The 72,089-nt window shown below is 44.4% G+C and overlaps 1 protein-coding gene and 1 pseudogene across 2 annotated transcripts; both read right to left on the bottom strand.

The window, feature by feature from the left end:
• Positions 1-5,976: 5,976 nt before the first annotated feature.
• Positions 5,977-25,457, bottom strand: LOC144093909 (cytochrome P450 3A24-like). Its single transcript, XM_077627661.1, has 14 exons — positions 25,093-25,457; positions 24,561-24,657; positions 24,307-24,359; positions 21,000-21,096; positions 19,467-19,583; positions 17,853-17,941; positions 15,519-15,664; positions 12,959-13,068; positions 12,537-12,681; positions 9,690-9,850; positions 8,421-8,512; positions 7,751-7,894; positions 7,460-7,622; positions 5,977-6,254 (listed from the first exon to the last, which is right to left on the bottom strand). Exons 1-14 carry the CDS (start codon positions 25,152-25,154, stop codon positions 6,177-6,179), a joined length of 1,554 nt encoding a protein of 517 aa, XP_077483787.1. The 5' UTR covers positions 25,155-25,457; the 3' UTR covers positions 5,977-6,176.
• Positions 25,458-33,308: 7,851 nt separating this feature from the next.
• On the bottom strand, positions 33,309-51,891 carry LOC144093910 (cytochrome P450 3A24-like; annotated as a pseudogene). The gene is made up of 14 exons (XR_013306346.1): positions 51,523-51,891; positions 49,900-49,996; positions 49,614-49,666; positions 49,156-49,252; positions 47,439-47,523; positions 45,417-45,505; positions 43,228-43,373; positions 41,827-41,936; positions 41,610-41,754; positions 38,789-38,949; positions 38,441-38,532; positions 35,732-35,875; positions 35,434-35,596; positions 33,309-33,458 (listed from the first exon to the last, which is right to left on the bottom strand). The product of XR_013306346.1 is annotated as a cytochrome P450 3A24-like (transcript).
• Between the last annotated feature and the right edge of the window lie 20,198 nt (positions 51,892-72,089).

The raw sequence follows: 72,089 nt of genomic DNA on the forward strand, positions 1-72,089 counted from the left end.
ATGACTTAGTTCTCCGGTCGCGTCCACAACCTCAGACACATCCATAATGTGTTCTGATGCCACGTCATCTTCCCGTGACCACTGGCCTTGACGCAGCCTGTCAGCGTAACTCAAGACACAGTTCTCCGCAGTATGGCCAAAGCGTCGGCACTGAGTGCATCGAGGCGTGCGACACTGGCGCCGGACATGTCCAACCCGGCTACATCGGAGGCACAGTGGAGGTCTCCCTGGGATAAGGACTAATGCCTGCACTCCATAAACATTAAGTGTGTGTGGAATGGTGCTAGCTGACACTCCATCCTTGAGTGTGAGGGAGAGTTCACGGTTCGCCGTTTCCATATGCTCCATCCCTGGGCACCGCCACTTTTCACGCTCCACATACTGGACCGTGCCATAAGGCTCTAATGCTTCCACAATCCTCCGGTGTTCCATATAGCGGGGAAGCCAAAGGAGCTTAACCTTGACGTTCTTAGTATCCGGGTCAAACACCATGCACCGCAGTCCTTTGACAGGAAACTCCGCTTTGTTAACAAGCTTCTGTTTGTAAGAACTACTCTCGCAGGTAACCATCCACACGTGGCTCATTTGGTATTGACCAATGCACAAAATTTCCCGGAGATCCAATATCTGTGCGAGTGCGTCACGGAAGTCAGGTGCTCGGTACGGGCGACCCTTAAGGTCAGCATGCAGGAAAACGGTATTAAGGACAACATTACCGGTTGGCAATCGGGGAAGGACAACTTTGTACGAGTCCGTAGTGTCCTGAGACGTCGGTAGACCTCGGCCAACGGCCGATGCGCTGTTTCCAGCATGGAGCATGTTGAAGCACAGCCGCTCAGAACGGCTTCTCAGAACGGAGTCCGCCACGACAACTCAAGGTTTAGTAATGAATAACGGCGCATCTAGTGAATGCACTCTTCCGATTGAGAAGGCGCCGCGCTGTCGTTGCTTATATCCTGGCCTAATAGAGCGAGGCCATCAGCAATTTTTTCCGTTCCTCCTTCGGAAGTGCGCCACACTGTTCGCACTTTGTGAAGTGGAGCCTCTTCGCAAGCGACGCCGCCGTTTGTGAGCAGGCTGCATTGCTAGCGCGTCGCATGTTGAAGCAAGTCGCGGAGATCTTTACCTGTTTCGAGCACTTATTCGTTGACAGCCCGGACAATGTACATGTCGTTAGTCAGATCGGCGTGGCGTCATTCAGTAGCTACCCTTGGTGCTCTTCAGGCGTGGCTGAACATGTTGACAGAACTGCAAAAAGTTTCTGACGACGAACGCCCACGTTTTGAGCAAGAAACTTTCCTTTGATTCGTAAACTCGGAAATTTCTCCTGATCACTTGCGATCTGAATTAACAAGCTCTTACTCTTCATACTTAGAATATGACTCATGAGGTCCTGAGCGTCGTCAGATCGGCCTGGAGTCAGTCGGTAGCTACGCTTGGTGCTCTTCAGGCGTGGCTGAACATGTTTCTGAATGTCGGAGCACTTGGCCGCTGACATGGAGCTGGAGGAAAGCCAGTTGCGTGCTTCGGATTGCGTCGACGAAAATGGCAGTACAATGGGGCTCGATGCTCTTGTATTCCCACACGTGATCGTTGATAACGTGCTGTACAAGTTTTTTTTTCAATTTATTCAATTAATGAGGAAAACACTGCGTGATTGTCGATAAACACGCAGTGAAACATAGACAGGATGGTTACAGCTGTGTAAAGCGAGATTAAGCGACAACTGCTAAGGAGGTATTTATATTTCACAATATTATGAGACAGAGAAGATTCGAGTGACTTCATATCTATGTTGTTTGAGAATGCTCTTATTAGTTTTACATTCACACTCGTTTATAGAGTAGCTCACCTCCCTAGTTCGCGGCTCTCGGCGCGCAGCTCCACGAATGAGCCTGTCAAATGTAGGCGCCATGCCCTTCCGGCATACCTTTCCGCCTCCTTCTAGGGTAACTACCCTCCAGGTGGTTCCCTTGGCAACTACACTCTTCGTGCGCTTTACGCTCTCACTCCTTCTACTGCAAGCTTTCCTATGCGCCTGCCATGACCTCCTCTTTCAACGGTAACCATCCTCCGGTTGACGATTCCGCCACACTCGCCACATTCTGCTCCTCGCACGCTAACCGCCTTGCGGACGGTTCCCATGGTAGCCACCCTTCGGTTACGCCTTCCTACACTCTCGACTTGCTTTCCCCCTACCGCGGTAACCATGGTTCTCCTTCCAGGGTAACTACACCCGCGGCAACCACCCACCGGCGGCCCCTTCCTACGATTTCGCCATACCCTCATCCTTCCATGGGTATCACCTTCCGGATGGCTCCGGTGGTGACCATCCACGGGTTACTCATCTCTCCGCTAACGTAATACCTAAGCCGTCTACGGTATCACCCTCCGAGTGGTTCCCATAGCAATGCACCCACTAGTTACGCCGGCGTCTACTACGACTACTACTGCTACGCCTGTAGCGGCAACACCGGTTGCACGCAGCACGGGCTGTATGCCACCGCCGGCCGGCGAATACGACCCGAGGAGCATCCGAGTTCGACTCCTGCCTAAGGCTGGTGCCTCGCGCTAGTCTGTTCTACCTGGCTCAAGGCAGCCTATCTTTCCCTGACGCTAGTGCCAATAAAGCAGCCATTGCTTCCATGATCCCGGACTCGTACTGGTTGGCGCGACACTATTAATTCTAATACTTCCACTACGACTCGAAAAACAGGAACGGGTGTTTAATGGCTGTCGCTGTGAAATCATGCAACAAACAGCTGCTCCTGCTTACTTTTCCGAGAAGTGTTTATGTTTAAGGTGCCACTACCACTGCTTGGAAAAGTGGGTATTTGACCCCACGTTGAGAAAAAAGAAAAATACCCCATGTCATGGCGCTCTTTGGCCACAGATGCCCTTGCGCCATAAAAATCCATAATCATCATCACTACCACTTGCGCCTGCCTGTCACGTCAAACACACACTGGTAACATCGCACGAAACCCTCAATCAGTTTAAGCGTGTTCGTGGTAGGGTACTTGGGGCCGATTATCTTGCACCGCTTTGGTTCGATTCAGACGATTTCAACTCGCTTCACCATTTGGCGTCTTCTGCCGCCGGCCGATAAATGGATTTCCCTGCTTACCGTGCACGACTGCCGCTCCGCAGTCAAGGGCAATTGCAACCCTCCCCGCGCAAATGGTTCTCTCCTGCGAGGTCACGTAGTACACGGGGGAGGGCAACCATGCAGAGCTGAGAGAAAACTGGGAGGGAGTTGGACGAAAACGAAAAAGTGGATCCAACAGGCCTAGGAGGTTTCTCACACAACGTCCATGCGCGTTGTACGTTGTTTGTTCAAAGGGGGTGCGGGCTCTGTCCATATGGTCGCACCGTTAACGGCCCTACAGCGGCGTTGGTGCGGAGTCACGCAAGTTGTGTTTATAAGCAGTATCGGCGCGACTGTACCGAGTGGAGTCCGGCGTACGCATTGTGATCCGTGCTTACGTACGCTTCGCATGGGCTCGTCCACAGGTTGTCACGCTCAAAGAGAAACAGTGGTTTAAAGAAAAAAGCGTGGTGCATCTGTGGACGCCGTATTGTGCAGTCGTCAGGACAGATTTCTAGAGCTCCGCAGTGCCACTCCCGGCGAGCGCTGTGTAAATTTTTTCGCGAAGCAACTTTAAAGTGGTGCGTTCACTTTTGTCATGACTTTTATTCTTCTGTGCACGTCGCGCGCTTACTTTCGGCGCAGATGATGGTAATTTGTCACCGTAGAAGACGGCTGGATCTTAAGAACCTTGTCATCACCTACTGTGTCATGAATTCACGTCAACGAATAACCTGCACAGCGTGAGAAATGGGATAAGTGTGGTAACTGTGCTTGATTTTTCTGTTCAGAAACGAGCTCAGAGAACATGTGGATATGTTACTATTTTTTCGAAATATCTGGCATAAATGCTCGAAGCAAACATTTGGTAGACGCATAATGGCAATAATAAGTATATCGCACGCCCATCAGGTGTATTATCTCGCTGTTGTTCCTTCGCTCTGCAGCGCCTTCACCGGCGATCGCTGGTGATCGCAAATGGGCACCGGTAAGCTGGCAATGGTGACGGTAGTCCCTTCACTGTGCTGGCGCATGCTCTGGTGCCTCCACCAGGTGTCATCTGTAAATGTCGCCCGTGCAGGCCACAGTCCACCGTTCCAGTGCTCTAGACAGCTGTGCTGACGGCTGTGCATGGAAACGACAGCTGTGGGTCATCGCGTGGGGAAAGTGTCGTGAAATGCCTTATTGTTAACATGGTTCAATATCATCATCAGCTGTTCCTGCAACAACTAGACCGCCCGGTCTTGTCCTGTGTGCTTCGTCCAGCAAGTTTAAGTACTTTGAATATGCATTTAAGTACGTGACGTGGTGAAAACATTTAGTTGCTTTTGTTTTGTTGCACTGGGATGGAAAAATTGGACCAACGCTGACGCTCTCTTTCATTGGCGATCATGCCGTAATGCTAACGATTTTAATACTACTAAGGCAGCTACTAATGCCGATACTACGGCAACCGCTACTTCTTTTACTAATACTGCTACTGCAACTTCTGCCACTGTGTATACAACTTCTACTACTTGTACAATACTAGCACCAGTACCGCCGTGATGTGGTGTTGTATATTCTCCAGAATTGGCCGGTGACTTTTTATTATCGCGCGCTCGTTAAGAAAAGGGAATTGGAGACTTCCGCTGATGCACAACTCATGTAACTGTACTTCGCTCTAGTAAAATTTGTCTGCTCGGTGTTTTCACTGCTGGTTTAGTTGTTAGCCGAGAAGTGGAGGCCGTTTTAGTGCAAGAAGCTGTCGTCCGTGCAAACGGTAATGTGATCACAACGCTGGGGCGATTACGTGCAGGAAAGTGAGATTTTTGATGTCGGCTTTGGGCTCAAATATAATGTGCAATTCTTACAGGCAGTTAGACTATTTTTCGCTTAACATAGACTTCCAAACCGAGATAGTTTGTTGCGAACAGTTTCTACACTGAGGGCTCAAATGAAAGAAAACACATGAGAGCGGTGACGACGAAGCTTGTGTTTTTAACTATTGTGTTCTGCCGCTGGTACATAAAAGGCCTGGTCCATGGAGGAGGTGCGGGGATGGGGGGGGGGGGGGGGGGGGTCTATGTCATAATATAAGAATTACTATGTCAGTCATTCTTATTATTAGTCATTCAGTGTCAGTATCAGTGTCAGCCATTCTTGTTATCATAAGGATACGTTCTCAATTTCAAGAGCCAGTTTGAAAACAAGTACTCGAGTTCGGGCTAGTTGATTTATATGTGTTTGATATATGTGCGCCCCATAGATGATATGTGTGCGCCGCATAGTATTAACTTTTAACGTGGATTAGGAAGAGACAAAGGACGGGCAACACACTGCCAAATGAAGGATTATTCTGCACTTTAAGGAAAAGAAAAAAAAAACTACGAAAAATACCTTAGCAGAGATATTCATGTTAGTAAAAGCATATTTATTCAAAATCTGTTTTTCCTTGCCTACCCCATGAACCTGAGAAGTATTTAGATGGTAGGTTAGGAAGGCAGTACGTCGCTAAAAGGCATGTAGCAATAATGAAATAAAAAATAGCTATCATGTACACTTTGTCCATTTCCGCTACTCTGCATAGAGCCTTTAGTGCTCGAATGCTTGTTATCATAAGGATACTTTCTCAATCTCAAGAGCCAGTTTGGAAACTCATTCTTTAGCTACATCACTTCCGCTACCGGGTCTAGCTCAGCTGTGGCCTCTGAACCCACTTTGGTTATTTTGCTCTCAAGAAGAGTATTTGTGCCTTCGAAATTAAAATAGTAAGAGCTAGTATTGAGCTTCCCCTGGCTAAAAGCTGCGTATTTTGCAGTCCGTACTTTAGCCGTCGTGTTCCCGTTTCATTTCTTGCTGACAGTACACGCAATCTGAGTTTGTGCCTCGCAAGAAAGCTCTTTACGAACACGCTAACACACTTTATTCCCACAGCAATGTACACAGTTACCTTAGAGGGTGTTACATATCACGTAGCGGAAGTATGATAGTGCAGAACCAATAAAATGGTTATTGTTTCTTAATACACGCCAGGCTGTCAAGGAGTCGCTGTTTCGATGACTTCCGACATTGATGCGATGAATCCAAGAAGAAATGATCCGTCCCGCTACTCTCGTTTTCTGACTCCCACTTTCATTCCCTTGGCAGCGAGCATACCGTACCCGCTGCGGAATTCCAGTGGAATCTGAAAGCATGGACAGCACATAACTTTTTTTAATAATCAGGAGGGAAGCCCAACTGCATAGCAACACCCCCATTCCGCACCGCAGCCTATAGACGGCCACAGTAACTAGGACATGTCAATACCTCAGAGCCCGGTGTATTGTTTCACGGAGAACTCTAGTTTGGGGTAGTTCGTTCATGGTTCACAAAGAAAACGGCGCGAAATACGGGAACAAAAGGGAAACAAACACGACAGGACCAGCGCCTCAGGCCTCGTTTGATGCTAGTTTTATTCAGTCGAAATGCGAAAACTTAAGTAATGTTACACCCTATTATCCACGGCGGTACCCAATGTTGTAGAACATCCTGAGCGTGTTTCTTGATCGTGCCGCTGCCTGGGCACTAGATGTATCTTAAGCAAAACTAGTGATGCGCAAAAAAATGGAAAGAGAAGAGGAAGACACAAATAACAGGACTGGCGCCGACTAATAACTGAAATTTTATTGAAAACGGCAGACTGAGCTTTAAATACAAACATGGCATCACATGGCCAAGTAGATAATGAATCGGCACAAGATTGTCTAACCAGCATCAAACCCACTGAAACGCTTATCACAGAAGGCGTGAAAAAACGTACAGCCCGAAAATCACGGAAGGCATGCGTAGTTACTCAAAAAGGTGGATGACTCGCGAAAAACAACAGAACAAGAGTCATATGGCAAAAGCTGAGTCAGGAAAGAGGTCATATCATAACAACAATACCCGTTTTCAAATACAATTTCAGTCGTTAGTCAGCGCCAGTCCTGTCTGTGTCTTGCTCTTCTGTCCCTGTTTTTTGAAGATGAACCACCGACCAGCCCACACCAAGATTTTGGCGAGATGTGTCTTATAGCGCACATGAACAAGGAAATCTCGTTGCGAATGCTAGGTCTCTACGCATGACCATTTCTGGTCATATGCGATAAGGATGCTATGTGCCCGAAGCATAGGCCCTAAGCATGTCTAAACCTTACGACGCATCTACACATAGCCAAGGTGGCATATGTGTGTGGCATATATGTGTGGCAGTATGTGTGGTTTAATGGCACGGAACCGAAAACTGGCAGACAGTAAGCCTCACCTATCCCATATTTGGGGCTGCACCCGACACTACCGTACTCGTTTCAGTTTCGAAGGAACTCCGCGAAACAAAGCAAATCTCAGTACGACAGGTGTGGGTACACTTACCTTTGTCTGTTCAGTGCGGACCAGCTGTACGTTTTTAATGGTATGGAGCACAGAAAGTTTCACTGTCTGCAGCGCGAAACGCATGGCGATGCAGTTGCGCGGACCAGCTCCGAATGGAAGGTATGTGTACGGATGAATGGAGGCCATGTTCTGTTCGTTGAACCTGGAACAAGGGTATTTACACCATTAGTGAGACCAAGAGCGTCTTGCAAAGTTTAAGCATCACTGGAGAAAACCGGACAGGATGGAAACTACAAGTGCGGTACAAAGATCGCGGCGATTATCCCTAACCTCTCAGGATTAAACGTTAGGGGGTCCGGGAAGTACTGCGGGTCGTGATGCAAGGCGTACACAGGAACTGCGACCATGTCGTCTTTTTTTACTTTGATGCCGGTGTCTCCGAAAATATAGTCTTGGCAAGGGGATCGCTCGACTCTGAAAACAGAATACAAGAAAAAAAAACAATGCATCACTCAACGATTGGACTATTGTTCGCAGAAGTAACTAGCATCTTGGCTGTATCGACATAACAGTGCTAACTCAGATTGCGTTGCTGAACATTTATATATTATGTTATAGAGCTTCGCACGACGTAATATTATTCGTACTTTGACATGTCTTAGAAATTTCTGAGAGATGTCATAACTGCATTTGGGGACTCGGAAAATTTGTGATTATTGGCCTAATAGAAAATTGTTCAAAAAGCGATGTCAGCCCATGATTTTTATGACTCAAAACTAGTCAGGCCTTATTAGATATAGTGATGAATTACATGAGGAGCAAGCAATATTCCTAACGTGCCTCTCTTTCTAACAGCGCTTGTCCTCCTTGCACGGCTTATGCGGCTTTGCTACTTTTGCCACAATGCACAATAATTAATTCCTTACTAGAGATCGCGTGTGGTATTCACCTTCACACAGAAAGCGATACCATCACCATCAGCAACAGCACCATACATTACCGGGGAACCGGTGGGTACATGCGGAGGGACTCCGAAACAACGCAGTGGAGGTACTTAAGCCTGCTGACAACATCAAAGCCCGGACGGTCACTCTGAAACAAAATTTAAGCTGTTTTTAAGAAACATGCAAAGGCATTCGCACCGGAACACTACCTGATTTGACATACATATATCTACGGCACTGTTACCCTAGCAGAATCAATGCATCATATTTAAGTAGCCGTGACTGATATGTGGTCAAACATAGCTGCCTAGTCCCGATGTACAGGCAGTTCCAAGTCACTGAAAGGTCACTGAAGGTCACTTCCAAGCCATGGAAAGTCTACCTCCTCAATGTATTCTCTCCCTCCCTCCGGCAGTGGAAGGAAGGAGAGGAAGCTTTAATATCAGGGAAGGGTAGAAAGGTCGGTAATAGGAGCATATCTCGGGCTTGATGCTCCATATTTATATTAAATTAAGCAAATCAACAGATAGCTAATAAGGAAGATGATTGCCTCATAACGCTATGAGCCCAACACAACATGGCAAGATCGGAACTCTGAGCACACGAAGCCGTGGAGTTCACCGATTTCGGAGCAGAAAAAGTGACTTGAGTTCAAACTTGGCGTTAAAGGTGTTGGTCAAAAAGTTTTCCTCGCCTCCTGTCTCTGCGCCTTCTTCATGTCTGCCCCGCAAAAGCAAGTCCCACTCGAGATAAGAAGTAGATTAACAGAATAGTTGTCCAGAAAAATTTTCTCAAAAGAAAATTGAGGCTCTGAGATTCAGTTCTCGCCAACCAGCGAAGTGATATTATGCACTGGTTGCTCAAGCTTGGAAGATAAAATACTCGAGAGAGCACCGAGGGCAGCGCTCATCTTTGTACAGAACAACTTATGAACTGTTAAGTGACAGACTGGAACGCGGGGGAGACACGAAACAGTAACTGCTATTTTACGTGAAATAAAAAGGAAGAACTGAATTACACTCTGTGCAGTACTAGCAAGCAAAACAGTTAACCAGTGGTCTATTAGCGTGGAAAAGAGAGTACGTTGTGAAGGAAGACGCCAGTTAGAGTGGCTGATAAATTGTGAAGGGGGCGGGGGGCAGGGGGGGGGGGGGAAACTAAAGCTTTTCTCCAATACTGGTATCGGCTAACGATTTTGGTCACTAGAAACTGAAGCTGCTGTAACCTCCTGTTACAGCAACTGCCAGGCATTACACGTTTGCAGCGATTGATACGAATAGACAAATAATAGTCAGTACAATTAGCGAAGAAATCGCGGTACCTACATGCGCCGCGAAACACTCGTCCACTTCCTTTCTGAGCTTCTCCTGCACGTCGGGATGAATGGCCAGCAGGTACAAGGTGAAGGCTATAGCACTCGCAGCCTTCTCTTGACCGGCGAGGAAGAACAGTATGCATTGCGCCATGGCCTCCTCTTCAGTAAGCTCTACAAATGAGGTTGTAGGGAAAACAACAATAATAAGATACGCTGGGTGTAATCACCTACGTATTCATCTCTGCATTGCAACCGCGGTGGCTCAGTGGTTGTGGTGCTCGGGAGTTGACCCGAAAGACGCGGTTCGATGCTGACCGCGGCGGTGGCATTTCGATGGAGGCGAAATGCAAAACGTTTACTGTGTGCGATGTCAGGGAACCTTAAAGGACCTCAGGTGTTCCAGATTAACCGGAGCCCACCGATACGGCACCCCTCATAATCTGTGTGGCTCTGAGGTCAAGTTAAAGCCCATAAACCAATCCAAACCATCATCACTGCTTTGACAGCTATTGTCACCCCCGCGTACGCTTCATGCCGTACCCTTACAGGTTCTTTAAACACCTATCCCTCCCCAATGGAGAAACCATATACCTAAACCACTAACACATGTCCCATGCAGCTAGAAATGAAATGCCACAAATTATTACTTGTTTTATTTGTCCTTCACTAATATTTTTGTTTACCGAAGGCGTCTATATCACGTTGTTATCTTCTCGAGATTAGCGAGCATATTGCTTTGGAGTCACCTTGAAAGTGCGGATCAAGTTTTACGATTGTCAAGATTGTCGTGGTCGTCTTAGGCGCTGTTACCTTTTGAGTTGGCTGCACATTAAAGTTAAATTTAGTGTGCTTATGTACATACCACACTTCTGTGGCGTTCTTTAAATCAACAACATAGCCAGAAGCACGTAAGCGTGGATACACACATGCAGAGTATACAATAAAATAACGAGGTAAATAGCAATCTAGTTGCACATTGTCTATGGCTGTGAATGAACAAATGCCATTTCAGACCGCTTATTTGACAAACGATGCTGATCTGATGAGTGCTGTATCTATGGGTTGTAGCACAACACAGGTTATCATTGCATGCCGAGCCCATCACCCCACGAGCAATCTCCCTCAAAATGTTTCTGAAATTAACGCATAGCTTTCCTTCAAAATTTTCTTGTTTTTTTAACGATGAACGACTAAATTTTAATTGAGCAATGTTTAAAAATACTTCAGTTGACTATAGGCAGCGTTTATGTGATGAAACTTGCACTTCTTTGTTTATTACTCCAACGTCGCAAGTAAAAAGACTGACTAGAAACTAGTGTTTCCATCACACGTTTTTCTTGATGGATGTGGGCTCCATTAGTGTTTCATTTTGAAGTGTTGCATTTCGCTACTCTTCCATGCTCATCACATACCGAGGATGGCAGACGTCGCATTATGTGCCACAGATGCACTATAATGCGAAAAATAATCGCACAAACGCCAACTGGCGCGAAGGCACGAGGATTTACACGCAGACAGAACTGGCGGCCACCACCGAGTTTATTTTTCGGAAAAAGCCACTTTTAAACCACACAGTAATGCACAAAACCATCAGAAAAAGAGAGTGAACGAGGATAAGATACACTCGCAAAGTAACATCAGCAGAGGTTTAAACGTGAATCATCTCTTCAAAAAAGATTCTTCATTTGAAAGTGGCAGGGATGGCTTGCTCACTTAAGAAGTGCCTCTTTGCTTTGTAAATGCTTCAGTCATTTTCATTTTCAATGCATTTTTTGGTCTACCCATGAATTTTGCTTTTTGGAACATAAGATAACACGTGAAACATTTACGATGAGTAGCCACCCGGCTGCCATAATCACTTTTCACCATTGTGCCGCCATTGGCTATGACAACCGCATGCTTACTTTACTGATTGTAAACGTTCTAGGTGTTCTCCGATGTTCGAAAAAACAAAAATTCATCGGTAAATCAAAGGATAAATTGTAAAGGAGAATAACAGAAGCATAGTTTATCAATCAAAGAGGCCCTTCTTTAGCGAGCAAGCCATCCCTGCCACTTTCAGATCAATAAATTTTTTTGAACGAACCTTCCACGTTTTAATCTCTGCTCACGTTACTTTGCGAGTGCATTTTATCCTCATTCACACTCGTTTTTTAATGCCTTTATTTATCCCTATGTGCTTTATAAGTGGCTTTGTACTAAAAATAAACTCAGTTGGCAGTTGGCGGGGTCGTGTCTCCGTTTATTAATCTCTGTGTTCTCGGGCCAGTTCGCATTTGTGCCAGCACAAACTAAAGTATTGCTATAATGTGAAGGAAACCACCAGTCACGAAAAGCGAGGAAAGCTTATCAGAATGTTTTTATTTTGCTCTTAATTTGTAGTGTTTATCAATGTGAAATTAGCAGTGCAACAGTTTTTAACCTCAAAGATAACTGATTAGAGAGCACAAGAACAAACGAACACTTACCATCTGTCGGATCACAAACCACGACCGCCGTATGTCGCGTGCGGTGCTCTACCAGCTGCTGAATCTTCAGTTCAGCCAAGGTGCATATACTATTTATGGTCTAATAGGACGCGCTTCGTTTATCGCTATGCTAAAGGGCGGCATAACCGGCATCACGCAGTTATCACACATCAGTACAGTTCCCGTTTAAAACTGCGATTAAAGCTACACATGAGGACATTTAGTTAATTGGCTTAGTTAATGTAAGGACGCACGTGACACAAGGGTTGGGGGAGGGGGGCTTGTATTTGGCCTTATAGCTGGCGGGCTGTCAATTCTTGAATTATTTTAATTGACTCCCCCCCCCCCCCCCCAAAAAAAAGTAGTTAAAGATATAATTGTCTTCATACTATGCTTTGTTGCTGCTGGGGTCCCTCCCTCAATCTCCGAGTCGAGGTTGAAAAGTCGATTGTCTCTGTCGGTGCTGCTTTCCGGTGGTGTTCCGCCTTTTTCTTCGTGTCCCTTCATGAGGAGTCCGAACAAGTTTTCTCTTTGCTGAGGAATTGACGAAAGAAAAGACATGACAATCAGCATGACGTGGACTTTCAGGAAACGGATGAAGCTTTCTTAACTCCTTGAATGAAAAGTAACGCAGAAGAGGCGAGCACGGGAGGAAGACTACACAAACACGAACGCTATTAACAACAGTTGTTAATAGCGTTCGTATTTCTGGTGCCTTCCTCCCGTGGTCGTCCCTTTTGCGCTACTTTTTCTTCAAGTATGTGTCACCAACTAGCCCAGCATTAAGTTTTACTGAACCACACTTTCTTACCTCGTCTGCTTTGTTCTTTACTATGCTCTGCAAGACGTTCCTAAAGAACTGGAGTGCGCCAGGCGGCAAAAGTGAAAGGCCTATCAACTTCGCGAACTTCGGGAAAATAACTGCAAATAGTAAAAAAAAAGAAGAAAACATTGAGTCACATTGAAGATATACATAAGAAACATTGAAGACATTAGCATTCGCTGAAGGAATTCGTTTACCATTTGTGTGGAATTGGCGTGTTAAAGGCATAAGTTACTAGCCGCGCCGAAGCTAGCTGCAAAATGTCACATCGCAAAGTTCCACTTCACGTGTACCTCACCTACTGACAGTATGACTTGCAAAGACTGCGATTGCTGCCTGAGACGCTAAGTTGACTCATCTCTGAGTTAATTTGGGTGCCGCCGGCTGTGACAGACGCTGGTTCGCCGCACATACAGGCGTCGTCAATCCGAAATCGTTCAGCCCGCTTATCCTATGCGCAGATGCGCAAACCGCTCCTGCAGAAAGCAGCTGCGGGTTGCTTTACCCGACCTCGGTTTCTTATCGTGGCTTGAATAATCAACGTAGTAGTGTACTTCTTACCACTTTGCTGTTCAGAATAATAATAATAATTGGTTTTCTGGGAAAGGAAATGGCGCAGTATCTGTCTTATATATCGTTGGACACCTGAACCGAGCCGTAAGAGAAGGGATAAAAGAGGGAATGAAAGGATGCTACTCAGAATTAAATTACACATTGTTGTGTCCTCCGCAACAGCAGAATATATGAACATTTTGCCTGCCTGCCATCAAACAAGTTGCCTTCCTGCAAGCTGCAGAAAACTTTTATATAGCTGCCTGCAGGTTCAGGACTCTCACTCTATATAGACAACTTATTTCTTGAGTAATTGTTTCTCTGCCTTTCGCGCCAGCCCACACAAAACTTGTAAAATGTGGATAGTAAAACTTTCTTTTCAAAATGCGCGCCAGAAATCCTGTAAGTACCGGTTGCAAGATAGCTTCAACAACCCGGTCGAGAGCTTGTCAAAAGCTGTTTACCCTCTGCACGCACTAATAGCCGTAGCAGGCTCAATGAATAAGAAACAAAGGCAACACGATGCGCAGACTACATCCAGCAACGAGCGCAGAAAAGTGGTCGTCAAGCCCTACATACATGATATCAGACACCGCCTCAAAAAGGTCGCGCAACGTGTAGGAGTGTAGGTTGTTTTCTGAGGGCCCAACAAACTTTCTGTCCTTTACTCAAAGGCCAAAAATCCTCGCAGCCCGCAGGTGTGAGCTAACACATGTCGAACAGTTCGTCCCTTGTGGCACATCTACTCTGTGCCTGCGTCATGTGGGAAGAGATAATATGGCCAAAATAGGCAGGTGCATCAACATTAAACTCAAAGAGCAGAGTAACTACGTCAGCAATTTAGCCATTTCCGGGCACCTCGTGAAACATTGCAAAAAATTTAAATGTAATGGGAACTGTGATGATGATTGTACTCCCAACTTAATCACTGCATCGTAGAGGTAGACTCTAGGAAAAGATCAGTTGTCCAGGGAAATTACTGAAATACTTCAGATGCACTACGCAAATGAACACTGCGTAAGCACACCTTCCATGCGTCGGAAATAGAGGTGCAATTTCTGAAGGGCACGAAAAGTGCTTAGTTTTTTCCACGTGCTTTTCCTGCTGCCGTTTTATAGCTAGCTTTCAACCGCACTTTTTACCTATGTTTTCCCGCCCTCCTGTTTTTCTTTAACCCATTTACCCGCTTTTTTTGCTATGGATTTTTTTTCATTTCAGCTGCTTCTTCTGTCTCGGCCCTTTACACCACCCTGCTGTGTATCGCTGTTTTTTTTTTTGTGATCGTGCAGCATTGCCCAAGCTTCACCCCTTTGTTTTAACCTTATAGATGTCTGGGCTTCGAAATAAAACTACAGTTGTTATTCAGCGCATGTGAATGTGCTTAGTTTAGTCCGTCGTCTTGTTCCCAGAGCTGTTAGTCAAGGCATGCAGTACCAACTAGACCGACACTTTGCTCTTGTGCTAGTTCAGAGGAGCGTCGCGCCAGCTGTAGCCAAGGGAGGGTGACCTAGGCCAAACCTAGCACAGCAACAACACATGCCGCCCATGCCCAACGACCCAGCAAAGCAAAACCATGAGCCAAGCAGGCTAAACACATCCTTTCGCACGTCTACTCGGTCTAACTACGGCAAAACCCAACTGTTTTTTTTTCTTGTTCTTACTATCTTCCGCCGTTGCTTCATAGCTGTGTCTCACACCGCGTATGTACAGTCCAGAGTATCAGGCTATAGCAGGCTGCCTCATGCCGAACTTTCCGCGTTTTCTACCCTCCGAATGAATTCTCCCTTCCTCTTTTCGATTCAGTGCAGTCAAATCGTAACCCCGTAATAACTTGCAAAAGTGACCACAGTCAACTATCCTTTAGGCGGATACAAACGAGCTTCTAAGTTTAGGAAACTAACTAAACAGAAGAAATGACAATATTGCTCAAAGTGAATTTTTTTTTACGCAAAGTGCGGCGGCAGCATAAGACTGAGATGCATCGCGGCTCACTCACTGATCAGCAGCAGACGAGGTGTGACGCCTTTGCCGAGGATCTGCTTCGACCGAGTGACGAACTCGTTCTCTTTGTCTGAGTGAGAGTCCAGCTTCGTGGCGAAGACGCATCTCGCGGTCACGTCCAGCGTGTAGTCCCAGAAGAACCTTTGCCGTGTAAGCAGCAAGGAATGAGGCGAACGTCTGACACAGCGCTATGTTAGTTATTGGTTCGGTTTGAAGATGTCCATGAATCGTTTTTTGAATTCGGTTTTAACAAGAAAAGATGAATATTCTTTACATGCACGCCAAATGTACCTGCCTCTAAAGTAGGATCTACACACGGTCGCAGCAGAAAATTAAGCGCGAAAACTAGGAGCGTTGAACAATCAAATAATTGGATCAAATACTACAACTGTGCATTTTGAGGCATCGATCCGTGACCACAGATGCTTATGCGGAGGCCTGGAGGCTCAATCTTCTCGACCAGCTTGGTCTGGTCGAGTAGCGCTGTTGTTTTCGCCCATTTTCAGCACTCACAAAGGGCGTTTACTTAGTTAAGTATCTTTTTCTAGTGCATAGAAGTACACTGAAAACGTTTGGAAGTGTAGCAAACCATTACTAGCGCAAAACCATGCATAAGCGTCGTAGAGTAACCTCTATCCATATACGAGGCTTTACCAAAATGGCTGCCGCCATGGTTAGCGAGAATGTGGAAAGGCTGCGCATAGGAATACCGACGTAGCTTTCTCTCCGATACGCCTAGCCACACGGTAGCCGGGGTTGTAACTGCATGTGCCGGTCAGCTAATGTTTTATTATTGCGGCCAGTAGTTTTCCTCTAACTCATCATAATTGCAGAGGACAACCTGTACCAGCGTTATTGGAAACATTTTTTATTTGAAAAAATCAGCTACAAGAGCCTCATTTCTCTGACTGCGAAAACGGACCGAGACTAAAATCAAAAGTATACACAAGACGCTCTGAAGCCTGAACCAGTGGAGCGGCGAATCTTCAGCTCATGTGTCCTGGTGCATTTGCCTTCAATGTCTTTTTTCTCTCTTCATCTATCGCTTTCATCTTTATCCGGTCCTCAACAGAGTTGTTTGGATGTACACTGAGTAGTGGGACAATTTCTACTGTCTCAATTTCTACTGGGAAGAATAAATTTCTACTGGCATCGCAGAGCGCACATGCACCTTTCGCCTGTCGAAAGTATGGCGGCTACTTCAAAGGCGAGATGAAAACGCCGTCGTCGGCGTCGTCAAGAGCACGACATCTCAATTCTCTATCTATTGCTCTGGAGAGGCGAAAAGTGTTTTGTAGAGCTTTTTTGCCCTGCACTCGAGGGGGAAGTCCGACCAACACTCGTCCCGAGAGATGGCGCTAGCCAGCTGCCTCTCCCAGTCTACCTGGATGAGCTGAAACAAAGCTTCACGTCACGCGGACGAGCTAATTAAAGCCTTCGATATTGGAGGAAGCTTCGACTACAATTACCGATCAGCTCGAGTGCGATCTTCTTAGAGTACGACGGTCGAGAGCTTCGACGAGCAGCGCAAGTGGCAACACCATCGCGAGCTACAAAAAAAAAAAGGCGGCTGTCTTCAAATGCATTTCTGTAGTGGGTAGTAGGGCCTTTCCAAGGAGTAACCCTCAAACAACACTGGCATAAAACGCAGTAAGGGGCGCTTAACAGCTGTCGTTGTGGAACAGAAAGATACCCATCGAAAGTAAGCGTTCAGCGGCAAGCGTGTAATTGTCTATGAGCACTCAACATGAACAGGCTGTCAGTAACTGCACAATCGACTACACAGTAAGGACGCAAATGCACTGCTCGTAAATGGAAACAGTACAAATAATTATCTCCTTACATGTTCCTTTCACTGCCTCTTGATCGCACCTTCCACGCTCTTCGCCCATCATCCGAATAACGCCTGACAGATATAGCCGCATTCGTCCACATCCAGCGATATTTTGCAATAAGGATACGATGTTTTCCTTAGGCTTAACCATATGCTTGTCATATGTTCCAGACCATGACCAAGACTGGCAATCTTCAGCAGCCACTGAACGTAGATGTTACACTAGCAGGTGTGAATACGGAACACTAATAATAATAATTGGTTTTTGGGGAAAGGAAATGGCGCAGTATCTGTCTCATATTTCTTTGGAACACGAGAAGTGAAATCACGAAAGACGTGTCAGATACAGCCGAAGAATAATATTTCGCGTGCATGTGCCATTCATCAACGCGGACGTTTCATCCCGCTATCGTGTACATGTGCAAGACTTAGTATTAACAATCGATGTTTTTTTTTTCATGCCGTCTAAGCGAATAAACAAAAGCATTATCTTACTGCTTCAAGTCAATGTCTTCTTCTCTGGACGCGACGCCTTTTATGTGTTCCGTTGTCAGTAAGGCACAATCTTCGATCAAGGAAATCATCTGCGTGACGTGAAACAAAATAGTCAAAGCTTAGAATAATGAAACTGAATAAGGAATCATTCATTTATTACTACCCACTCCAAGAGGACTACGACCCATTTTTTTAGAGTACAAAGTTTCTTTGAAAGCTGTATAGCTTTTTATCGTAGCCATGTGGCTGCACTTGAGTCGATCGCAATGCGTTATTACTCCTTTATTTAAACTAAATTTTCTCCCACAGGATACCCCTCAACATACTGCACTACGATTGAGACTATCGCAACTATCATTGGGATTTGTGAGCTCGCTGCGAGATCATAATGAATTTGTTCGATGGAAGCTATGTGTGAGTGCAATAACAACCATCAGCCGCAGCACTCTAAAATCTAGACTTGTGACGAATTATGTCAGGTGTCTTGAAGACGTTTACTCGAGTTCTCGTTTTGAACTACCCATACCGTGAAGATAGATGGCTAAAGTTGCCTTGGAAGAGACAATTGCTTGCGCAGTACGCCAAGCGTGTAGCGTACCTCGCATAATAAACTTTGTTTTTTTTCTGTTATTCTCCCTATCCGATGGTAGAGACCTACCCAAGATCTACCCAGAGGCATGCTGACCAGCCCATCATTAAAAAATCTCAGCAAGAAATGCGCGGCGTTTGGTCTTAGGATTCACTGATCATGGAAGCTATATGCACTCTGCTCAGGGCGAGCGGCTTACAGCAAGCTACAAATGTCGGGAGAAAACAGGGAGTCTCAGAAACAACAACTAAATATAAGCATTCATTTTTCAACACGTCAAGTAAAAATGCGCATACTGAGGAGGTCAATTGATCAAACATTATTTGAACAAAGACGTAGCGATAAAGCAGTACTTAAAAGGCAAGAACAGGACGGGCACTACTTCTATTTTTACCTTTTAAACGTGGTTTTTTAACGCTGTTCTTTGTTCAGATATTATGTGAAATAACTTTTCTGTGGATCACATGGAGAGGATAGCCAGTGCCTTCAACATAGGCAAATATGGTTAGCGATTAACCATTTATGCATTTTTACATCTAAGCGGTGGGTTATAGAGCACGAAAAAGGGGTGAGCTTCGGATAAATTCCATTCCTCTGCGTATTTTTAACATGGAGTGATGCACCAAGAAGTAACTGAAAACTTCCTGTATCCGACCCAAAAATTCTTACTTCAGGCCCTTCGCCCCTGCAGCAGCTTCAAAACTCAGGAATTTGCAAATCTTAGTCAATTTCGTTCCTTGAAGTTCCCTGAAACTCCGTAGAAATTTATCTGTTGGCAGACTTTACGCCTCAAATTTTCCGGGAGAAAATTCTTTGAATGAAACATCGTAGTTGAAATTCCCAGATGTCTCAGTTAAAGGGCTTTCCGGCCTATCCCCTCGGACGACGCATGGCTTCCGCGGCCGGAATTGCACCCGCAACATCTAGCAGGAGCAGCCGAATGCCGCAGCCAAAAAGCCACTGCTGCGGGTCTGTATGCACTGAAGATGCACTAAAGATGAAAGGTACAAATGGATTCCGGACACCTTTCGTAGATTCGCAGTGGAGAACGCCGGAATCGAAGCAGGGCGAACCTTCTGCCAAATCTCCACATCAGCCATACTCATCACATTGTCCAGGAGGGGCTCATTGAAGTTGGCTGTCTGTCAAGAGGAAAAAACGACCGAGATAAGATCTCGGGCAAGCACTTGGTCACTACTCACTAATAATGAATGAAATATATCTTCATCCACAAGACCTAAGTAAATTCTGCTGCAAGGCTTAAGCCTTTATAAGACATCGGATAAAGTCGTATTGAAGAAAAGATACTGTCCTGACATTCAAACAGCTTTTGTGCAACTTCATGGGAGTGGTCGAGCCTAGATGCTTAAAACGGGCTTTTTTGGTTGGTGCCCGTGGCTGATGTGCTCCTGGTACACTTGCGTGGACTCTCTGTGGGCCCCAGTGTGTGTCGAGCATTAGTTCAGCACTTTGTCACGGCGACAGTACCCCAGAGAAAGCAGTACATGCTGCGTACAACAGCGGTATTTTTAGCACACCAACGTGCACACCGCGCTATGGGAAGAGACCAGCTTCAGAATAAGCAAGTCGGGGATTGCTGGGTAGAAGGCAATCGCGGGCATAATGTGTGTACCTTGTTGGTGTGCTGGTTGATGAGAAGCTGGCACAGAGAAGAATTCTTCAAAAGACGAAAAAGCGCTTAGTGGCCGTCGAAGTTCACGGCGTGCAGATTGTTTCTTTTTTTAGCGTCAATTCTTCCATCACAACTGAGAATTGCTGAGAGGGCTTTACCGAGCAAATAATTTATTCTTCGTGACATATTTACTCTTCGTGACATATATTAGGCGGTCCAGAATGACGCAAATGTATGTGTGTGTGTGTGGGGGGGGGGGGGGGGGGGTTCGTGTGGTCGCGTTGAACACGTTCGCACTTGTAGATACGGCGGCGAAGTCGACGTCCGCTCCTAAATTGTCTGCTCCGGCAGCAGTGCGGTGGGTTCAGTTATACTGCGCTAGAAACGACTACTGTAGCACCTTCAGTCTGCATGGCTATGGGCGGAGATATGACTGGTTTTTGCAAACCGCTCAGACATGGTGTGTCATGGGGTGGTGTCAGAGGATGGAAGACTCCGGAATGGCGTCTCTTGCGTTTCATTATTGGAAAAGAGTCCGACAAATAACGAGAAATGTAGGGCTGAAAGAACTTTCTACACAGCAATCAGACAGTACACCAGCGTAAAAGCAAAATTAGGCACTCTGACTACTGCGGTACCGGGCAAAATCGTGCCGCAAGAATTATGAAGCATAGAGTCAAGGTTGCTGAGTGAAACCTATTTTGCATATTCGGAGGGGCGGTTACATTGATTCAGATGCAACTTCGGCTGATATAGTGTGACGTAAATAGCTTTCCAGCAATCCTTAGTCACGTTGGACATTTCGTAAAGATTGAGGTGTCACATATTATAAGCAAATCCACACTCTGCCTCTGAGAAAGTGCCGATTTTCAAAAGATACAGGGCCAGAATAATAGCAATAGTTATCTTTCCAGGTTGTACCCACCCTTCGGTTCGGCAGAGACTTGAAATCCTTCACTAAGACATCCTTCACCAGTTTTGGGTCTGCGACAAACAGCACAGCCTTGCCCAACTCGAAAACACTGTGGGAACAAAGGAAAACATTATAGGCAGGGGCAAAAAATCTTAACATTTGGTAGTATTTTCGCGGAACATCTCGACGTGGTCGCACATTGGTACCCGCTTAAAATATCTTTACGCGTATAATTTGAGGCGCTTATCTTGGTCATGATCTTTGAATTCCATTATTTTTGATCACAATATATATATATATATATATATATATATATATATATATATATATATATATATATATATATATATATATATATATATATATATATATATATATATATATATATATATATATATATATATATATATTATTCTCTGCTCCTATAAGTTTGCAGCAGGAAAGTCGCAAACATTGTGACAAAAGGAAGTCCAATAGGGCAGTTTTAACGACAATAACGGGCCAAGAAGACATAAGAGCCTGAGGCTTATATTTTTTCTCAGTATTGATCGGCCGTTCTGGCCGATAATTTTTGTTTAGCTGTTGAAATCACGAATAGTTTCAAAATTTCGAAGAGGCGAAATTTGACAGAGACTTAATAAAAAAACAAACTCCGATTTTTAAGAGTTTGTCTGCAACATTTTCAGTGATGGTGATATTATATATTATATTTTATTGAACTATAAAATTAAGGGCCTAACACACATAATTTTTTTTGTTTCGTTACGATTACACGATATTGTGCGTTGAAAACACGACAGTTATGAATTCGACTTTGAAATGAGCGCGTGAGGTTGCATTTTAGTTAGCACAATAGCAGATTCTCAGAAAATACCTTGAATACATGTTTTTGCTTGTGAGCCCACTTGTAATTATATTCGACGTTAATATAAGTTACTTTATTGCCGTAATCATGTATTCATTGTTAGGAAGCCAACATTTACCAAAATGAAAGAGGTTAGAGGAATGTTTCTATTTTTTTAAATTTGTGGTTCTGCTCAATGATGTAATCTTTTTATTGCTTAAAGATAACTGACTAGAAAGAAGAACCAAATGCAAACACAAGCCGCCGTTTGAATTCAAACCTACGACCTCCAGTTTTCGCGTCCGGTGCTCTACCAACTCGGCTACGGTGACGGCTGCCCAGTTTTCTGTTTAATTTTCCACTGGTGAACACTATAAACTTAAAAAAAATAGACGCATTCCCCTACGCTCGTTGGTTTCTGTGGCTATTGGCTTCCTTCAATATGTGTCATAACGAGGCCCCATTTCCGTTCCCTTATCAGCTCAGCATACCTGTACACAGGGTTGCCACGTAATAATTTACACAATTTTTAAAAATAGGTTTTCTGAGTTATAGGAGCGTTTTTTCTGCACACACTACTAACAAAAAAAACACCCAAATGGGAGTAATTGGCTTGTCCTCTAGCGCACACCCAAAATGATGTTTTATTTACTCCGTATTAATGGAGTAATTTATTTACTCCCTTATACAGATCTACGGGAGAGTAATTTGTTTACTGCCCACAGAAATGGAGCCAAAAATGGCGTCGTGTTTATTTATCCTTATTGAGGCTCATTCTTACAGCAGTTCCAGCTGCGGAAACGGGCAGTAGCTACGGGGGCCGCCGGCAACCCTACTTAGGAAGCTGCGCTGCCCTAATGTGAACCCGCGTCACGCGTTCTTTTCACCGTCTGCAAGCCCAGCGGCGGCATAGGCGGATGCGACAGGAGTCGTCTGTTTGTCGTCTGCTTTTGTTGTACAAGCTCGCTTGGTTGTCTAGTGATAGTAGATAAAGGGATTTAGCATTAGAAACAATAGTTCAGTAATAGAAAGGAGTAGCGTTAAGGCTTTACATTTCACTATGACTGAGGGATGTAGCCTCATCAGCTCAATCAAAAGCTCAGCGTTGAAAATACGTTCTACCACAGTTACATGTTATACAACGCACAATAATCTGCGCACACACCTCGAGAACCACAAAAAAAATAAGCTTTGAGAATTAGGCCTATGCGGGGGCTCTAACGGGTAACAACGCTAACAAATGAAGGTCAGGTAGGGTTAGAGCATTCGAGATTTCACAAGAGCAGTTCAGTAATGTAGCTAACTGTAGCGGAAAACGGCAACAGGCTTATATATTGTACCGCGACAGGGGCCCGTGAAGGCACAGAAGTGAGCAGAGATCCAGCGACTATGGTAACCAGGGGGTCGTCACTCACCGTCATTATCAGACGACTGACCAGAAGCAGACGAGACGCTAGGTAGCGGGGCGGATGGCGCAAAACGGTGTTATTCTTACTCCAATAGGGACTTGGGGCGCATTGACGCCCAGAAGCTCTACTAAAAAAGTTATATTGAGAAAAAGCCTCCTTTATAGCCCATTATTTAGTGAAGGGAGTAAAACAGGTCCTTTAGCTCATTTTTACTTCATATTGATGGAGTAAATGTTTTCGCATATCGAGTATAAAGGGTGGCGCAAACCATTTAAACTCCCAGTTGGGTTTATTCTTGTTCACAGTGTACCAATGTCGCCAATGTAGTACATCAGAATACAGCTAAGGCGTGCTAACTAGCAGGCTGGTTAACAAATATTGCATAGTTAACTTTCTAACTATTACTGTTAGTCTCTTTATTTACTGAGAGGCGTGTAGCCCACCGTAGGTAATATCGATCTCAGATTATAGAATTTCCAAAACGCGGTAACCCTCGGCGCTGTGGCCCAACAAATTTTGGCTATTTCGACGAGTTACGTCCACTGGAGAGGTTGCTTTGACTGCAAGCTTCTCGAAAGCGCAGCATTTTGACGCGATGCAGCCCAAATTTGCTGGTCCACAGCGCCGAGGGTAACCGCATTATCGAAATTCTAATAACTGATATGTATATTACGGTGGGCTACAGCCTCTCAGTAATTAAGGACCCAAACAGTAATAATTAAAAAATTAGCTATTCAATATAAATTAAGCAGCCTGCTAGATAGCACTTCTTAGCTATATTGTAATGGACTGCACCGTTGACAATTATATGCTGAAAAAAGTGCTCTTCTAACTCGAAAAGCCTATATTTCAAAATTACATAGTCTTAGGTGAAACACCCTGTATATCGCTTCAGCAGGCACTGAAGAGATCAAAAAGTGATGCATCGGTGCTATCAAACCTCAAGGATATCAGCCAGAAGCTTAAGAGTTTCCTTTGTGATTGCCTCTGTCAATGAAACTGTCCTACGTCACGAAGAAACCATATGAGAAAGCAAAAGGCTGTGATGCATAAGTGAAGAACTCACCCGAAAATCTTCCCATATTTCTTATACCTTGCTGTATCCATCTCGTGCATTGGCTATAAAAAAAATTATACACATAATCGCATGAGCGATTAAACAATGTACCTCCCGGTTCCTTCATAAACCCGAAGTCGAATCTGTTTAAAAGTATGACTGCTAGTTTGCGATTAAATCGCTGTGTACGATATCTGCCCTATAAAGACATTTATTACTTGGTGTATCTGGCATGCATGAGAACACCAGGGTGTTCTACTCACCGTGAAGAAAAGTTTGAAAGTGGAGCCAAAGAAAACGCTGAATGGCTCCGACGCAACATTCTGGCTCTTCCAGTAGTTGCGCTTGCGTGATGCGTACCTTGAGCACAAAAGTAAGAAAACACAGAGGCTTAGCGATGTATGGTCTTGCTTATGGCTGGTCGTACTCCTCCTCATTGATTTGTTCTCGGTAAACCAGCGGCTAGGATGACGAATTCTCTTGTGAGCGCTTGTTTTCGGACACTGTTTGGGTACATGTCAGCGCCATAGTCTTCCAAGACTATGACTGCATTTCTCCTGTCAAATTTAAGTCCTCATGCTTGCCTCCAGTGCAAAAGGGGTGCTTCAGGCTAAGTGGCTTGCTGGTTATCTCTTGAGAATGTAGCTAACGCCTGCTTAATACATTTCTTGGGATATTGAGAGTCGCCACATTTCTCAGTCAGTTGAGTAATACATTGCAGACCATGCGTTATGTTTCCCAGAAATGCAACGTTTTGAAATTAAACTATGATAAAAAGAAACGTGGAGTACTCACAGGTAGAAAAGCACGCATGCCGTCGCAGCTGTGATGCTCCATTCCGCCAAACCAAGGTGCATGGCCGCTACGGGTCCGACAACGGCCGACGCTTCGTGCAGGATTGATGGGCGTAGACCTTGCTACAGTCTGGTTGTTCAACAAACCCCCTACGCCAAGTTTAAGATTGCAGCAGCGCAATCGTTTTGAGACGAACGACTTGCAACGTTTTGGAACCGTTGACCGGAGAGCTCTCGATGTAGTGCATGCACGTGCACAGAAGTAATCAATGAAATCGCCGACGTCACATCAGCTGCAGACTGCCCACACGATTGTGTTTACGGGCGAACCCTCCCTGGCGGGCAGACGGAAAGCGAGGGCGCGAAAGGAGAGAGGGCGCGTCGGAAGCCTCGTCCTCAGCTCCCAGCTGGGTCGACACGAATGTGTTATATCTGTTCACATAGAGCCGATGTACGCCGTTCGCTACTTTGAGGTTCTTTGCCGAAAAACTTCACTGCCCCGGGTGCGAACCCGACCGCTGTGGCAGTGTTTCGATGGAGGCGAAACGCAAAGGCGTCCGTCTGCTGTGCAATATCAGGGCGCGTTCAAGATCCCCAGGTGGTCGAAATTATTCCGGAGCCCCTCCACTACGGCACCTCTTTCTTTCTTTCTTCTTTCGCCCCCTCCTTTATCCCTTCACCTACGGCGCGGTTGAGGTGTCCGCCGATATGTGAGACAGATACTGCGCCATTTCCTTTCCCCAAGAACCTATTTTCCACGAATGAAAGTGAACTTCATTTCCTCTGCATGTCGAAAGTGTCAGAAGGTGTCTCTGCAGAGAGAGACGCTGCAGGCAACGCAAAGGTAGGTGAATACAGTTTTAGGCGAGTTCGTACAGAACCGAAACGGACCGCCATCCGAAAAATACGCAGAGAAGGGAAGGAGAACATGCAGAGAACAAATGCCTTTGTGCTGTGGACTTCCTTTGTGTCTTCTCCGCGCTTTTAGAGGCGGGTGTTTTGTTTATTAAAGCATTTGGAATCATAATTAATTCATTAGCATTAGAAGGATCTCTGCAGGTGAAAATGGCGACCGCCGTCTGCTACTTGCAATCTGCTACCTGTATAATCGTATTATATATAAAGTATATAAAGAATCGTAGAATGCCTACTCGGATGTAACTAACTTTAGTGCGTTAACCTCGGATATACCAAACTTAAGTATGCTACCTACGATACAACGACCTTTCGTGTGTTTACCTTAGATACAACGTACCTCTGTGTACCATCACACACCCTCCCCCATCGGTACACACACACACAATCCCCTGACGCCGCAGAGGAAGCCGACATTGCACTCTCCATTGTCAACACAAATGCCCGGTATGTCATATCCGATTCAAAAAACTGCAAACCGAAATTTCGCACAAGGCTGAGTCCTCGTCCCTGCTTTTTGCCTACTGAGCCCGCCCGGTGCACACCCACCCCGTCATGCAGAGCTGATTTGTATGTCCGCGCACTTTGGGAATCCTAGAAACGAGGTCGCCAACCTCTTAGCCCCAGGTCCTCTAAGCCGGACTCTGGTGGCATCCCATCCGGGATTCACGAAGGGGCGCGCGCACACTTTCAGCGAGCTCACGCAGGCCTCCTAGGCCTCGCGTCAGCTCTACCCCCCACCCCTACAAGTCCCTCAGCAATCGATCGGCTACCCTTTGGCGTAAATTAAAAACACACCCCCTCCCCTCTCCTCTCACTTTTTTAACGCCCTATTTTCCTCCCTTCATCCCGTGTACTCTGGCCCGAACCTCCCGCTTCTGATCTCCATCTATTTTTCCATTGCACAGCGGATCCTACCCAGCAGGCCTAGAGCACCTCAAGACCTGGGAGGACTGGGAGACCTAGCTGCGCTCCGGGGACCATGTAGCGCAGATCATCGCTACCGACAGGGCTGCCAGCGTTATCGAATGCAGGAATACCAGCGCTTGAGCGCATTGGAGCCGTTCGGGGCCCGGGAGCCTGCGCGCTCAAAACTGCTGAGTTTCTTAATAGAGTCTTTATCATGATAAATGTACCAACTCGCATATAAAAAATTTTAATGTGTCAGCCTCAGATATAACATACGCACACACTTATAACTAATCTGACGGTCACGCGGGTAGCGTTTGCTGTATCCGAGCTTCGTAGTAGGTGGGTTCAAGCTTTCGCAGCTAAAAAAATATAGTCCAACAAAATTGGCGCTTATTTTCTTTAAAGCCATTGGTGTACGTCTGTTGCTTCAAAGCTGGCCCTATCAAGCCGCTTGATAAGCTCACCAGGACGGTCACATGCTCATGGCCGAGACCCTTGCTGCGGACGAGTCCCTTTAGGGACGCGAATGTGCCAATAGTGACTGGCGCGTTCTCGGCCACTGGTGGCCGGTCGGCATGGTTGTTTTCAATCCTCGACAAAGTTTTAAAGATGCAGCGGCGATGCGACTGCAGAGCATGTGCGTATCACAGTGCTTTCCTCGTACATCCTGCGCCACCCTATTGTGGTGGCGCATAAGAAACACTATATAAAAATAAACCAGTGAGACGCTTTTAGATCTGAGTTTAGTGAGTTTGAAAAACAAAAATTACTGCGAGGTCAAGAAACGGCACAATTTTTCGAGCAAGATTTGCGAGCATTTGAAAAATTCGAGTGATAGAGACTGGTTTCTATCAGCCTTTGTCGCTTGTTATCTGGATATGTAGTGTATAAAATCTTGCGGCTAACTGTCGGTAAGAAATTTCTATTTGGTTGATGCTTGTAGCCAGCGAATACAGATTAAACGCTTGAACTTAGACCAGCATAGTTTGAAGCCATAAGATAGCTTTACGCGTTTAAACCACACCGAATGGTTTCCATAATAAGGCTTTCTGGCTGGCAGCTATACGTTTCTTACGGTATCGTATTTTAAGTGCGTGTCAAGTGGCGATAATTAGTTCAGAACACGCCAACCAACGCCCACTAGGATCGAATGATGAATTATACACTTCTCGCAAAGTGCTCTTCCAATATAACACAAGCAGGATGTCAGGAAGATAAAAATGAACAAATTTTAGCAATCTATTAAACGGATTTAAAATAAACAGCGGGGAAAAAAGGCAACAAACAAACGTCCCATCTTACAGTTCCTAAGAATCTTTATATTTAAATAATCGCTCCCTCATGTATACGAGGTCGAACTGCCCTCTATAAAAGGGGCGTGAAAGCCCAAGCCAGTGCAAGCGTGTTTGTGGCACAGTGCTTGGGCTCCATTAACGCCACCCGTTTTGGTTCGTGTACCACTGTCCTAAGCCCGTTACACCTAGCGGTACGGGCAGGGACACTTTCTTTTTCGCTCTTTTTATTGTCCCACAACAACTTTCGTCTTAAGTCCTTGTGCGCCACCTGCCGGCAGATTGTCTTTACCTGCTTTCAGCGACTGCCGCTCCCCTGCCGTCAAGGGCAAATACTACCCTCTCCGCTCAAACGAATCGGCCTAGCTGCGAGGTCGATGAGTACGCGAGGGAACGCAACCGAGTAGAGTTAGGAGGAAACTGTGCGACAGAGAGAGAGAGCCAGAACGAAAATAAAACCTGGGAAAAAAATAAAAAAAAACCGTTATCGATGGCCCGCGGCTACCTTGCACAGCGCGCACACGCGTTCTACGTTGCGCAAAGAGGCGCGGTCTTGGTCCATGTGGCCGCATCTTTAACGACGCCGCAGATGCGCTAACGCGAAGCCACGCAAGTGGCGCGTATAAGAGGTATCAGCGCGGCTCTGTGGCCATTGGCGGCTGGCTTACGCAGTGTGGTTTGACCCTATTGACCGTTCTCGTGGCTGGTCTGCACGTTTCCACACTCTACGAGAAACAATGGCTTAAAGAAAAACAGTGCAGCATCTGCGGAAACCGACATATACACGGTAGCAAGAGCTCTGGTGCATCGCGTGACGATACTACTACTACTACTACTACTACTGCTACTACTACTACTACTACTACTACTACTACTACTACCACTACTACTACTTCCATGTTATGCTGTCATACACATTGCAGGGTCCAAAAATGGCGGGTGATTTTTTAGACTGAAAGCCTTATATCTTTTTAGCCAGTTCTTCAGTTTCGTGCTGTCTTTTGTAATTGAACCCCGTCGTCGGCTTCCTCACCGCCACCTGCCATCTGCCTTGGTTGGCAGGTGGTAAACTGCAGACAGGGAAATCCCCCTTTCTCTATATTTAGAGGAGAGGATGGAGAGGGCGGATGGAGAGAGAAGGTAGGAGGCGGCGGGTGTCAAAGTGGACCGAGGTAAATCCTCGTCTCCACTTTCGGGGGAGATGAGGGAGAGGTAAGGTGGGAGAGAGGCTCGGAGGCGACGGGAGGTGTAGTGGCTGGGCTGCGGGAGGTAGTTGATTCGAACCACACCACTGTACAAGGATGGGTACATGTGTTCCCCCGGCCCTGCACCCGGCTTCTTTCTCTGCTGCCACTCCACAGCTAACTCCTAAACATCCGTGTTACACGCTCGTAACCATCCTATGATTTTTTTTTTGCGATATCGTGGACAGTGAGACAAAAAATCATGACGCACGCTCGTATTAGCACTTGTCTTACAGGTAGTACAGATTTAGCGTAGCGGAGACTTATTAGCTTAGCCGTATACCGGCTTACTGGAAGCCGGCTGCGCACGCGCTGTGACGTGGGTGCGTCCAGGTGAAGCCACTGCCAGGCGGCGTCCGGAATAATACGTCTCCGCTGCGCTAAATCTCTCTTATAACAGTGCTGCACACCTCCATGAAACATTCGGCTCACCGCTAACTCGATGCGCCACAAAATACGCATCGTCATCATCATTACCATCATCAGTAACTTCATTTCCACACTGTGGGGATAACACCCCTGCTTTAGACGGCAGTCAGGACCTCGTAGGCGCTGGCAGCGCCTTCGGACACTGGGATGATCTTTGCTTGATTCTCCGGGTCGGAGCTAAGTAGATAGGTCTCACACTGGTCCTTATACTTTTTTTGGTAATGCCCAGGGGGAGTCCGAGGGCATTCCCATTTAATATGGTAAAGCGTGGCCCTAGCTTTACATCGTTTACATTTTTATGAGAATTGTTCCGGGTATATGACACTTCATATAGCCGGACTGGCGAATGTGTCTGCTTGTAGGCGACGCCAGATGACGGCCTGACTTTTACTGAAATGTCCTCCAACACTATAGACTGCGGCGAGCAAGGTACCCGCCGGCCACCAAATCACTCAGTACTAAATATGTAAGCCTGCGTGGTCTGGCGGTCACCCACAACGCAGCCAAAGCCGAACTGCCGGACATCCGTAATGCAGGCGATGCAGCCCGCAACTCTGCACGGATTTACTTCAGGACATTGAGCAGGAGGGCGTCTTCGCCTGATAGTAACAGCGCCACAGTGACACGGCATTCCAGAATGTGAAATAAGAATCAGGTAATCAGGAAGGTGTTGAGGGAACGCGCAAGTGTCCCTGACAGGAAGAATTCGTCGACATCAGTCCGGACCAACTTAGGCAAACCCCAAGATTGCAGTTGCAGTTAAAAACAAAAAGTAAAGACAGAAAAATCTCTCATACAGCTATCGGTGGTATACCGTGAGTCCAAATGTCACTTGGCATTCCATGATGGCCCCACCGCGGTGGCTGCGTTTTTACGGAGGCAAAACGCTATGGCGCCCGTTTGCTTTGCTATGTGAGTGCACGTTAAAGATCCCCAGGTGGTCGAAATTATACCGGAGCCCTCCACTACGGCACATCTTTCTTCCTTTCTTCTTTCACTCCCTCCTTTATACCTCCAGCCGCCGCGGTGGCTGAGTGGTTATGGCGCTCGGCTGCCGGCCCGAAAGACGTGGGTTCGATCCCGGCCATGGAGGTCGAATTTCGATGGAGGCGAAATTCTAGAGGCTCGTGTACTGTGCGATGTCAGTGCACGTTAAAGAACCCCAGGTGGTCGAAATTTCCGGAGACCTTGACTACGGCGTCTCTCATAGCCTGAGTTGCTTTGGGACGTTAAACCCCTATAAACTAAACCAAACCATCCTTTATACGTCCCCTCATGGCTCGGTTCAGGTGTCCGCCGATATATGAGACAGATACTACGCCATTTCCTTTCCCCCAAAACCAATTATTATTAGCCTTGATAGTGGCATCACGAGGGCAACAGCGGCGACTACTAACTTCGTATGTGTTTTTTTGCGATACAAGCCGGATCGCCCACTGGGAGGAAGCACGCCTGTAAATTTCAAAAATGGAAAACACTTTCCGGTCAGATTTGCTCATGATACGCTCCCAATCAATGAGTCTGCTCCAGAACACATTTAGTTGGAAGTAAGTTATTTTAAAAATCAGATATTTTCCTGATTATAGGTACGTGCACGTAGCGTCCTTAAAGGGTCGGTTGGGGCTAATCGAAATTGGCCTTTATTCATAGGACGCTGCGTTCGAATCACATACTGTACTTTCACCGAAGACGAAACTTTTATAAGGCAAAAGACAATACAAAATGGTGGACGATTTAGCATGATTAGACCAAATCCGAATTGGGAGCGCTAGCCCTTCGGTTTTCACTCCGCTTTCGGTTCGCGGCTCGCTTCAAACAAAGCCTTCAAACAAAGATAAGATAAAGAAAAGGGGCTTCAGACCTTCGTCTTAAGGGTATGGCGCGATACGCGAAAGCGCTTATGGGTTAATACCCATATATGCAGAATTGGTCGTTCTCTAGTTCACATTTATAGATCGCTGGTGGTCCTCATACCACTCCTGGAGTAGTGGTGCAGCGGCCAACTTGAGATGTGCCACTGACCCGGCAGTTGGCTGCTCAACAGAGCCACTGGTGGGGCTTTTGATACCCAGGTTTCTCTTCCCGAGCAAACCTCAGGGTGACGGAGAGAGGCTTCGGAGAGAAAAATGTCGGCGAAATCTGAGGCTGGTGGTTTTAGTGCACGTTAACGCACTAAAACAGTGATGGAGATGTCGTCATCACCGGTCAGTTTCGCACGTTGAAATGTGTGCTTCATCTCTGACTTGTGAGCGCGGATCCCAGAGTGTGTTCACTCCATCGGGGTTCACTTCAAACCGGTGGCAGGCCATCCTTTTCGGTAAGGGTCAAGAGTTCGAATTGACTGGTTGGAGGATTTTTCAGCTCAATTTTATGACAAATAAACGCGTCTTCAGCTGCCGAATAAACATCATAAAAGCTAGAAAGATCCAGAGAATTAGTTTTCACTGAGAACAGTTATTATCATAATTTTTCCTCACTATATATTGTATTAGTGGCCTTTAAGTGGTCGCACTTCGAACGATCGATCCAGGAGAGGCGTAGGAAAAAGGAGGAGCAGAGGGAGAAACCAAGCGCGCTCCGCCTGCAGCTCAAGTTAACCGCTGCCGGAAAGCCCATTTACAAACCCTGGCCAGTACAGCGCATGACCGCAGCGCCACAGGGACACCTAGCTCTACACCACGCCGCCGTTCCTTTGGGTTCGAAGGGTTCGTTGATCGCGGAAACCATTGCGCGGAAGCCTTAAGGCTCTCGTTCTGCAGATAATCCGGCTTCGTCATCAGCGTCGATGTTGTGAGCGAAAAATTCCCGGAGAAGCAGCCTATGTGGGCCCCCCTAGGTCACGGTACCTTGTGTGCTGGCGCTCAACTTATCCCAACAACTCAGCCGTGGTGCGCATACTTGTGGCAGGCACTTCAATCACATGGAAGATACATCTTCACGTGTTCATTTATGGCATGGCGAAACTAAAAGCTGCCGCTTTCACTTTTTTCCCGCCACAAGGTGAAAGTCCTAGAGTGATTTGAGACTAACCTACATGCATGTAATCATCACTCATGTGGCAGCTTCAATCGGTGGATCGACACTGCCATACTGCCTCATTTTTGAATCCGGAGAGATCATAACGGAGTTATTGATTGATTAATTTATTGATTGATTTGTGGATTGGTTGATCGATTGTTGATTAATTAATTGATTGATTTGTGGATTGGTTGATCGATTGTTTAATTAATTGATTGATTGATTGTGTCTTTCATTGATTGATTGATTGATTGATTGATTCGAGAGGCAATGAAAGAAGGCATACATAATGCCCGCTAGGTATAACAACCGGTATGCAGAGAGAAAGGAACTCGCTCCAAAGGCGAAGGCTGTCGGCGTGCACTAGCGTAGCGAAAATCATTGTGCAGAAACGTAGAAACAACTTATAAATTTGCTCGTTTAAATTTTATTCGCTTGGAGCTAGGAAGCAGAGAAGAGCCTATCTGGCCACTACCGTTTTACTCCCGTTTCCTTACACCCAGAATCACATCTTTGGCAATGATGTGACCAAACCCGTTGGGGAACTCCAGGGGAACCTGAAATCAAGCAGAGAACACTGGTATAATAAACATAGATACCAATGATGTGGCTATTTAAAGCTGCGCCCCGGAACCAATGCTATGGCATGTTAAGAAGCTCACTGCAACCAACCGATTTAATTGCATCTAACTTCAGTAGACTGCGTCCGCGAGGTGTTTCTACAGTCTTTTAAGCCGTTGGCCAAGAGGTACAGGTGGTTCCAACATCAGACCCATTTATTCGTGAGAAACTTGATGCACTGACACGCCTGGAAAGCATACACACGGATAATCTATATATCTCTAATGTCCGCGTTCAGCTTGAGTGTAACAATGGAACGCTTATAATCCGCTGTAGGCTGCGTTTTTCATGCCAGATAAACTACACAGCCAGGATAGTCGGTAGAGAAACATTTATACAGTGAGTGTTGGAACCGAAGGAAGCAGAGATAAGAGCGGTATTTATCTGCTGTATTGTCGACTTTTATGGCTGACAAATAAAATACCTTATCACATAAAGGACACATCAATGACAGGTGTTAGTCACGTTAATTGGCCCTCTTGTTACCATAAAATGACTCCTCTCTTTCAAGGAGCAATGTGAAATAAGTAGATTCACCTGTACAATCCAATGAACATAACGAGGAGTTAGCTTCGAGATGAGATAAGCGGCATACTAATAAGGGTTACGGCGAGAAAAGAGCAAAACAACTATGAAGCCTAGCTTTCCTTTCTCCACTGCTGCGCTTAGAGCGTGTGATACTTGGCTCCTTTAAAATGTGTATAAATAATATGTGTTCTTCTGCATAATAGCACTTCCAAGACGAAATAATACGATCCTTCTTGACTGGACTCTTTATCTTCGCTTTGGTCATGCGGCAGCGGATTAGCTGGACGGTGAGAATAGAACGCACTAGCTACATTCCTTATTCTGTCTTGCTTTAAATCTCTTGATTAAAATGTTCGCACGTTTCATTTGCACCGCTATGTGTGCAGCTTCACTAGACGACGTTGTGCTAGACTTCATGAAGTTATGAAATGACAGAACAAAAAAAAGGTTACTCTTAATTCAATCACGCACGGCTTTCACGGACTCGCTTTTTCGAGCGCTGCCAACATTGATATGACCAATTAAAGATAAAATGGTCTGCTTTACAACCCTCGCTTTCTGACTCCCACTTGTATTCCCTTGGCAGTAATTATTCCACAGGCGTTAAGGTGTTTCAAAAGAATCAGAAAGTATGATCAGCCCATAACTACTTCGGTAATTAAAAGAGAAGCCAAGTGGGGTAGGAACACCTTCGCCCCGAACCACAGTCCCTTAAAGGCCACTTCAAAGAGGGCATGTCGTGACCCGCTGCCGTGTGCGTGCGCTTTTTACCGGCTTTGTTTTTATTTTTTTTTCGCAACTGGAACGAAGAAGCTTCAGCACTTTCCCTGTCATGCCCCACTATCCACGGTGGTCCAAAATATTTGTGGTGCATCAGAAGTGAAATTTCTGATTTTGCTGCTGCAGAAGTTGAACACAAGATACCGAACCTGAACTCGTTGCGATTGACAAGTACAGCGAACGTATGGCAATTTCAAGACATACGTTTTGCGTGTTCTCGTGCTAGTCCGAACAATGATTCAAAATAAACGCCGCGGTGGACCGTAAAGCAGATGGTATGTTGAAGCTAAGTACTTAGAAAACATAGCGCAAAAAGGACACGGACGACACAGAAGTGGACAGGACAGGCGCTAACTTGCAAGATAAAGTTGCAAGTTAGCGCCTGTCCTGTCCACTTCTGTGTCGTCCGTGTCCTTTTTGCGCTATGTTTTCTAAGAACTGTTACCAACTAGCCCACATCAAAGCTAAGTACGCCATCATAGTACGGGACAGAAAATTGGCGGACATCTATAGGTCGCACTTTTCCGAAATTTGCGACTCTGCGATAGTTACTTTTTTCACCGGTAATTGCAACGAAAAAAGGTAAATATCTGCAAGACTCACTTTTGTCTTTTCAGTGCGGACCAGTTGGACGTTACGAATGGTGTGCAGCACAGAAACCTTCACTGTGTGCAGCGCGAAACGCATGGCGATGCAGCTGCGCGGACCAGCTCCGAAGGGAAGGTACGTGTAGGGGTCAATGGAGGCCATGTTCTGCTCACTGAACCTGCAACAAACGTTGACATACCTAATACGAAACGAAGCAATTGAAGCAGCTGCGCACAATAGCCTATTTAAAAAAATGTTTTAAAGGCCAGAAACTACAAAATCTGCAGGAGACAGCGCGGCGCTTCTTTCTAACCTTTCAGGGTTGAAGGTCAGCGGGTCTGGAAAGTACTGGGGGTCGTGGTGCAAAGCATAGACAGGAACTGCAACGATATCGTTCTTCTTTACTTTGATGCCTGTGTCTCCGAGAATGAAGTCTTGGCAGGGCGATCGCTCAAGTCTGGAAAGAAAGTACAAAGTTTCATCCACAACTTTGTGATTTGGTTTCGTTAGCCGATATTACTAGCGTTTTCGCTTCATTCGAGATAATTGTGGTACCTGAGATCGTGTTGTTGCAAGTTTCTATTGCTGTGCCTTGCTTCGGCTAAACGTAATATTAAAGGCAGTTTGAAATGTTTTTGGGTGAATGACTAGAACAGGAAGGTTTTTAGTGCCGGAAACCCTTAAAAAAACTTGTTTACACAGTCTATAGACTATCCGCCAATTTTTGTCTACAAATTCTATAGACTCTTTATAGACGAACCCTAGAGAACAGTTTATGGGCAATACAAATCCTATACACAGTCTGCTATAGTCTAGCTATAGACTATGAGTAGTCAAAATAAATATCTATAGAAAGGCAATAGAGTATATAAGAAGTCTATAGACTGCCTATAGATCATTTTAAAGGGAAGTAGCCTGCAAGAGCACTGTGCGCAAAAAAAAAGTCATTCTCTTAGTCTGTCTAGATTCTGCATGTTAAAATGAAATTGTCTTCTCAAACAGCCTTTTATAAATTTTATGAGTACAAGTTTAAAAGATATATGAACGACGGTCGCATGACAAACGTCGACGCACAAAGTGTGAAAATCAGTACAGTGTTTTGGTCCAAACTATCGCAAGCGATTCCACAAGCAATGCCTTCACTACATTGGTGCTGACGACCACATGTTAACTTCGCCTGCGATTGACACGAATGTTAAAAACCGACATAAGAGAATAAATTTTTATGGCGCAAGGGCACCTGGGGCCAATGAGCGCCATGGCACAAGGCGTTTTGGTCTTCTCAAGATAGGATGAAACACCCATTTCCCAAGTATATCACCCTAAAGAAGCAGAGCATCAGGCCATAGGGAAAGCTTGTACTCATCGTATCACCAATGCGTACCCGGTAGTACTGCGTATCGAACCCCGTACCTCCCGTATGCGAGGTGGATGCTCAAACCACTAGGCTATCGCTGCGGTTGAGAATAAATATTTCTGATCATGTGCGAACGCATGACAATGACAGTAGCCATGTGCATTATTAATGCAACTGCCTACTTCATCGACATGAAAATTTTTCTAATAGCACAAGTTATTATGTATGTAATTTAATATTCTTCGTTTTATTTTTTTATTTTGCAAGTTCTCTGTCATCCGCAGACATGTCTTCAATGAAATGCATACAACACTGCCCTCTAGATTTGTCGGAAATCATAGTCCACATGCCGTCAGCAATTTAAAAAGTTTGGCTCCTTTTCGAGTCTAATTCTCTGATATTATATCAGTCATTTTAACCACCAACAAGTTTATAAGTCAGGATTTCTAATTAGGCGCTGTTACTGTAGAAGCTTGGGCAAGTTGGTGTGACATGGTTTCTTCAACAGCGCAGGGGTCAAAGGACGTGACAAGTGCACAGACACGGCGCTGAACTTACAACTGGTTTATTGAGGTGATTTTCACTACTTAAATACAGTGGCAACCAATCTCAAATGAAAATACAGATACACAAAACAGATTGACGAAAATGACAATTCCTGAGCACAGGTCTACAGTGGCACAGCTGCGCACGTTTTTCTATTCTCATCAAGGAAACGTAGTTATTTATCAGACACAGCTATTGAGGCAACGCTTACGCATTCATCTTTGAATTTATGGATTTCATGAGCTTCAATGATTTCACGAGTGTTTTTTCTTCTATTATCTGACAGCACTCGACACTATAGACTAATTAAGAGCCTGCGAGAAATTAGAGCCTAATTAGAGCCTGCGAGAAAACATTGGAAGAAAGGGGCTTATTGTCGAAGTATTAGGAATGAAAGCAAGTGAAATACGGAAGGTTTTGGCACATAACTGGAGTGCTATCGAGATTAGTTCGTTTATGGGGGTTTACCGTCCCAAAGCGGCTCAGGCTATGCGGGACGAGGTCATGGAAGGCTCCGGATAATTTTGACCACCTGCGGTTCGTTATCACGCACTGACATCGCACAGTACACGGGACTCTAGCATTCCACCTCCATCGAAATGCGACCGCCGCGGCAGGGATCGAGCCCGCGTCTTTCAGGTCAGCAGCCGAACACTCTAGCTCTTCAGCCACTGCGGTAGATCGGTGTTGCACAACAGGATACGAACAGTCAATAGCAGCGGGCAGCTCTGACGCAAGGGCGTACATACAGTGATTCACAGCTGATGTAAAGATTTACAGAATTGCCAAAATTGAAGTCCTTGCATTCTATTTTTTCATAGCTTGAAATAATAGCACCATCGTACTAAGCGCCATTGAATTTCCGAAAGAAGTGCGACTGGTGAAACTACAATGTAAGGTTACAAATTAGTAATCAAATGGGCCACGCATTGTTAAGAGTGGAGACGAATACGAGCTAAATGAACGTTCCTTGTGCCGCTGCCCTTTCCTAACAATGCTTATCCCATTTGTCTGGTAACTGCGACTCTTCTATTTCTCTTGCTCGCTGCATTGCCTAGAACTTTCTGCATCTCGGTAAAGCCCGCACGAAATTTCCATGCACACGGAAAACTACGTTACCGAGAAATGGGCGGATACATGCGCAGGGCCTCCGAGACAACGCCGTGCAGGTACTTAAGCCTGTTGACCTCATCAAAGCCTGGCCGGTCCCCCTGAAATAACAAATGAATCCTTCTAAAAAAAGCATACAAAGGCGTAAGCAGTGGAAACGGCAAACGCACTTAATGGCCACTACAGACGGCTTGAGATGAGTGGTAAAGGCCTCCTTCTTGCACTGGTCGTAATTGATGATATGATAGCTGGCTCCTGATGGTCATTCTATAACTGCCGTGTATTACTCAACTGGGCCTATTGATACAAACAGGCAAACAGCAGTCAGTACCGCCAACCAGTGCTCATGGTACGTACGTGAGCCGCGAAGCATTCGTCCACTTCCTTTCTGAGCTTCTCCTGCACGTCGGGATGAATGGCCAGCAGGTATAGCGTGTGGGCAATCACACTCGCACCTTTCTCTTGGCCGGCGAGGAAGAACAGTATGCATTGCGCCATGGCCTCCTCTTCAGTCAGCTCTGCGAGGGAAGGAGTGATTTGGAAACTCTGAAATAATCTGCTCTGGAATATCTCTCGCAACCCCCATGGTGTCCTGCATAAGCGCTTTAGAAGCATTGACCTCTTCCACAGACCTCCTGAAGAAAGACAAGATTATAAGTAGTCTCTTAGATACACCCGATGACATTCCTGTTAGCTTTGTTCTATGATTTCCCCAGAGCTATCAATACTCTTATGCTGGCATTCGGCAGCATCCCGTGCTAAAGAATACATCTAGCCAAAGACACTTTGCTTGTTATGTGGGGAACCTATAGCGACCTTCAAACGTAGCTTGTTTGTTGCAGGCAACCTCGGATCAACTTCTCTGGTAAATCTGGCAGTCTGAAATAGTAGGTGTCTTTAGAACATTGTGAGTATGTAGTGCTGAAAGAGACGGATAAAGAAAGGCGAAAAGCGCGCTTCAGTTTTTACCTTATAACAAATTATTTGCCTCTCTGCAGAGTTCTCTACACTGCTTATTTTCTTTTTTGTTTTCTTGGAGCTTAAAAAGGCCTCCGTTGCTTCCGGGAACAACTTGCAAAGCCAGTGGGGTTAACAATTTTGAACGGCTTAAATCACAGGACTATGGAGTGCATATTTTCAATATTTTCCGGCGCTTTATCTTGTTCTCGAAATTAGAACTTAAAGAAGTATTTGCCAACATAATCTTCAGCGTGACAGCATGGAAGGGTTACGAGCAGTGATATGTCGCAGAAAGCCGTTCGTCAGTAGCCCTTCTACTTAGGCTTCCAGAGGCATTATAAAAAGCACAAAAAATAATTGTTTGCACCCAGTCTGGCTTTCAAGTGCTGTACTGCATTTTTTACTGGTTCACTCTGTAGTCAAAATGAAGACCTAAACCTGTCATATACAGAGTGCCGGGATAGCGATGACGCGAAAGAGGAGATTGTAATGTTTTTATTTAGGTTTGCAGAGGAATTATGCCACAGCTAAAAAAAATAATAGTTTATAACCTTTTCGAGAGCGTGAAATAAAGTGCACTTACGGGAAGTGCGCTTCAGCCCACTGAGTGCAATTTACGCTACGCGGTGCTAAACGGGAAAGCTTCCGCTCGTAGATACGAAAATTACGGCTGGCCAAAAAGGAAAATTTCAAAATGGCGACCTGTGAGCGTAACGTCCGAATTATGATCGTTTCGAGCAGTAGTGCACATAAATATGAACATAGCTTAGTATTCGGCCCCGACCACGTTAAATGTTTCTATGATAATAGTGTAGCAATTCAAGACAAGTTTCTAGGACATCTAGAATACAGACAACAAACAATATTGCGGGCTAGAGCGCGTTTTAGGAATGTGTTGTTTTCTGTTTGTTATGATAAAGTCAGTGAACAAATAAAGATATATATATATATATATATATAAAAGTAAAATCAACTTGTATGCGCATTTTGTTATATATTACATTTTCTGCCCAACACATCACAGCCGTCGGGGCTATGTGTACTCAGGCATCAAGGTGAGTTCTCTGAACACACTCCAACCTCAGTGCGCACTTCGGCGAGTGCACTTATGTTACGTGGTTTGGCTGTGCTAGAGCGCACATTTGGCAACTGACACTCTCCGTAAGTGCATTTTTGTTTGTGCGCTGGACACGGGTATTAAAATCGGTGTTGCCTCGAAGTGATGCACTTGTATACCTTCTTTACCGAAAGGAACCAGGCAGCTGGGTTTGCTCCTAAGTCATATTGTGTAGCTCTTACGGCCCTCCGGAAGGCAGAAAGGCCTGGGAAAGTGAGCACAAGTATTATCCTTACCTGACGCAGATTTAGAGCTTAAGGGATACCATAGTACTCCACTACACGGCTGAGACGCTAACCTCAATGCCAAGTTTTTTTTTTTGGAAAAGGCGGTACGCCACTAATCAGCAACAAGAAAATGAGAAGCGTGTGTGCACAGATGTATACAGAACGCTGTAAAACCGAATAGGTAGTTAACAAGATAGTGCCATAAGCAAGCAATGAGAGAAACAAGTAAAATCCAGTTCTGACGGTTTCCTCGGTTCAATCATGCTTTAGGAAACGTGCAGCTGAATGCGGCATTTATCAGCACAGGAGCAGCACGAGGTGTCAGTGCATGCAGAGCTTATTGCCGCGAGTACCTGCCTTCAGAATACCACTGAAATGAAAAATGAGCGTTTTCTCACTTATGTTTATTTATACATAATTACCTGGTGACAATTCTACTTCGTAAGTCGAAAAAAATTGAACCGAATAAAAGCGGTTTCTAATGTTTTAATGGCTGTTGAATTCATCGCGCGGAAAAAACATTGTATCAGTGCGAGCTTGCGAGCTCGTTGCATGGAGATGACGGCGGATATGAAAGTATACGCTACATATTGATAATAAATAGCTTTGGTCTATCGACACCTCCGAACTCCAACCACTATCAACTTGATAGCATAGCTGCAGTAGGACTTACAACGTTCTCTTTTAAAGTACACAAATAATCACGGCTCTTATAGCGAGGTAAGACGTTGTAATGCCAAAGTACATTTAATCACCGGAATCAATAGTCCCCCATGGGCCACTAACTCGGCCGTACAAGTGGCATGCTGGCTTGTTCTGCTTTGTCTCAATTAATAAACAATAAAAATATTAAACCCAATGAATCACATCCTACTTGTTTTTGTTCCCGAAAAGGTATCTCCTGTAGTGCTCGAGTTGAGGTTGAAGAGTGGATTGTCCTTTTCAGGGCTGCTTTCCGGCGAAATTCCGCCTGTTTCTTCTTGGGAACCCATTATGAGTCGAAAGAAGTTTTCATCTTGCTGAAGGTGAGGAACAAAAATAAAAACGATATATGATATCAATCCTTTAGAAAATAGCTGAAGCTTTCTTACCTCGTTTTCTTTGTTCTTTATTATGCTCCGCAAAACGTTCTTGAAGAACTGAAGCACGCCGGGCGTGAATGGGGACAGGCCTATTTTCTTCGCGAAGGTTGGAAAAATAACTGGAAATCATCAAACAAAAATTCATCACAGGTAGCACGCGTGATTTACTATTGACCTAGCAGGGTACAGACTGTAGCACATACTAAGACAATACCGATGCCACTTAGTGCAATACTAAAAATAGGTTCCCCTGCGCTTAAGCGCATCAGACTTCCTACACAAATTCATGACGCAAAATTATCCGTATCATCAGTTCACTGCGCGCAGCACACATTTAATCGGTTTGTACGACCGGAGAACACTACGATGGTCACCTCACACGTTAACATGATTTCTCGCTTAATATGGATGCTGCCGGCCGCGACAGGAGGTGGCTCGTCGCATATAAAGGCATACATTATCCGAAATCGTCGTTTAGCGTGCTTGGCGTATAATGAGATGCACAAGCTCAGCGTCAGAATTCTACATGACCTCGGTTCCAACTAGCGGCTTAAATAACGACACGAAGTAGTGGATATACCAATTATCCCTATGCTGCTGAGAATTAAGTGTAAATGATGCTCCTTTCCCTGACCAAACTTGTAGCCGTGCATTGTATTAAACTTTTTGTCAGCGCACCTGCTAGACATTGGCTTGCTAAGAAATTTTAGAAGCTTTTTAATGTTACCGCTTAATATGTCTTCGCAGTCAAAACGCATTTTCTATAGCGCTCTTGAAGGGCAAGGGACAAGAAACCGGAAGACGCGACGCACTCAACATGACATTAGAAGAAAATGAATTTCTTGACAAATCACAAACTAGCCCAGTGGCATGCGTTAACGTCTACACAGTCATTCTATAGCCAAAATTTATTTTTGTGTGTGCAGTTTTGTTCTTTTATTCTTTTCAGCATCGTCGACCAGCGGTGTTTTTTTTTTCACAAAAACCCTCTCTGCTGCCCTAACTACGATGTGCTGTAAATTCCGGCAAAGATGTGAGGTTTCTATTGAAGTGATTTCTAATCATTTCTAGCCAAAGCGCCAGCCCATGACAACGGCATTAGTCAATCAGGATTCCTTTTTATTTACATTCGATCTATGCCTTCCCCTAGAGCACGCTGCTTCTCAACGGAGTTGTGTTTTCTTCTTCGCGAATAAAGTCAGTCTTCCTCTCTCCAGCTAAGTACAGTCAAGTGGTAACCACGTTGTCCTGCAAAACTGACCGCAGGATGCCAGCTCTGCTATGTACAGCTATGAACGAGCTTGTAGGTCAACGAAATAAACTAAACGGTAGAAACAAACATGATGCTCCAAGTGTTTCAAGCGAAATGTGGCGACACCCGAAGGTAGAGATACTGGAGGCGCCACTTACGTATTAACAGCAGGCGAGGCGTGACACCTTTGGAAAGCAGCTGTCTCGACCGCATGACGAACTCGTTCTCTTTTTATGAGTGAGAGTCCAGCTTCGTGGCGAAGGCACTTCTTGCGGTCACGTCCAGCATGTAGTCCCAGAAAAACCTTCGATGTGTAAGACGTAAGCGATAGGAAACGTTTGTCACCGTAATAATTTGTGTTAAATGACACTGCCGGTAAATATTGGTTTCCCTACAACGGACAGGCGCTCTTTAATGACAAACGGACAGGATTCTTTAATGACGTTTTTGAGATCGGTGCGCTCAATGTGCTTGTATACATTTGCGCTTCTCTTCCACCCGCATCACTGCCCATCATAAACATATTTCCTCCCATTTTATCTTTCTCTTGTGCCTGGTAGCAGGAAAATTCGGCGCCTTTCAGTGCAGCCTATCTGCCTTTCTGAAAAACCTAGCTCCCTTTACAACTGAGAGTGGTGTGTATTCCATATCGGACCCAGCTGTCTGTACTGCGGAAGTCTGTTTTAGAATCCCGGTTCGAAACTAACAGTGTTTTTCTTTACTTATTATTACCGACTCTCTTTATTCTAAGCATTTTGAACAAGGTGCGTCATGCTGCTGCTGTTCTTCGCCCTATTTTGTCCCGCACGCTACCTGCGCCGCCAGCGCTGTCAGCGCTTTAGAGCAGAAGAGGCCGTGCCAGTCTCCGCTTTTAATTTTCCTCGCTATCTAAATTTATCACTGGCATCCACTGCTAGAGAGGAAAAGACATTGCCAAGCACGTAACGGTAATTGCCAAGTTCGTTGAATAGGTGATGGCAGTTATGGCTTGTTCAAAACACAACATTTCGTAGGGTTTCGCGTTGTAGAGAGAGGCTAAGGAAGTGCCTGTTACTGAGCACTCAACCTGGTCCTAGATGCACGCGTAGGTGCTAACATTGTTGTCGCACACTTTGAACTTGCCTCTAAACAAGCAATACTCCTCTCCGCACAAACATCCCTTTCGGTCCTCCTGTTGTGCTATCCTACCCTCGACAGGTCCAAGATGTGGAGAGTGTTAGGCATTCGTCACTATGGAATGTCCGTTAGAGACAATGCTCTGCTCGCTGCCACTAATGCACACCGTCAAACCACCTCCTGTTGTTGCAGAAAATTGAATTTTAATTATTGATCTAATTATTACATATATATCGTTGCAGCTATTCACCTCACTGAAGAGCGCTAATCGGGGATGTTTTCATTTCTGAGACTTGCATCTTGGTGATTGTGATTACGAAGGATGAAACGACCTTTTTTTTCAAATTGCTTTTACTCAACTGCCTTTCGCAAAATAGTTAAATAAACAGCCAATCGAATATGTGGGCATGATGCTGCCCCACACAGTGGCTGGACATGATAAAACGGTAGTTTTTTTTCCCAGTTGCTGGACTGTCTTCTTTTGGAAACCCTACGTTGTCGTTAATGGTACCCTGCAATTATTGTTCGGTAATGTGTACACTTCCTCATTTTTTATAGTTTTATAACTTCTGGACGGCTCTACAATATATATTTTCTACGCCACCCTTCTAAATTTTCACCACCGCCCAGATTATATGTCTCTCTTTTTGTACTGTTCGTTATAACGGGAGAAAACATCATTCTCACGAATGAGGAACGCATTTAGACTGGTCTCCCTGAATTTCGAGTTGAATTAAAATAAAGAAAAGAAACCCTGAAAATTACCCATCAAGTAAAAGCGTCGAGGCCCCGGAATGCAACTGTCGTATGACAGCTCTCAACGATGACGCATTAGACTTGTAAGAGCTAAATGCGCCATGTGGCGGCTGAAATGGTGTACAGTATTATCTGGTTAGACGGTCCTCTGAACGCCTCATAATTAAAATCTTTAACTGTCTTGCCCTTCATCAGGAGAACAGCTGACGGACGTAGCTTCTGTCGTTCAATACACAACTAACCTTGCATTAGCAGTATGCCAGCAAGGCTGTTTCCTTTCAGCGTAAGCTATAGCTCCTTATCGTTCCAAACCATGATAAAAAAAATTAGCGTATGCGTGCCTCTATATAAGCCTCCATTTGCCGTTCATGCATAAGGAAGTTTCGCCTTGCTATTTTTTAGATTTAAGAGCCTTAGTAAAGATGGAACATCACGTTCATGGCGTTTTTATGAATAAAGAAAAGATATTTCTTACTGCTTCACATCGATGTCTTCTTGCCTTGATGCAGCACCTTTCAAGTGTTCCGTTGTGACCAAGGCACAATCTTCGATCAAAGAATTCATCTACGTATAATAGAGCACAAATCCAAATTATTCCCCAATATAAAGAGACTAGCTACTGCCGTCACCATTTATGAAATCGCTTCATTGTCAGTACGGATTTGTTCGATAGCAACAAAAAGCGTTTTAAATGACCATTATTGATCATATCAAAGAAATGTGGAGATTATTGTCACGAATTATGTCAGGTAGTTTTAAAACGGCTACGTGTATTCCGTTTATGAAATACCCACATCATGAATGGAGCAGCCCTACAAATGGACTTACAATTGTTTGCATAGCATATCAGAGTGTAGTGCAGCTCACATAGGAAGTTCCGCTTTTATTTCTATTAGTCATTCTTTCCTCTGGCTACAGTCCCATTGCAGAATGCCACCACGCATTATAGTTCGAGACAGAGCCGTGCCGTGTAATACTGGGCAACAATTACCAATTGTTCGTTCTTCCCAACTTTATTCCCATGAAGAATACTTTTGTGCTTACCAGACTAACAATGTCTGCAACTCCTAGTAAATGAATTTTTATTTTTGCAGTCACCGTTTGAAAGCGAATGAATTGTCACATCATCAGTCGTGCGGTACGGATAACATGAACAAGAAGCTCGATTCCACATGACAAAACCTCCACGAGAGGTTACTCGCAAAATCATTGCTTCACGTTGGCTAACGTGTAGAGCACAGGGTGAACTACGAGTATTCGTCGCCGGTGTTCCGAATTTCATAGTCACCAATACCTGATATCGTGTTACACAGCATACAAAAGCGCGCTAAAACAGACCGCAACAAGCTACCTGTCTAACTAGGATGTTACGACGTCACACGTCAGAAGAAGGCATGACCAGCGCTCATAAAATGTCGCAAGTAAACCATCCGCAGAGAAATAAGCAAAGTGACGACTGCATTTCGATGTAACGTGAAACCGAGCAATACTTTTCACCGTTTTGTTTATTTTTTTTTCAATTTTTGCTCAGTGTAGGTTCAACACTCCATGTGGAACAGATAAGAGGAAGCTCCATGGCGCATTTCGCTCCCGCCCTGTCCTACTCAGTGTTACCATACGGAGGCTTTTGGCTTGAGCAATCAGTTTGCTTCATCTTGTCAAGGAACGTATTCCTGGCAATATTGTCTTTGAACGCCCAATGTACCAAGCAGAATATTTATATCTGGTCGTATAATTCACTGCAGATTATTTGATGCGCAGCACGTATTTTTTTTGTCTCCTTTCTTGAGGGTTCATCCTGTCAAGAAAGGGGACTGCCAGCTATTTCCTGTGTTCACTTTAGCCCTTGCTTTCCTTCATAGTACCAACCCGGTACGAATCGATTCACTAGAACTAAATAAAACATAGCTTCTTGGGCGCGAAGATAGCAACGTTCACGAGACGAGCACCAAAAATAAAAATAAGAAACGAGTGGAATGCTGCCGTATAATTCACTGAGAATCGATAGCATTACATGGTCCATTCGGGTCGAGCCACTTCCAGGACCTTAGTAACGCCAGAACAAAAATGCAGGCTCTAAAGACTCCTGTCTTTAGAGCATTTGTCTTTAGTGACTTGTTTTTAGAGGCTCTTGTAATATGTCACAAGAGGTAAGACAGAGTATTGTAAGAGGTGAATAAACTTCTCTGCAGACGTAATAGAATGGTCAGTCGCTGCTTCCGACTGTGGAAAGCAGGATAAGCAGTTAATAGCTCACGCATTCTTACATCTATTCTTTGGGCTAGAATTCGCGCCATGGAGAAGAGATACGGATTAATTCCTGCTCCTTGGGCGTCTACATTGCACTTCACGCCTTTCACTTCTACCGAAACGCGGACACTGCGGACATGATTAAGCCTGCGGTGCCCACTTAGCGAGGTACGCGTGGCAGATACGACCAGAGTACTACTTTTGCCCGTTGTTATAACGACAAATGTTTCTGGAAAACTCTAATCACCTTCCTCAGGGCGAACCTTCTGCCATATCTCCACAGGAGCCATGCTCATCATGTTGTCCAGGAGAGGCTCATTGAAGCTGAATGTCTGTCGGAAGGGGTAAAAAAAACAACGAGAGTGAGAGGGCCGTTTGAAAGTAGGTAGTCACTGCTCGCTGCGAATCAACGAACGACCTTCAACCGAAAATCTTAAAAAACTGCTGCTGCAAGACTTAAGCCTCTTTAAAGCAGAAGATGAAGATACATTAAAAACGTATGCTGTCGTTGCTTTTGCTCAGCTTCTCCTTACTTCGCTTCAACAGGCTAGCTGAGGTTTTAAAAACGTTACTTCGGGGTAGGACTGGATGCGCTCTCCTTTCGCTTTTTGTCGTACTCCGCCCCGATAACAGCCACTTCGGAGAAAGCTGAGCGTTCTACGCCTGCATAGATGGAATTGCTGACACACCAGTCTAGGCACAGCGCTGGATGCGAAGGGTACCAGCTGCAGAAAAAGAGACGTGGTCGAATATAAAAAAAGAGTGAACCTTGGCCATAAGTCGGAAGGTAGCAGGGCTTACTTTTCAGCTATATAATGAGCACCACTCAAACTCTGCACATTTGTAGGGTCAGGTGAGCCCTCTTCCTCACTTTTCAAGACCTTTCGCCCCTTAGTAGTGCGGTTTGCATTCCAATCTACGGCTTAATAGCAAACTATGTTTCCAGGGAACTTTTCATCAAGGCTGAAACTTAGTGGCTCAGGGGGTGAAAGCTGGGAGGCGAAGGACGCCCCAGAAGGGAGGAAGTTCCTGAGGCACTGCCGCTGTGGTTTACAGGGGGCGCAACAATTTCTTTCAGTGTCATTCAAGGGGTCCATAAGTGATGGTCACTGAGAATATGATTTCCATGGTTCCCATTGCCGCTATTTGCAACACACTGAGGCCCGGTTACCTGTTATAGGAAGGTGCTAAGACGGGGAAGCTGTCATGCAGGAGGAGTGGTCAGGTTGTACATGTTGGCATCTGCAGGCGTCGCGGAAAAGTCTAAGTGGCTTCCCTAATTATCTCTTCGCATGATAACAGGATACGTTTAGTGCGGCTGCACTAGAAATGGCTTTTGTATCGGCTTAAGTCTCCGCAGGGCTCTAGCCGAAGATAAATGTGAGGTATGTTTGAAACCTGCGCTAGGGATGGAACAGGTTCCGTCGGAGAACGCTGGGACGGTGCAACAAGTGTCATAGGATGGCGTCGGAAGATGGTAGATATTTGCCCTGCGTCCCTTCAGATCTGTTACAGGACCGCGAGAGTCAATGTAAGGAAGAGTGTGTTAGTCCGCATGAACATTCTGCAAATAAAAGAACGAATACGAAAGCACAAAATTAAATAAATCATATACACCACAAAAAAAATACCGCGGAGGAAGAGCTAACTATGCCGCTAAAAAATCGAACTTTGAAATAAACGATGAAAGTACAACAAACTGCAGGTGCGCACGTCTGGTAACCGCAAAGGCGCCGAAAATATAGCTCGAAGCACTTTTAGCTCCTATCAGACGACATAAATTACGTTCCTGGAAGCCATATTTAATACCTTGGAACTAATAAACCGCTACAACTTATATGTTTATTGAAATTCTGCCTTTAAAAAAATGCTGAATTTTATAACGCAATTGAGGTACGTTCTATAAAAAATTAAATGTGCGCATCCAGCATAGTAACAATAGCTATCCTTTTAGGTATACTCACCCTTCGGTTTGGCAGAGACTTGAAATTCTTGACTAAGACATCCTTTACCAGTTTGGGGTCTGCGACAAACAGTATAGCCTTGCCCATCTCGAAAACACTGCCGGTAAGAGGAAGGCATTGTCAGCAATAGGAATAAATTTTGATGAGAGATATTTTCCTCTGACCATATCACTGGAGTCCATCGCTGACCTCCGGGTAATAAAAGTTTATATGACAACATTGAAGTGTTTATATGCAGTCATTCTCCTTTCGATTCCAAGTATATCGGTTCAGTAGGCGTTAAGGCAATCATAAAGTGCTGCATCAGGTTCTTCAAAGGAGAAGAAAAAAATGCGGAATCCAGAAGGTGCAGCCTTATTCGTCACTGCTGCAACGTAACTCATGCTCAAGATATCCTATGTTAAAAATCTGTCTTCAGGGAAAGTAAAAACGGTGTGGTGTGCAGGTGATGAACTCACCCGAAAAGCTTTCCATATTTCTTATACCTTGCTGCATCCATCTCATGCAACGGCTGGAAGTAAAAAAAAAATTACACACATAACTGAACTAGTGAGATCAAAAGTGTCGTCTCCTTTTTCTTGGAAAACCTCGAGTTGAATCTACGCAAAATTCGAAAAATCGGGGAGGTTTTACAGACGGTAACTTTATCACTATTTAAAACTTATTTCATCCACTTCTTGAGAGATTTACTACCCGCGTTGTATGACAAGCTGAGAACACCAGGGCGTGATCCGGCTAGCTTACCGTAAAGAAGAGCTTGAATGTGGACCCAAAGAAAACACTGAACGGCTCTGACGATACATTCTGGATCTTCCAGTAGTTGCGCTTCCGTGATGCGTACCTTGAAGAAAAAGAAGGGTAAAAATGGGTGAAAACTAGAAGAGCTTACCGATGCCTGACCTTTGTATTTTTTTTTTTCAGTTTTTGTATCTAGGCGGTCGGGATGAGCGAATTTCTCCGGTGTACACTTCGTCGTCGAGCTCCTTTCGGATATGTCAGCGCCATCGCCTTCAGCAACTACGAATACAGTGATCCTATCAGATTTCAGTGGGCACATCGGGTTGAGCAGGCTTGGCTAATCGAACTGTTTTTTAATAGAGCTCGATACCAGGCTCTCGTTATAATGAAATAGAGTCAAAAGTACAAGAATGCTATTTTTATTTCTATGCAACAGAGGCTAAGGCGAGTTCGCACTTTTTTTTTTTTGCAGGACTGGACACTAGGAAGGACACGGACGACACACTTTCCGGTGTGGTTCTTCCCATCCTGTGCGCGCTATTCATCACAACTACCAATGGCGCTACAGCGGCATCTGCACAAGTCGCAAAGGAGTGTTCTGCAAACGACGTGAGCAAGAAATTGTGCTGTTTCTTATTGATGAACGTGTAATATTAATGATGGTTCTTTTTCCTCCAGGACCATTCGATGTCCCAAAATCATCTCGTTTTCTTTGTCTTTGCTTGAGTTTACTTTCTGTGGCCCATAAGCATTAATACTAGAAGCGTGCGGTAGTCGGTAGCTTCTGGCTTGCCTACCCCTCTCCAATTTAATGAACAAAAACCTTTGTACAGCATTCTGAAGTGATGGCAGATGTGTAATAACTCTGAACTCGCAATTAGTGCCCATTTCTGCAACCATTAAACCATTAGAGGGTGGGGTCGCCCAGTAGGAGTCACATGGTTGTCGTAGAGCTCGAAGTTGACCACGGCAGACTACAAATTCTCCACGCGCATGCGCAGATGTAGTTAATCGCATTAAAACGGCCCAGGCATCAGTATAGCTCGTACGCCTAAGAGTTATCAACACGATTGTAGCAGTTTCAGGAGGACAGAATTTTTTGTCCTGACGTTAGGACAGAGTTTTCAGTAGTATAGCGAAGTTTCTTGCCGCGACAGAACTGATTCTATCGCTATGACTGGGTGGCTACGCAGCACTACAGAAATTCCCTATTTTACTTCAAGAATATCTGCCCTCAGGCTCCGAAATACTACAGGAAAATTTGCGACTACACAGTGGACTTATATTAATTGATGAGCAAGTTACAGCAAAACTCATAAATTCTGTCAACATTATACTTGCACAAAAAAAAAAGCATGGCAGCCTGAGATAGGTAATCACGCGATTAGCTAAATGAAACGATTATGAGTCACCCACCCCCTTTTACCCACCCTTTCAGCGTAACCATTTCATCACAGCTTTCCTTAGTTGATAATCATAGTAGCGGCGTTTCAGTGTAGTGAGGTTTCGTTACATCTACGTGGCTATACCTCTAGGGACCCGTTATTTGCCCCAAGTTTCGTTCTCGCAAGTGTTCGGGTCAAAATCAGAGCCTTGAAGGAAACCGATCAAGTCACAAAGGGTACTCACAAGTAGAAGAGGACGCATGCCGTCACCGCCGTCACGATCCATTCCGGCCATCCGAGGTGCACGACCATTACGGGTCCCGCTTTGTGTCGCAATGATGGGCGTAGACCTTGAACACCACAGCACTTTTTTTTTTTTTCAGCAAACCAGGCACGCCGCCGCCGGGGTGAGAGCAACTGTTCTATCGAGTCGAAAAGAGCGACTTGTCACAGTCGATCAGCAAGCGCTCGACTCACGTGCGCTAGCACCCCGCTGTGCAGCCAATGAAATCGAGCACGTCGTGTCAGCTGGAGACTGAGCATACGTGTTTGTTTACAGGCGAACCCGCTCTGGCGTGCAGACGGAAAGCGCGGGCGAGGCTTGAGAGGAGGCGGGTCGGAAGTCTCGACCCCAGCTCCCATGTGGGTCGACACGGATGGGTATGATCCTAGTAACTGGAGAGAAGGTATGTCGATGGGCACTTTGAGGTTCTTCAGTTACTAAGAGATATTAATTAAGAGGGTGATTCCAATTCTCTGTCGACAACCAAAAAGAGATGTTCAGATATAAATAAAACCTACACGCGTGCAAAACTTGAAGAAGGTGGACACTACGAAGATATTTGTTCCGTGCGCAGTCTTCGTGTGTTGTTCATATCTTTTTCGGTTGGTGTTCCGTTACAATTAGTGTTTTATGATCATTATGTCATTTTCATTTGCCTCAAACAGAGCTATACTGGTCTGAACCTGACGCATCTTGTTCGGCTCAATTGCACTGAGCTTGATTCAGTGCTTTTGTTTATCCTTTTTTTATTATTTTGTTCAGCAGCGTAGGAATGCACTGCTTCTTACACTGGTACACTGTAAATACACCTTTGAGTTTCATGCATCATATGTTCTAACCAATGTTTCGATTATTCATCACTTTTCTAACCTAGCAACAATTGTAGCGTTAGTAGTGTAGTAGCAGTTATAGTGGAATTAGTATAAATGAAATCGAGAAGAGTGTGGTGGGTGGCCAGTTGGTATGGCATTCTATAAATTCAAAAACTGCGCAAAGGACGGGACACAAAAAGGGAAGACACAAATGCACTTCTTCTGTGCTTCTTCTCTTTTCGTGTCCCGTCCTCTGTGCAGGTTTTAAATTTATAGTACTACTACTATTAGCAGTGGTAGCAGTAGTAGTAGTAGTAGTAGTAGTAGTAGTAGTAGTAGTAGTAGTAGTAGTAGTAGTAGTAGTAGTAGTAGTAGTAGTAGTAGTAGTAGTAGTTGTAATAGTAGTACTAGGAATATTAAATGTCTTTATTCCGTAAAAGCGTGGAAGGAAGAACAGGCACCAAATTTGGGAAGGAGACAGTCCAAGGATACCAAGGCATTAGCCGCCGACATCTCAACCTGGTCTATCAGCCAAAGATGACTGCGGGTCGAGGTCTGTATGGGCTAGCTTATCCAGACTCAGGAAGATGGCTTGAGCATACCCAGCACTTTTGGACGAAAGTATTTTTGAGCGAGAAACAACTTATGAACTCAATTTTTTAACATAATGTAAGATTTCACTATAGCAATCAATATATCCGCAGATCACCCTACGGCAGTCCTGATTTTTTTTTTCTATCAATGCTTTTGCTACCGTCAAAAGCGTTCCGCATAGGTTTTATATGGGAGCCTGAACTGTTCGACGCAATTGATGGAAACACTTTAAAAGAAATATTTTGCTTCATATCTGAGAAATGGACTACTACATTCAATGTTACCGTAAAACTATCTTACAATTTTGCAGTTTTCAAAATTTTTGTCCGAAATTGCTGGACTTATGAGAGCCAAAAGAGTCGTAGTCTATACACTGCGATAAATTATGAGGAAACAGCGCTTTGGAACGTCGGTGTGTTGACTGTGTAATGTCGCCCTTTCTTGTGTGCCGATACGCCTCTCTATTTTCTCATCACGTTCTAGATCCCTGCCTCATGATTAGAGAGGAATGGTTTAGCTCAGGATAGTAGGGCAGGGTGGCGAAGAAATGGAGGTGAAAGAGAGGGGGGGGGGGGGGAAGATGTTAGCATCATCAACCGAAGCTAGGGCGAATAACTCCCTAGTCAACGCGTGCGTGGGCTTTTATTGGATGTTTTTGGCATGTCGTGCATGTATTAGCGGAGATGTATAGCGGCTTACCAGAGGTCAGCTGCGCATGCGCTGTGAGACAGCCTGGCCCTACCAATAGCGCTGCGCGTGCGCTTAAGGCATATCTAATAAATCTGTATACATCTACGCTAATATTTACGTCTACAGCAAGCTAAAAGACGCTACTACCGGGGTTCCAACGTGAACAGGGACTCGGGCCACTCTTTACTTCGTGGGTGAAAGCGAGAAGGAGGTGTGCAAAATTAGGGGGTATGACAGAGTTGGTCATAAAACGGCGGTAGGCTGTTTTAGAGTCTCTATAATTGCACCCCTTGTTGCCAGACGACACTCGGAGGGGCAAGGCTGGTTCTTAGCAAAGAATTTATATGTGCGAAACGAGCATCGCTGGAGCTCTAAATATCTCACAGTGCACATTTTGCGTGTAGAAGTATTTTTGTGAGCATTTGAAATGTTCAAGAGTCTGAACACGTTTTCGAGGTGACTTCATTTTCCATTATGCGAAATTTTAGCACATGAAATTCAGCTTCAACCTCCAGGTACTTCTTTCTTAGCCGATGCTTAGGATGTGCGAAAATAGCTTCGACGCTTACACCTAAGGCAGCATGCCTTGAATATATAATATAGTTTTTAGCATTCAAATCTCGCAAACCTAGTTGCAAGGAAGGTCATTTCGCCTCGAAGCTAAATATTTTTACTCATCTCGAATTAGAGCTGCGCGTCAGTTGGTAATACTTGTTGCCTAAGACATATAATGATGCCCCAACATTGAATTAAAATTTGTGCATACATTTTATAGAACTTCTAGAATTAATCGCAAGTAGGATGCCGCAGAAAGGATATACTTTTTCCGAAGTCTTGATCGGGTGCGAGAAATCTGCGCGATCCTCTCGAAACCCTAGTAAAAATGAGCGGGGCACTTGCCCGTTGCGAACAATTTAAGTTCATGGCTTGACTGGTCTGTGTAACAGGTCAAACTCCGCTCGAAAAAGTTTCGCGAACGACTATCAGCGCGACCCGTTACGATTTGAATTCCATTGTTTGAACCTTGCCAACTGATGCTTTTCTTTTTTTTTTCCCATACCGAACAATAAATAGCCTCCTGCTTTCCACGACTGCCGCTCCACGGTCGTCAGGGACGAATAGAACCCACTCCTCGCAAATGACTCTCTCTTGCCAGAGTCGACAAGCTACGTTGGAGAGGGGAAGAGCGTAAAGTTATGCGGGGAAGAGAGAAAAAAATAACACGTGGACAACAAAAAAATGCCGCCGTATCAGCCTTGGGGATTCCCTACACAGCGGACGCTCGAGTACTACGTTGCATAAGGGGGCGCGGTCTTGGTCCGTGTGGCGGCGTCGTTAATGGTGCCTCAGTGGCCCTGGCGCAGAATCACGCAAGTTGCATTGCCCCGCCGCGGTGGCTCAGTGGTTAGGGCGCTCGACTACTGATCCGGAGTTCCCGGGTTCGAACCCGACCGCGGCGGTTGCGTTTTTATGGAGGAAAAACGCTAAGGCGCCCGTGTGCTGTGCGATGTCAGTGCACGTTAAAGATCCCCAGGTGGTCGAAATTATGCCGGAGCCCTCCACTACGGCACCTATTCTTCCTTTCTTCTTTCACTCCCTCCTTTATCCCTTCCCTTACGGCGCGGTTCAGGTGTCTAAAGATATATGAGACAGGTACTGCGTCATTTCCTTTCCAAAAAAAAAAAACCAATTATTATTATTATTTATAGGGAGTATTAGCGCCGGCTGCGCTGCCTGGCGGCTGACGTGCGCAATGCGTTCCGCGATCACCGCGAGTGATCCCAGCAGAGGGCAGCAGAGGAGAGAGCTATAATCACCTCCCCAGCGGATTGACAGCCAATGCGCGTCGTTCGTCTGTACATTTCCTCGGTCATCGTTAGCTAATGCTTCAATCTCCACAGAAAAAGAGCGAAGAAGCCGCGGAAAACGCATTGTGCGCGGTAACGACAGCTGCGGCACATCGCGATGACATGGCTAGGAAATGCTGAGCGTGCGCAGGCGGCATTTGTTTTCACTTGTGAAAGGCAAGGCACAGGATCCAGAGCGGGACGTAGCACGTTTCTGAGCTGCATAGATAGAGCCTGCTTCCTTCCAAGTAGCGGAGAACCAGCGGCATCTTTTAGCGCGACAGCGTTAAGGCTCCCGTTCAGTGGAGAACCCGGCGGCGTGCAAGAAAGTTTGGATTGGTCGGAAAAACTGTGACGTCACAAGTGGAGCGGCACATTTGAAAAATGCTTAAAATACCGTATAATTGGTGAATATATGGTCGCAACGGCACTCATATGTCGTTATGTCTCGCAAGAATGTCAAGTAAATTAATAGGACTGCAAAAAAAATTGAGTTGAAATGGGAACAGAAACAGCGATCCTTGGATCACTGGACCGACACAGGCTACCCTTAGGACACTGAAACACGTTAGTTACACCTTGTTATAGAGAGGCAATGTGTGTCCGACAGTGTCCGGGTCTGCCAACTAATATGCAAAGAGGCCCATACGGCTGAGCGGAGTCCTACTACCTTTACGTGATTTTTATTGCCTCACTTGATCAAAGTTGCCTGCCTAGTGACTGGTTAGTCGCAAGAGTAGTGCCAGTCTTTAAGTCCGGTGAAAAGGTAAATGCTGGAAACTACCGTCCTATTTCACTTATATGTACGTGTCGCAAGTTGCTTGAGCACATAATAGCACATCATATATCCATCTATCTTGAATCGGTCAACTTCTTTGTCGAATTTCAGCATGGGTTCCGTAAAAACGTGTTCACTTCAACGCAGCTATTATCCGTAATTCATGACTTTTCTCTGGCCATTGATAATCGCGAACAAATAGATGCAATTTTCCTGGATTTATCTAAGGCACCTGATTGTGTGCCGCACAACCTGCTTATTGAGAGGCTAAAAGAAATCGGGATGCCAGACATTCTTATCAGTTGGTTGCAAGCGTACCTACAGAATCGCAGACAGTTTGTTGAATGTGGTGGAATGAGGTCTGAGTGTCTGCATGTTCTGTCCGGTGTACCGCAGGGATCTGTGCTGGGACCGCTTTTGTTCCTCATATATATTAATGATATTGCTCAAAATGTTGATGAAGGTATCATTGTAAAATTGTTTGCCGATGATTGTGTCATTTATTCTGTCATCAAGAATTCTTCCAGTCAGCAACTACTAAATACCTAGTTTATGTAAACTCGTGGACTGGTGTGAACAAAGAGCGATGAAAATCAGTTTTTCTAGAACTGCATCAATGAAAATTACAACTAAGAAACATCCCCTACAATACGCTTACAGAATTGGAGATCAATGCTTAAATGCAGTCACATCCATTAAATATCTAGGCTTGACAATTACTACCAATCTTAAATGGGATATGCATCTCAATGATATATGCTCGAAATCATTCAGGAAATTATGCTACCTACACAAGAAATTAAAAGGGTCCCCATCGAGCGTAGAACTTGTAGCATATCGCACTATGATTCGACCAGTCCTAGAGTACGCCTCTATTTTTTGGGACCCGTATCATGTAAAAAACATCGAGCAGGTGGAGCGCATCTAACGTCATGCAGCTAGGTTCATCTCATCCGATTACCGGAAACGTTCTTCCTTTACTAATATGCTGAGGCAGCATAAGTTGGAGCCGCTCCAGATGCGCAGACAGATTGCCAGGTTAAAAAGTTTTGCACTTACTATATCATAACAAAACAGGATTGCCACGAGATTCGTATTTACTTTGTGCACCACAAAGATCATCAAAGCTGAACCGCACAAAAGTGATAAGGCCATACAATGCCAGGACTAAGCAGTTCCAAAAATCTTTTTTTCCCGTGCACAATCGAACAATGGAATCAACTGCCTGCTTCGGTTGTTTAATATACTAACATTAATACCTTTGAGCGTTGTTTGCAAGCTTACCTTTTGTAACCCTCTCCTGCCTGGGCAGCACTGCTGCCTGCAGTATTTTGAAATAAAATAAAATAATAACGCTATCTCGCCTTACCCTAGTAAGCAGTACTTCGGTGCCCCGCAACTTTATCTTCATAAGGTGCATGCGGGGATTGTGTTTAGAGCGTAGGCGCCGCTCCATTTATGTTCTCTTTAATGCCCCAACATTTCTTCGCTGCCTTAATGTGCTCCGATTGGTTAGCCGGCGGTCCCAGAAAAACTCGAAAACATATGTTGGTTGTCTATCGGGCCGCACAGATTCCTTTGGGAGTCTAGTATGTGAGTACCGGGGAATATATATAGCTGATTTTTTTTATACAACCTTGATGTATTGATGTTCAAAACGTAAAATCTAGAAACTTACCAGACACGTCTGAGAGGTGTAGATGACGGCGTCCAGGAGAAAACTCGCGCGCCAAACCCCGAGAAGTGCAAACTCAAACTACTCTTGATTGTCCTGCACTCAAATGACAACCCAAGACGCTACAGAAAAGATTTTCTTTCCATTGATGACAATTGTTTAAAATATATCCTGTGCATGTCTGTACGTACTTATAGGCAATTCAAACAGTGGTTTAAATTTGGTCCTTCGCTCCCCAAGGTGTTTAAGTGTGCGTTCGCAGCGTGCTGTAAATAAACAATGTTTTCTGTTTTCTCCCACTATCATGTGTGGGGAGCTACCAAGCTTCTTTTAAGTTTCCCGAAAGCGAACGTTACCCTATAGAACATTGCCGCTGATCTGAAATCAAGATTTTGAAAACCTCTACGTCTGAATAGTACCTTTACTCGGCCCTGTACCTCTCGCCGGATCCCGGAAGGCCTGCTGGCCCAGTAGCAAGCAAGCTGCTTTATCAAGGTGCAACTTTCAGCATCGCGCATACTTTCTCTCCAGAGTATGCCGTAAAATTTTCACAGCAGATACCATGCACATTCGGGAGGGTATCCAGGGCTGTGGGCAAAAAAAAAAAAGGTTGAAGAGAAAACAGCATAGGCACAATAGTAAGTGCCTACACGGTTCTCGCTGCTATTCTAATTCATGAATGCACAGATATCGCGCGGTGCACCACGGCCTGTGACCCTAAAGCAAATTGTGGAGCCAGCCTTTATCAACTTTTTTCGTTCTAGCAAACGACGCTAATTGGCGGCTCGCTCCCTCTAAGCGCGCACAAGATGTAGGCTAGTACAAGCGGATTTCTGTCATGGCAAGCTTCGCAGACACCCAACGAGGGCAGCCATATTGAATTGCCCGTCGCGCCCCTACAGACATTTTCGCTGTTTACAGCTTGACTGCCCACATGTGCACTCATGACTGTGACACGCATGCGCAGTAAGCTGCACTTGTGAAATAACGCAATCGCAATGCTCGTACCAGAGCACCCTGACGATGCGGTGGAGTCAGCATAGCATCTGCACAGGATAACCCGCTCAACAATGGCTTCTTTCTCTATGCGTTTCCAATGGATGCCTTCACGCATAGGTGCCATACACTGCGTGGCGGACAGCCTCGCCCATAAAGCGCTTCCAGGTAATCCATCAAGAAAAATCCCTCAAGATACCAAGAGACTCTTCAGAGAGGCGGTGCTCAGCCATTTCAGTACCCTGTGGAGTTCACCTACAAAGCGATGTATGACCAACTACTGAACAGATTAAAAGCCACTTTGCTACATCCCATTCGAACGGGCTGCGTGGATATATAAGACGGGCTATGCATCGTCTCCGCTATGCTACACAGGGGGTGTGTGCGGGGGAAAGAACATAATCTTATGTTCTGTGCAGTGTGCAACTATAAGAAAGGTGTGTGTTGTTCGCTTCCTTCAAAAGACACCAGCGCTCACAGCCCCTTTCAGGGCATCGTCTGCAAGCGCGCGGACAACAGCCACGCGTAAAAAGGAGGCTTCACGGCTTGTTTTAATTTTCTCCAAGACTCGGAGCTGGACACCAGATAGCGACAAGAGGAGTTGAATACTGACTATTGGGGGTAATTTCGTGTACAGGGATGTACGTCAGTCAGGTCTAAGGTATGTTCCTGATTTGTGGATCTTATTTAACATTGAAGTGTCGATGCGGTGGAGGAATTGCTGGCAGAAGCCGCAAGGCTAATCCCACCTGTAGCTTGCAATAACCTCAACCCCAAACTCTCCAGAAAGCTGAATTTGGAAAAGTGTGCAGCCCGAGAAATTTGCAAACACTGTGAAGCTCTTTGACCACAGCGGGCCGCCATTGAAATTTTCCGCCATCAAAGCAGTTGTAGCCAAGACTTGCTACAACCGTGCTCTCATACGTACGTGCGAAACCGTCTCGATTTTTAGGATTTAGCTGCAAACTTCTTGCTACAAGTACTACTCGAAAGCAGAAACAAAATAAAACTTAAAGACGGCAAAGTTGGAATTTGCACTCATGCAGCTGCCGACTAAAGTGACTCACAAAATAAATATGGAGGCAAAGAGTACGCATATAAAACTTTCCGTAATGTGCGGGTACGAGAATTTCACGTGACCAGACAAGTGCCTGTTGTGATAAATAGCCCTATATATTGTTTGTGTCGTGTGCTGAAGGAATTGTCTATTTGCTGGGGAAGTTAAGGAAAAATAGGTATAGGTGTATGGGAAAAAGACGAAGGTGCGTTAACTCTAGGCTGAAATAACGTAGTCCTAATGTGCATGCGATGTTAGCGCACGTTAAAGATCCCCAGGTGGTCGAAATTATTCCGGAGCCTTACACTACGGCGCCTCTTTCCTCCCTTATTCTCGAAGACCCTCCTTTATCTCTTCCCTTACGGCGCGGTTCAGGTGTCCCCCGAGATATGCGAGGCAGATACCGCGCCATTTCCTTTATAATAATATTAATTGGTTTTTGGGGAAAGGAAATGGCGCAGTATCTGTCTCATATATTGCTGAACACCTGAACCGCGCCGTAAGGGAAGGGATAAAGGATGGAGTGAAAGAAGAAAGGATGAAAGGGGCGCCGTAGTGGAGGGCTCCGGAATAATTTCGACCACCTGGGGATCTTTAACGTGCACTGACATCGCACAGCACACGGGCGCCTTAGCGTTTTTCCTCCATAAAACTCAGGCGCCGCGGTCGGGTTCGAACCCGGGAACTCCGCAAAAACCAATTTTCATTTTTTTCCAAAGTTTCTAAGGAAATCAGCTGCTCTTTTTCATTCCTTTGTCAAGACTGTTCATACACCAACAGTCCCTGCTCATTAAAAAAAACATAGAAGTGGCAGATATATCATGTATGTGGGCACCATGGCCCGACCAGAACATTCGTTTTCCTATAATAAAAAAGGAGCTAGATTTTTTAGACGCAAGACAGTCCGCCGAGATAGGTTTTAAGTTTTAATTTTCAGTACTTTTTACTTCTGAACTGGCAAGCTGACAGCATGGTTGTTCCATTTATTCTCCTATAGTTTCAGAGAAATTTGAATTTCAATTTGAAAAAATGGTTGGGAGAATAGGAATGGTGTTTAATGCCTTAGGCGTGCGCGCAGAAGTTACGAACAGCGCCTTGTCGTATGCTCAAAAGAAAAATTATAAGCTGCCTTGCCTCTGCAAAGCTGTCGCTTAAAGTGTGGTACACTATTAACGGCCTAAAATTGAGAACAGTGCAGCGAACCAGTAAAATAAATATCATAGGCTCAATTCTAAAAGATAAGAAGTGAGGTGCGTGGGTTGGCAATAAATGCGAATTAAAATCTGAGCTGGAATCATGAGTGGACATAAGCAGGACATGCATTTTTCGAAGCTGACTGCCCTTTTGGGGAGTGGAGTGGTTGCTGACGGCATAAAATTGTGCTGTTCTTGCTTTCATTTTATGAACATATTGCTTCGTGTTTTAGGTCCCTTATCCTGTCATAGGCAGTTTATACATGTAATGAATATTTATCTAATTACATGGAATCGGTAGACTAGAGAAGCTCTAAGACCTCATCCATACACAATCTCTATGAAGTGAACTTTGTCAACCCCGTTAGTCACGCCTTTGATGCATGTCGCCCCAAATGGCAGCTGTCGCGGTTGCTGAGTGGTTATGGTACTCGGTTTCTGACCCGAAAGACGCAGGTTCGATTCTAGCTGCGGTAGTAGCATTTTGATAGAGACGAAAAGCTAGAGGCCGAGGTACTGTGCGATGTCAGCACACTTAAAGATTTCTCCAGTCCTCTTCTATGCCGTACCGCATGGCCTGTGCTGCTTTATGATGTTAAACCCCATAAAACCAAGCAAAATTAATGGCTACATCATGTCTGAAAATATGTAAATGTATAATTATTTTCTAAACCTTAACAATTTTCAGCACCTCTTTCCCTTCGCCTTTCCCTCTTATTGCCTTCCTCAAGCTGAGTAGCTGGTTGGAGATTTTAAATTCCACCTAAATATTCTGTTTTTCATTTCATTAGAGAACTTTCTGTCTCTCTCTATTGCTTTTCTAGTTTCATCTGCAGTATAGTATTGTGCATAAATGTGTAAATCTTAGATCCAAGAGCTATGGCCTGGATACTAAGCTTAATATCCAACCACACTGACATTACTTATTACGTAATCTATGCGGACTATTTTTGTTATGTGCTACCTGGTGCAGAAGTGCCGTGATGTACAGCGGTAAATATCTTTAAAGAAAATTTTCTCAGTTACGTGCATAAACAGATTGGGCGAGCTCATGAGCTTAAGAAGCTCAATAACTTGCATTTGTTTCTATAACTTTCTCTATGTGGCACTGACTCACTCTAACACATTGCAAATCTTCACTGCAATTGCATTTGCCTAATGTGAAATACTGATGTACTCAAGTTTGTCTTGAGGGAAAGTCCACTCTGCTCAAATGAGCGCACGGTGGCTTGTCTTTATGAACCAAAGTATTTGCAGATGATTTATGGATATTGCTAGCTGGAAAAAATAAAGCAAGGACCGCAGTGTTTTGTAATGTGCACGGGGCATTTTTGCAAAGTTCAGCATGCGTGTAATTCCTTTCTTTTCAGGCAATATCAAACGTCTTCCCTTCACGCTCATGTTTGGAACAAAATGCTGAACACTACACCCCTCTGAAAAGAAAGCCCATTGTGCTGCTCCACAAAATGTCTGGCCGCAGCTGTCGTTGTGGCATGGTAAATTCACTGGGCTATATTTACATATATTCATCATGCTACAAGTCACTTCCACGCCGCACAAACCTGTTGAACATACGATATCAAGCAGCTTTGCTGTACAAAGTGTAGTGCTAATGCCAAAATAATTCAAGCAACAGGCGATGACCTGCTGGGGCAACAGGGTTCCAATAGCTTCAGAAGGGCAGTAGAGGTCGTGCCAGGTGGAATAGTGAAATTTGACTAGTACCGGGCAGGGATCCTGTAACTTGTGGAGGACAGGCAAACCGGAGACTTATGGAACAGGCCGTAGTCTGAAGTGCACCAATCTAGACTTGTGATGCAATGTATAGGGCCTTTCGCTTTGGGGTAAAGCCTGGTTTCTCCAGATTGTTCCACCCCAAGGAGGTACTTAAATATCAGGTTAAACCCGATTTCTGCGCGTAAATGTGCCTCTAAAAAAGTTTAGTTTGCTGGTGTACAAAGGTGAAGAACCGCTGGAGAGTAGTGGATGTCTCTTATATCTTCGGTCGCATATTTTTTTATTAATGATGGTTTTCTTAATTATTGTTTATTGGTTATTGTTGTTTGTCGAGTTGCTTATAATTTTAGGATAAATTGAAAACTACACTTATTGGTATTTCATTGCAACAATTATACCTATATTTATTAAACTCGGCGAAGGTAGGTGCGTATTTAGTATGCATGCTTTGAATTTGAGTGATTGTTTTCGAACTGCAAAATGGAGGACGGGTCTCTACTGTGCGAGTTTTTTGCAATGGAGAGAAAGGAACTGGAGCGGAGCGTTTGTTACTCTGTCACCCAGCCAGTTCCCCCACAGGACCACGGAGTTTCTGAGTATCTATGGGTCAAAACTCGTACCTGTGACTGCCCTTTCTAAGGTTCCCTGTATTAAAAGGGCTGCGAAACAACGCTTGAACGGATGCCGGTTACACTTCAGATGGATTCTTTACAGATGCTGACTCAAAAAGAATTACGAGAATCGATGCGTAGCAATGGGAGTTATTCAATGAAGAAATTTCAAAATACAAGCAAACAAAATGCTGCCCTCAACTCGATTTTCGTACAGCTTCTCATTCCCATTTCACTCTCTCAATGACGACGCTTGGAGCGACCAATCAAAATAGCCTATCTGAGCACGTGGCGGAAGTTTTCACTGCATTGTTACCTGTTCTCTGTAACTCGTTCATGCCAAGGCTGGCCGTGCCGTTTGCATGGTTACCGCAACCATGTGTAGCCCGTCGCTCCTAACGCGCTGGTTGGTCACGGCGAGCAAGGAGCGCGGGCTTTTGACGGGAACGTGGCGCCATCTGGCACCGCCACCCGGTGATCCTCCTCAAGCTGACGATGCACACTGCCTGCTAAATGTGAAATGAACAAACCCTTCCTTGGGACCAAACGAACGCTCTTTTTATTTTTATTTTTATTTAAATATACTGTCAATCCCCAGAGGGATTGTAACAGGGGTGGGTATAGAAAAACAATTTTACAGTATTATTAACAAAGAATTATACCAGAGAGAGCGGCACAATCGACTGGTTACATTAATACAGGACGTGTCAAGGGATATGTACAAGGAAGTGCAATGGCTCGATCGGATCGATTCCGCAAAGCCGCTCTCAGATACATAGAGAGTAGCCATAAGTGTTGAGTGCTAGGTCGTAGGATGTTTACAGTGAGGCGCAAAGTCCTTTGATGCGAAAACTAGCCAGAGTGTCTGGTGGTGTATTTTTGTTTTACTTGCTTTACGGTGCTTTTATCTAGGGCAAACAAGTTGGTTTTGTTAATGTAATATACAACACAAAAACTTGACGAAACGTATATCGAGTTATTAACACAATTTGCAGTATATTTACTCTTTGTCCAATCATCAAGCTGCCACTAAGTGATGTTATATCCGCTGCTAAAAACCGCCACTGCATGGTGACACCGTCATCGCCACGAATTTGTTTTTGCGAGCTAATTAAAATATTAAAACCGCAGTATACGCGGTACGACCGATGCTAATAGCATCCCTATAACTCATTCTATGCAACTAACAGACAAAATATGTTTAGGGGCCCCTTTAACCGTTGCGAGGCCAAGCGCTCAGAGCTAACAGTCATTGGAAACCATAGAACTAAACGCAGTCACGCCGGGACCGCGCACCATGTCAAGTTAACGACGTTGTGATAAACGAGGTTTACTGTAGAAAGCTAGCGTGAAATAAGAATAATTGTGCTTGCGGACAATGCTGTTTTTCTTATTGGGTCGTTGAAACAGCACAATGCAGATAAAATTCACTGATCCCTCAATTTTTTTCAGCTGCAAGTGACCAAGAGTTGCGTGGAAGTCGTGCAAGCCACCAAGTTCCGTGCGATTTGTGCCGGCGACCAGAAGCAGGCTGGGAATTTTGCGAATGGACAGTGGTATTTGTTCAATAAAACAAGGTTGTACTGTAAGTTCACTGTTTTTGGCATGACATTGCTTTGGGATGCACGCATTCAAGGTGACTGCTCTGCAGCTACCCATGTGTATGCAACGAAATGGCTTGAAGAACAAGGAAGTATCTGATAAATATTTATTCCTTAAAAATGTTTGCAGCTTCTGGTCGGTTTTCAGAAAACTATGTGGAAAGCTTTAAAAATAATTGTGCTTCTTCTGGTCTTTTGTCAAATTTCTCTTTCCATATCTTTTTTGGCCTCACCTTGCAGCTTGTGTGCATGGGATTGTCAAGCTGTTACCTACAGTTTGTTTTTGCTGCTTGTTAGTTGGTCGCCACAGGCTAATTCCAAGAGAGATAAAACTGCCTAAATAGTCCAAATTTTTAATTTTCTACATTTATATATTATCTACAAATAAATGAGTAGGCCAAGAGTGCATTTGGTTTTGTGAAAATACTAATATTTCAGCACAAAAAATGCTTATAAGCGACGATGTGGCAGACGCGGCGTTTTCAAGCACAGCTCAATTCCGTAAATTTGCAGCGACGTAAGAATCAACATCTGAAAGCCATGGTGGATATATATTGCGTGCTACAAGTACAGGTGAGAAAAAATGTGTCAGACATATTTTTACCACTGTGAAGAAGTTGTGGCTTGCTAGAAAAAATTTCGAAAGTGACACGTCTCAAATGAGATTATATTCAACAATTTTTTTTTACCGCAGATATAAAGCACATCTTCAAATTTGCGCATCAAATAAGTATCAAGGTGCCAAAAGAGTATTTATTTATTGATTGATTTAAACTACCTGCAGCGCACGAAGGCATTATTGCAAGGAGGAAATACATGTTGTTTGCCACAGGCCGTTGTGTGAGAAATCAAAAAAAGAGAAAGGAACAGAATGGCTCCACGATAACAAAAAAGAAAAAAAAATTGAAAGGAATGCACGAGCAAATTAAACGAAGGCTCCACGCAAGCAGCTACACATCTGACAACAAAGCCCGAAATAATATTTCACTGTGACATTCAGCAATTTTCTGTGGAAGTCGGTTCCATTAGCTGGAAGTGCGTGGAAAAAATGAATAACGAAGGAAATTGGTCCGAAAATTAAATTATCTTATTTTGAGCTCGTGATCGCACCTCTTAGACACAAAATTAGGAGGCAAAAAGTAAGCTTCTCTCTCTGCCCTAACTGTTCCAAAATGCATTCTGTAGAGCATTTATAACCGCAAATTTTTTCTGCGCCTGCTTAATAGTTCCCATTCCGACCCATCATTAAGTAATATAACGCTAGACGTGAAGTTATAATTTTTGCAATCAAATCGAGCTGCATGGTTTTGTATACTTTAAAGCATCTAGGAAAAAAGTTCAGTATGGGGGTCCCAAACCGTACAGGCGTACTTAGATATAGATCTTACGTTAATGAAATAAAGTATTTCTCTAATTTTGGCAGGCGATTTTATGAAATTACGTTTGAAGAAATTTAGAATTTTGCAAGCTCTTGCGGATATGTATTTGACATGACTATTCCAGGTTAGTTCAGATGAAAAATAAACGCCTAAATATATGTATTCGCTCACTCGCGATAGCTGTAGAGCGTCTAAAGTATAGTTAAACAGAGATTGGTTGTGTTAACGTGTAAAGGAGACAAATTGACACTTAGTGGGGTTAAGAGACATCTGCCAGTTAATACACCACCGCTGTATACAGTCCAAATTTCTCTGGAGATAATCATGGTCCGAGGAACACTTGATGCTGTGATAAATGACGCAATCATCTGCATAGAGACATATTTTGCGTGACAAATCATGAGCAATATCATTGACATATATCAAAAACAGCAAGGGCCCCAAAACAAATCCCTGAGGGACTCCAGAGGTGTCTGGACTTTAAGAGGTGACTGGAGGTCGACTTTAATTGTTATACAATATAGAGAAATGCAAGCAGTATTGCTCTAAATCGGGTATTATTGATATAGTAATGTTTTTTTAAAGAATAAAACGAAAAATTATCTGTCCCCAATTTTTTAAAAACTGAAGCAATTCTGTAGAAGGAGGCAAAAAAGAATACGAAAGAACACGTTGCATTATTTTGTTGCCAAAAATGATATTCAAGCTCAGCTATGTCAGCTATGTTACATTTAAATGAAATACCAAACAATACCTCATTGGCAATAATAATGAATTTTGTTCACTCTGAAACTTCCTTCGGATGACTTTGTTCGTGAGTGACAGCTGGGCACCGATCACCCATGTCTGCAGTTTATTATTGCATGCATGCAATTGATCTTGCTTGTATATTTAATTGTGATTATATAGGTCAATTTACTCTCGCGGTATAGCCTGTGCTCCGGCAGCTCTTCAGTGTATACAGCATTATATTATGTTTTGCTACTATCATTTCACTCGTCTTGTCTGTCAAACTGTTAGGGTGCCAATGCCGCGCCAGTTTTTTCAGCGTTCGGTCTCGGCTGCCTCTTTATGTAGAAAAAAATAAAGGGGAAAAAACTTGTAGCCTCTTGAGAATCGGCTAAAGCGTCTAAATGAATGGGTGGAAGAAGAAAACATGCCATCCGCTGCTCTAAATTTTCCCCAAATCTTAAGGCTGAGACGTTTGCCGTCATTAAAGAGCACATCTAATTACTTTCTGTGGGGAAACACCGATCTGTGACGGAAGCAAGATTCGGTGGGGCCGCCATCGCCCAGTGCAGGTAACAACTGGGAGTGCGGCCCATAGGAATGCATATAAACAGAAGCCCTCAGTGTAATTATCTTACTGCACTATACACCTATTAGGCTGGCTTTCATTAAAAAAAGCTGACTACCACCTACATAGGAACGTGGAAACGTACAACGTCATTTCAAAGCAATTTTTTTAACTTCACTATATATACTTGCCAGAGATGTTTTACAAAATCACATTCTGTACTACAGGCTCTTATCGTCTATAATAAATGAAGGCGGACCTCATTTACTCACTTTGTAGCCACTGATATGCAAAAGCTTAAAGAAAAATCCACATCAGTTGAGAGAATGCCTACTCTAGCACAGCTATAACAAATCCAATACAACCAGTACAACAAATCAAAATAAACAGGGGCTAAAAAAGAAACAGGAGTGTTTTTTTTTAAATCAAACGCGAATTAGAAAAAAAATTAGCCATGCTATGCTTAGAGTGGAACGACAAAACGAGGGCCTGGAGACACTCACGTCTTCGTAGATGCAATGTGCAGTAAGAAAATTAGATTCAAAACTTTTCTTTGCATGCTTCCTAAGAGCCGCACTCCTAGTTGTTAGCCGCACTCGCCGATAGCAGTGCCACAGAATCCCGCTTGCGTCAGAGATTAGAGTTTGTTCATGAAAAGTAATTAACTACGCTCTCTCTTGATGGAAAAGATCTTAGTCTTGGGATCTGGGGAAAATTTAGAGCAGCGGAGGGCGTGCTTGCAAGAAGCTACAAGTTCGAGCTTGGGTAGCATTGCCGAAAAAAAAATAATGTCGCATGTTCTTTCGTATTCTCGCCTCCTTCGAGACACTTGTTACAGGAGTTTTGAGGAAAATCGAAAATGGGTTTCTTTTTTCTATTTTTACATTTTGAAAGGTAGATTTTTGATATTAAAAAATGTCAGATTTAAGGAAATACTTCTTGTACTTTCCTACGTTATATAAAAATGAAAGCCAGTACATTTATTTGCGCCTTGATTCTTATATATTCTGCAAATTTGAAGCAGATGTGCTTTATATTTGCGGAGAAAAATATATGAAGAAAGCCTCTTTTGATACTTGCATCGTTGTTGTTGTTACCTCAAATACGATGCCACATACCCACGGTAGGGGATTTCCCAGGGTTTGATGCCGATCCAAACAGGAAAAAAATCACCCAGGTTTATCTCAAGCGGCTTCTAAATATAGAATTTGAATGTATTCGAATTTTTTCATAGCCAGCGACAACTTCTTTCACAATGACGAAAATAAGCCTAACGTATCCTTTCTGAAATATTAGTATTTTCTCAAAACAAAATTCACTATTGGCCTACTGCAAGACGTGCGCAAAGTACATAAAATAATAAGGAATATTAAAATTTTCAAATAATTCGGTGGTTCCATCTCTCGTAGAATCACTCCCCATTCTCTGCGAGGTAGTGTCATGGGGCTTGACAGAAAATCTGATTTCTGCGTTGGCCTGAAGAACAACGGTTTGTCTATTTTTCATTGTGACGCAGTGCCATTTACCTAATGTGTCGCGAACACACTTGTTTGTAATAAATTAACAGTCATTATAACTCAGGCCATTGTAAGTGGGATCGACTCTCTAAAATGATGTCTGCCGGTATTTAGTATTACAATAACTTCTCTTTTTCACCCAAGACAAGGAAGGCCATATTTCTTGGCTCATAGGCGATGCAGCTAGCCACTTGCAGCCAGTACAGCGCTGGACAGCGTGCGTGAGCAAGCTTGAAAAGAGCATATAACGATAAATAAACTGATCATTTTCATTTCAATTGAGCTATGTTGTTTTATGCATGAATTATTCTGGAATGCACAAAGCTTGTGTTAATTGACCAGTGACCATTTACAAGCTATGCATTTTTGTGCATGACTTACTCCAGAATACACAAAGCCTGTGTTAATTGATAGGTGGCCGACTACTTCGCAAGAACTGCACAGTAACGACGGCGACACAGCGTAAGAGGCACTACATGACACAGACTACTCGTGATAGACTACAAAAGACACGACAGGCTACACAAGACAAGACAGACTACACAAGACACGCCGGAAACATTACGAGACTACAGACAACATACATTGTCGGTTTAAGAATTCTGTATTACGTTTTGACAGGGAATGGTCTAACGTTTTCAAGTAATCCCGAAAAACATAAATTAATCAGTTGCACACAAAGTAAAGATAGCTCAAATAATAAACACACTAATAAGAACTAATGATCCAATTCCTCTTAGACTGTTTAGATCACCGCTGAGACAAACAACAGCCGCCACTAATAATAGATTTAACCTACCACCTTGTCATAACACTTACGGTCAAAAGCTATTAGAGTACAATGGTGTCCAGATATAGAATGAGATTCCCGATGACATCAAACTCAAACATAATTTTGTCGGCCTTATTGAAAAACATTTTTCTTTTCTCTCCAAAACTGTGGGACTAAATACGTTTGTGCTAGGTTTTGTACATTTATAAACCTATTTTTTGTTCTTTTTCAGAATATGTATGCGCTTAACATATTTGGAATGCCACTATTCTGGCATCTCACGTCTTTTTGTACATGTGTTTTGAATGTCTGCCATTTCTTTAGTGAATATTATGTATTTGGAGCTTTCACTAGCCGAGCTGACTATGGGCCCACTCAAGTTTTGATGTACTGGTTTTATAAAATAAAATGATGACGATGAAAAAAAGAGGACGTAGGCCATACACTTCGTACCCACCCCGAGAAACTCCTATGATGAACAATCTTTATCGTATACAATACCTTCGCTGTTAAACTTATTAGACCGATAAAATTTTGACATCTCCAGAAGCCGAAACTCTCGCATTAAACGTTTTTGTCAATTTATTTTCAAAGCTAGACCATGCCTTTTTATTCTCCTATTTTTTTACCACTGTTGTTTATGTGTTTTCACTATTTGTATTACCATTTTTTTCTGATTGGTTGCCGTCGTGTTTCACTCTATTAACCGTTGCTTTGTGATGCTTTTTTTTCAATTCCTTTGTATAACTGGCCGTCATCTAGCTGTCATGCCAACTTGCAAAGGGTCGGGACCTCGTCAAGCTGTCCGAGTTTTTAGTCCCGTGCTCCTCTCTTTCTCAGGAAAAAAAATAATTCATTGATTGATTGACTATATGCCGTACTATGTATTATTTTCATCTGCTGTGCATCTATTTATTTTTAATCTCGAAAATACCACTCATTTTTATCAAATTTTCTTTTTGCTTAAGGACCGCAAAACATCAGAAAATGAACACAGTGCTATTGATTACAGTTGCTGGCAGTTCACAACAGTTCTATTATCATTTATTTCAAAAAGCTTGAAACACCTGTGCAAGTTCTAAGAAATATTTCTAATAAACGTTTCTTCTTTCTCCCAGATCAAGCTACACACGACTTGTTCTTCGAGTCAGCGGCAGCACCTCATGGCCATAAAGATGCTGAGCTCAGCATGAACTGCCACATTCTAAATGTTGTAGCAGTTGCGGATACTAAGGCAACTTTGCTGAAGGCACCCTTAGAGGGAACTCATACTTCTACTGTGTCATAATGTTCAAATTATTGGAACTGCTTCCAAAGACCCATGTCACCGGAAAGAACTTAGACTATATTTAGGACATTCGCTTCCCATACCATGTGTGACGCGCTGGAATTCTTAATTTGATGGGATACAGGACATTCTTAGCTCGAAAGACAAACCATATACGTGATCAGTGAAATGCACTGAAACTGCAAGTGTTCCAAGAAAGAGACTTTGTTTTCCTTCTCGAGTACTGCGACCTCGTGCACCCGATAGCATGTGTATTGTCTCGACTGCAAGCTGAAGCAGACTGCTTATATGGGGAGCTGCTGCCAACTCTGCTAACAGCGAAGTCAAAGCTTGGCGAAAAACCTGAAGCACACCACGTCTACTGCAGGCCGTTTTTGGAAGCAATCACGGATGGATTAACCTAAAAGTTCAACCATCTTTTGCTGCTAGAAACTAGTGCATACGGTTACTGCGGTTATTCATCCGTATTTCAATTAGCGATGGCTGCCAACAGAAATGGAGGACTTCTGACTTCGTGTTCAGGACATTGCAGAACACGCTGTTGGTGACTTGGACAGGTCGACTAAGGCTACGCACGCTTTCAAACGTGGCTCACTAAGTTCATCTTCAGCTGCGGAGTCAAATGCATCAACAGACGCATTCTTCTACAAGCCTTAGCTCTGAATAAAAGGCGCTAGTGAAACA

The sequence above is a fragment of the Amblyomma americanum genome, chromosome 6, assembly GCF_052857255.1.
Source record: "Amblyomma americanum isolate KBUSLIRL-KWMA chromosome 6, ASM5285725v1, whole genome shotgun sequence".
In the NCBI taxonomy this organism is placed as follows: domain Eukaryota; kingdom Metazoa; phylum Arthropoda; class Arachnida; order Ixodida; family Ixodidae; genus Amblyomma; species Amblyomma americanum.

Coding starts and splice junctions, on each gene's coding strand:
- LOC144093909 (XM_077627661.1), bottom strand. CDS start 25,154: ATGCACCTTGGTTTGGCGGAATGGAGCATCACAGCTGCGACGGCATGC. Junction 12,682..12,958: donor TAAAGAACAAAGCAGACGAG/GTAAGAAAGTGT, acceptor TCAATTCCTCAG/CAAAGAGAAAACTTGTTCGG. Junction 6,255..7,459: donor TCCGCACTGAACAGACAAAG/GTAAGTGTACCC, acceptor CCATGCTTTCAG/ATTCCACTGGAATTCCGCAG.